This window comes from Nicotiana tabacum, chromosome 23 (assembly GCF_000715075.1).
Source record: "Nicotiana tabacum cultivar K326 chromosome 23, ASM71507v2, whole genome shotgun sequence".
Classification (NCBI taxonomy): domain Eukaryota; kingdom Viridiplantae; phylum Streptophyta; class Magnoliopsida; order Solanales; family Solanaceae; genus Nicotiana; species Nicotiana tabacum.
In genome coordinates this window covers 16,209,562-16,281,650 of record NC_134102.1, presented here as the reverse complement: position 1 = coordinate 16,281,650, position 72,089 = coordinate 16,209,562, and the positions used below count along the sequence as shown (strand labels likewise).

The 72,089-nt window shown below is 37.0% G+C and overlaps 3 protein-coding genes, 1 non-coding gene and 1 pseudogene across 10 annotated transcripts in view; 1 reads left to right on the top strand and 4 right to left on the bottom strand.

The window, feature by feature from the left end:
- LOC107794692 (uncharacterized) overlaps window positions 1–5,832 on the bottom strand; it is a 7,927-nt gene extending 2,095 nt beyond the window's left edge. Inside the window, exons 1-8 of one of the 7 annotated variants that reach the window (XM_016617212.2) lie at window positions 5,572–5,832; window positions 5,435–5,494; window positions 4,846–4,959; window positions 4,271–4,762; window positions 3,427–3,588; window positions 2,478–2,684; window positions 1,420–1,473; window positions 1–183 (exon numbers count right to left, since the gene is read on the bottom strand). The exon at window positions 1–183 is cut by the window's left edge and continues 260 nt beyond it. In XM_016617212.2, the coding sequence (XP_016472698.1) occupies window positions 1–183; window positions 1,420–1,473; window positions 2,478–2,684; window positions 3,427–3,588; window positions 4,271–4,762; window positions 4,846–4,912 (1,165 nt within the window). In that variant the 5' untranslated portion in view covers window positions 4,913–4,959; window positions 5,435–5,494; window positions 5,572–5,832. Of the gene's footprint in view, window positions 184–1,419; window positions 1,474–2,477; window positions 2,685–3,426; window positions 3,589–4,270; window positions 4,763–4,845; window positions 5,495–5,571 lie in introns of all 7 variants that reach the window. The other 6 variants (XM_016617219.2, XM_016617228.2, XM_075245253.1 and 3 more) reach the window with 6 other exon arrangements.
- A 15,298-nt stretch (window positions 5,833–21,130) lies between these two features.
- LOC107796282 (uncharacterized) lies at window positions 21,131–25,767 on the bottom strand. The gene is made up of 3 exons (XM_016619040.2): window positions 25,110–25,767; window positions 24,020–24,150; window positions 21,131–22,037 (listed from the first exon to the last, which is right to left on the bottom strand). The coding sequence occupies exons 1-3, from the start codon at window positions 25,248–25,250 to the stop codon at window positions 21,284–21,286; spliced, it is 1,026 nt and encodes a 341-aa protein (XP_016474526.1). The 5' UTR covers window positions 25,251–25,767; the 3' UTR covers window positions 21,131–21,283.
- A 2,643-nt stretch (window positions 25,768–28,410) lies between these two features.
- On the bottom strand, window positions 28,411–28,483 carry TRNAA-AGC (transfer RNA alanine (anticodon AGC)). The gene has a single exon. It is a non-coding gene; the product is annotated as a tRNA-Ala (tRNA).
- A 32,704-nt stretch (window positions 28,484–61,187) lies between these two features.
- Window positions 61,188–61,967, bottom strand: LOC142177052 (mogroside I-E synthase-like; annotated as a pseudogene).
- Window positions 61,968–63,351: 1,384 nt separating this feature from the next.
- On the top strand, window positions 63,352–70,943 carry LOC107796281 (mitochondrial import inner membrane translocase subunit TIM17-2). Its single transcript, XM_016619039.2, has 3 exons — window positions 63,352–63,489; window positions 65,731–66,593; window positions 70,625–70,943. Exon 2 carries the CDS (start codon window positions 65,861–65,863, stop codon window positions 66,566–66,568), a length of 708 nt encoding a protein of 235 aa, XP_016474525.2. The 5' UTR covers window positions 63,352–63,489; window positions 65,731–65,860; the 3' UTR covers window positions 66,569–66,593; window positions 70,625–70,943.
- The last annotated feature ends 1,146 nt before the right edge of the window (window positions 70,944–72,089 follow it).

Here is a 72,089-nt window from a genome sequence, read left to right as displayed (position 1 = left end):
TTTCTTCTATGATTTCAGAAATTCCTGAACCTGCTGCTGAAAGAAGTGCCTTTCTAAGTACTGGCTCAATATCCTCACCCGTAGAGGAATAATGTTTGGTAAGTTCCTCGCAAAGACGTTTCACAATATCAAGAGTCTCTTCATGCATTAATTTTGTATCCTTAATATGTCTGATTGTTCTTGCTGTAAACAAAAACACTTTCTTAGAACATGATAGGGCACTAACAAATAGTACATCATGTTATGATAAATTATCTTAGTATATAGATTTCCATAGGAACAACTCTATCACAAAAGTACCATAATAATTCCCAAACACAGGAAGTCATTGCCCGTCTACATACTACTATTTTGCTCTTATTGAAGTCACTATTATTAACATTATAACTTTTTCTATGTCCAACTCCCAATCATGCTACGGAGAAAGGAAAATAAAATCCCAGTCATGTGTCTAAGTGCATTCGTCATTCAGCTCTATTAAGTGCCAATGCTTTTTTAAGGCATGCAATTACAATTCATTACTTAACCTAATCAAGTACAGCAGGCAGATCTGCACTCAACAACCTTTATAGCATGTTTGGCAAACTTCTAGGAGATTAGAAGTGCTTATTTTTCAACAAAAAAAATGCTTATTTTTTAGGGTTAAGGTGTTTGGCCAAACTTCTGAGGGAAAACTGAAAAGGCATCTTTGAGTAGTAATAAAAGTTGCTATTTGCTGTTGGAAAGAAGTTCAAAAAAGCAGATTCTCTGTAGAAGCAGAAGCTGAAGTCGTGTTTAATGTTTTCAGGACGAAAAACTATACTTACAGGAAAATTTCTATTTACCAAATTATTTGAACAGTATAGTCAAAATCTAAACTCATGTGTTGTCAACAACAGATCTATGGCCAAAGTCTCATACTCCCTCTATATATATTTTGATCTTAAATTTTACATTTTAGCTAAATGGAATTGGAAAACTTTTCTAAGGTCTCTCATAATTAAAATTTCAGATCATGTATCTACTTAAAAATGATACTAATTATAAAGTGGATCTTTACACTCTTTTCCATAATTTGACGCTCAAAAGATCAACTTTTGAAAAGACTGACCAAATATAAACTGCCTCCATAATACTAATGAAGGTGCTCATCAAATGTTTTGGCAAAACACAAACTGCTATTAATCAAAAGTACTTTTTCTGGAACTCCATTTGGTAAAGTACTTCTCAAAATAAGCAACTTGAAAGTTTTGCCAAACATATTCTTAGTCTATATAGGTAAGAGGACTATATGACAAATGTAGGTGTAACAGGAATTAAAGATATTATCAACAATATAGTTTGTGCTAATACGTGTGAATTACTTTTCTAGACAAGATTTAGGCCTATATTAAATTTCGAAATGCTAATGTCACAATAAGCGAACAAATATTAACTTACTTGTTGTTTTCCAAATTTCGCGAGCTGCATGAATCATTGACTTTATCATGATCCCTGTAAAGTAGAATGATCCAACAATTACTCAAATAATCCCAGAAGTAGACGTGTGATTTGTTACCAGTAAATAAGACAATTTTGTTTTAATGCTAATGTGCAAAAACTTGAGAGTCCAATTCAAAACCTTAATTTAAAAGCTGCTACAATTCATATAAGACAGTAAGACAACTATAAGTCGTACCAGCCTGCATGTGAAACTCAATTTTGGGGTTCAGACATTATTTATTTTTTGCTTGTTAAAGGTAATATATTGTTTTCAGCAATTAGAAAGCGATGTGGAAGTATTTACAATAATAGACTACATTACGAGTTTTGTAATGAGCTCAAAAGGTCAATCATGACCTCAATGTCATTTGCAATAGCCACGTTGCACCAAAAAAATAAACAAGATATAATGGCCAAAATGAAGTGGTGAGAGTGGAGGAGGAGAGGAGTGCATGAACGAGGAGGTAATGGTAGTGGTAGCAATGGAGGTTCAAGTGAGTTTAGAGATAAGGAAGAAAGAGAAAGAGAAAAAACAAAGTAAAGGGAAAAGATTTAGAAAAAAAAAAAAAAAAAAAAATGAAATTTCTAAGTCAAGTATAATTAGTTGTATAACAACCAATTGGAAAATGATACATGGACAAATTTAGTCCACTTTTAGCATTCTTCGTGCCTTTCAAACGCTTCAAAGAAGGTATTTACACTTTGTCATGTCATCAGTCAAGGAGGAATAGTTCCACTTCGGACAAGAATATGGGGTAAGGGGTTGCTCGTAAAATTTTAGTGTGTAAATTACTTTTTGGGGCAAGTTTAGGGGGAAAATATGAATTTTCCAAGCCTTGGTGGATAGAGTTACCCGGTACCTGTTGCTGGTGAGAGTTATCCCGTGGAATTAGTTGAGGTGCGCGCAAGCTGGCCCGGACACCACGGTTATCCAAAAAAAAAATGAATTTTCCCTTAATTTTGTGTGACAGAGGCCAATCATGTCATGTTACATAGAGTATTAAAAAAGTACTTACCGACGTGATTCATGCAGCTATAGATCGGTGTAACAAGCCATTTTGGACAGACAAGGATGCAACAGTTTACTAAACGTGTACAGTACTCCCATGTTAACCCACTAGCAGGCTCTGGTGATTGCCTCGAGGGTGATGTAGCTGACGATTGGACTACAACAAGAGACTTTTCAATGTCTGCCAACCTGATCTCTAATTTTGCATGCATGACTTCACAAGAAAAAACAAGGTAATTAGGTACTCACATACAATCCTTTCAGAAGTACATGCTTTCACTTTATTTTCTATCATTTGTTTTCTTGAGTTATTCATTTAGATGTCCTATTAAAGATTCCTATTCATTCAAAACTATAGATTTGGCTATCATCATACTCTAAAAACTATTTAACCTTGTGGGTTCTGATGGTTTTAATGGTAATTTTACTGATGTTACTACAAGATATTAGGTCTATGTAGTGCTAGCTTGTTGTCCTCTCTATATGAATATTCCTAAGTTCTATATACTAGCTTGATTTTGATACCAAAGAAGGAGATCCTGCTGATTTCACCTATGTTATATCCATTACTCTCTTTCGTTAGTGACAAGAGAATCTCTAAACTTTTTCTTTTATGAGATTGGGGAAGGTGTTCCTTAACTGATATAAAAGTTTTGCAAAAGGAATGTCTAAATAAGAGAATAAATAACTTAAAGATGAGTTATATATCAACAAAGAAGACTAATAGCAATTACTGGGGCTCCATAAAAAGTTGTCTTGATTGGTTAACATTAGACCAGGCTACCAGCAGGAAGCTCTAAGGAACCCAAATCAATATAGATTGGTCTGGGGCAGGGGTGGAGACTAGTTTAGTCCCTTGGGACTTCTCACAAGTGTAGCATTACTATCTCCTGAAAGCACATAAAGAGAAGAAAATACTATCGCAGGTGATAACATGAATATAGTACGAATAGAACCTGAATAAAGTAACTGCTGCCAGTGCCAGAATCTTAGTTGAGTCCCACTCCGAAATGCAGAAGGTATTTCAGCCAGCAAGCTCAAAAGGGATTCGTTATTGTCACCATAAAACTCTGCTCGGGCCAAACCAGGATGACGTCTAAGCAGAGCTAGCAGCACATCTGTTTTACACAAGGAAGATTAAACAAGACATTATAAAATCTGGTAAAAAGTGAGCTACGAAGTACATAAATTGTATTAGAACATCATATTCTCATAAGCTTTAATCAGTTGCTAAATTCTTTAAATATAAGTTTATAAATAAAAAGACGCTTAAGGATTTAGCAAAGACTTTCCAACTTGTTAAAGCTTCTTTACTAAGGAGAAGAAAAGATATTTTAACATTCTCTTCATCTTGAAAATATTTTGCAAGCCCAAGATCAAAACAGTTCCACTTCATTTTTTTCTTCCTATTCATGTTGAACAAATCGGTCAAAGAGAAAGAAAATTGTTGAACTTTTCATTTTCTCCAACCATTCACTAGCTTTCATGTAACATGTGGCAATGTGATAATTATTGTGGGATTACACTTATCCTATTTGATTTGTTGTGTTATTTTTGTTTTATTAAATACTGAGGGCAAAAATCTAACTGATAAAAAATAGATGGCTCATTTCTGATATAATGGTGTTACTTCTCATGGATATGAAAGATCTTTAGTAAAACTAACTAGACCTCTGCTAGAATTCTGAAGTTTCATGATCTTGAAGAGATATTAGAATTTTGTTTCAAATTGTTTAAATTTTTACCATCTATAAATGAAGAAAACACTTGCATTAATCATAGGACAAGAAAATATCTTACCATAGAATCCAGCCACTACTAGAAGATGGAGAAAGTGGGAAGCAGTCGATTGTTTAGTTGGTGGGGAGCCTTCCATCTTCCTTTCCATATCCCCAATCAAAAGTAAAACCATTTCCTTATGGCCATACCTAACAGCCTCTATGATCGGGTATGGCCCAACAGCATCATCAAGAGATCCCAATCCCGGGTTGAGTTGCAGTAAATTCTTTGCTGCCTCCATGTTCCCAACCATTGCAGCCACACAAAGAGGTGTGTAACCATCATTGTTACGCGAAGTGTAAGCTGATGGACCCACAGTCGGATCATCAAACCACTTTCCCGCACCAACAATTACATGAAGGGTGGTGTCCCCAGCTCTTGTTATCTTACAATCCCAGGCTTTATATAGGGGCCCCATAGGTCGAGCAGCTAGCTCAAGATCACATTGGTCGCCTCTGAGTAATGCACGGTATAAGGGCAAGCATCTCCACAACTGATCCTTCTCGCTTCTGCCTGTTCAAGTATAGCCAATGCATTCTCAGCAGGGACAGAGGAAGTAATTGGCAGATAATGTAGGAATGAAGAAAAGCTTTTACCGGGACTGGGCGAATGGTGAACATTATTGTTGCTCGTGTTGGCTGCTAGATTTGGTAAGGACGACATGCTTGTCAGTATCAGAGTTGATTAAGCGAGTGTTCAGCCTTCGACTACTGGATAGTTGGATCCAAATACTTCTTTTATCAGGAATTTATGTTTTCAATTGGCATGCCAAGATTGTTGTTTGTTTTGTCTTTTTCTTTCTTTATTTATATTTCCCTTCATCTTAACAAATATTCCTCTCCACTTCAAACATTAGTATATTAATGTAACACCTGAGCTAGCTTTAGGTAGAATCACAGCAATGAGAACAGAAATACAGATTACAAGGAAGAGAGAAGAGAGCAAGTGTTGGGTAAGTTTTTATCCCAGATGAGTGGTCTGTATAATAGTATAATACTCCTCTCCCCTCCATACAAAGCTCACATCATTTGCTAAAACAATAATGATGCTAAAAACAATAAATTTGGGAAATCAAAAAAATACTACAGGGACCAAAGTTTCAAAATAAAAACTTCTAGTTTAAATATAACTGGGATTAAGTGCATTAATAATAACTTCAAGGGCGGTTTCCATTTCTGTAGTCACCTTCCAGTGCGACAATCATTCCCCATCTTGAAACCTTGTCCTCCAGGTTTGTATTTGGAGCTGAAATTAATTAGGGTTAGGGTTTCGAAAGGGGAAATTGGATTTGATGAAATAATCATTAGCCCACTGCACTATACCTGCTTTACTGTTGCATTGCCTCTTTTGACGATCCTTCGATCAAGAATTGCCTTACTGGCGAACAACTTGGAGGTTTAATACATTGTATTTTCCCAAATGCACTAATCAGTTGCTAAATACTTCAAATATAAAAATTTTATAAATAAAAAGAATTTCCAACTTGTTAAAAACTCATTCAAATTGGGCGACTGGTTGAAAGCTCGAGCCCCCCCTCCCCCCCCCCCCCCCCCTCGCGGACGTTGACGAGGCTTCCTCCCTACTTCCTTTAAGTCTTACCTTACCTGTATATTAGAGTAACGCTGTCAACTGGGCCGGTCTAGGCCCGTAACCGCGGGTCAAACGGACTAAACAGGTTAGGCCCGTTAGGATCGATTTTAATGGGTCCGGATCGGTTTTGTGGGTCAATTTTATGCTGGGTCCGTCAGGGTTCGGGATCGGACCGGTCCCTTAGCGGGCCAAACTGTATTGAGGCTGAACTTTTAAAATTTAAAAAATAATAATAATAATTTAAAATATAATCGTTAGGCTGTCAAAAATAGCCGTTAACTATTTATAAAATAGATATTTGACCTATATATATATATATATATATATATATATAAACTATATATATATATATATATCTTATATAAGATTTATGTATAGTATAGTATATATGTGCATAACATACAAGCTGTATTAAACAATTCAATCTAACATGAAAAAGCATTTCAACTTCGATCCAGATTCATTTTTCGGTTGCAATGCCAAAAGTAGATAGTTTGTTATTATTATCTTTTTTTCGTCAAAGATAGTAGTTATTAGAGTTAATTGAAAATATCTTATGTCCAAGAGTAGATTTGAAAGTCTTGGTAACAGCGTGTTATTAAGATATATGTGTGTGTGTATTGTTTTTTAAATTACTTGTAATAATATAATAAGATAACCATTTTATTCTCAATTATTTCTTGTCCCCTTTATTTAATAATATAATAAAATAACTCATTTATTTTATTTTATTTTTTGTCCCCTTTATATAATAATATAATAAGTTAACTATTTTATTCTCCATCACTTCTTGTCCCTTTTATATAATAATAAGATAATAAGATAACCCCTATTTATTTATTTATTTTAAAAATCTGTTAGGCCCACTTAGCCTATGGGCCGGGACCGTTTAGCCCGGGCCCGGGCCGGTCCATACAAAAAGACTGTTTGGCCTGTTTAATTTGGGAACGGGACCGGAACTGTTTGGACCGGCCCACTTGGGATTAATTATTCTAGTATTACTTCCTCCATTCATTTTCACTTGTCCAGTATTCTAAAAATAGATTTTTATTTTTACTTGTCACTTTAGCATATCAAGAGAAGACAATTTCGTTTATCATATTATATCCACGGTATTAATTACTCATTTCAAATTATTTTCTCAAATCCATTAAATATATGCATAAATTAATATGGTTATCATGGTAAATTATGCACTTCATTTATTATTTCTTAAGATGTGTGCAAAGTCCATAGTGGATAAGTAAAAGTGAACGGATGGAGTATTTTTTATTGACTGTGGGTAATGTATTATTAATTTGGAGTTGTTAATTTTACTGTTTTATTTTGGTATTACTAATCCAACCTTGGTAGGTATAAGTTTTTTCGATACTATTTTTATTTTTGGGATAACTTATTCAAAGATTAGTAACCAAATAAAGGATAAGTCGGTACTAAATTTTTATCCATAATTATTTTTGTTTATCTATCATACCAAACGATCCCATTTATTATAGTTTATATGACTATATTTTCTCTTGGCAAAATACATAGGCAGCCCCTTTAATTTGTTTTCACTTTCCACTTTAACACTTATTCTTAAGATCGTTCCATTTAAATACTCCAACCAGCCATTTAGTGTGTCATCTAGACACAAAAGGCCAACATGGCAAGGAGAATGTTTCATACATTTTTCAAGCGCGTGAAATGATAAAAAAAATAAACTCCTCATACTTATTGCCGGAAAATAAATAGTTTTTTTTCAGAAAAATTTCCACTAAACTTCTTTTTAAAATTTTCAATATAGGATTTAATACTATGTACACAAAGGAATAATTTTAAGTTATGCCAAGTTTCTGTTTCAAGATCGAAGCTTCTGCTTTAATACATAGAATTTAATGATTATCTCGTTTTTAAGATCCAAGCTTCCATTTCAAGACTTACTCAAAAACGACCATGGCTAAGAGTAGCGTTTTGGCCGAAAAAATTTAAAGTTCATATATGGACAAGAACTACTCAAATTGGTCCAACTGTTTTTTCTCAAAAACTATATGGGGAGGGGGGTGTATTTGATAAGAAGAAACATGTACAATATCCGAGCCATGTTGAAATGGTGTGTAATTAGTATTTTGTCGAACGTGTATGCTCAACTTGCCAAATTTTCCATTTTTCAAATCCGTCGCAGTTGAGTGGTTTAAAACCTCAAGAATAAGGGTTAGAAACACGCCCCGAGGTGCATAAACTGTTGGGCATTGATTTTGCTGCATTTCATTGGCTTGAATACCTTTTTCTGGCCAAATAGAGCTCGCTGGAGCTTGGAGCTTCATAGGAGTTGTCGTTTTTTAAGTTGGAATGCTCCAAATTTTAGTGGGGAGATAGATTGCACCTAGGAAGAACCTCTGGCGCTTTATATCCATCTAGGTAATGATCGTGCAATTCACTCACTTCTAAATTTATTTATGTCCAAATTAATAATTTTCTGTTTTGTTATATTTCAAATCTACTGAACAATTGAATGTATAACTTGGAGGTTTGTGGAGGAATTTGTTTGATTATTTAAAGGAAAGATGAAAGATTAGTGAAGAAGAGGCTCGCGTTTTTACTGTACTGACAAAAGAAGTTTGGGTTGGGGGTCGGGGATTGGGGTCGGGAAGATAACGAGGGGTTCTTTTCCTTTTAACTTTTTTCTTCTTTTAAAAGTTTCCTTTTGAAGTTAAATTTACGTGTCTCTTTCTTATTGGTTATTTTGGCGTGTGAATTGCACGCGCATCTATTGTATTTGGCTACCTAAAATTTTAGTGTCTGGATGACACATTAAAGGGTTGGTTGGAGTATTTAAATGGAACGACCTCAAGAATAAGTGTTAAAGTGGAAAGTGAAAACAAGTTAGGGGGCTCGTGATGTATCTTTTTAATCCGAGTCTATATGATTATATCTCTTTTATAGTCTATTTCTATTTAGATTTGAAAGAAAATAACTTAAATATTTCATTTTACACTTATGGTGTGTTTGGTACTAGGAAAAATAATTTTCATCATATTTTTCTAAAAATTAAATAACTTTTTACTTATTTTTTTGTGTGGGACAAGTAAACACAATATACTATCACAAAAATATTTATATATAATCTAAACAAATACTGTCTAGTTGTGATAGATGGTGAAATGGGAGGGTGGGCGGGTAGTGGGAGTGTGAGGTTGGTCAGGGCATGAGGTGGTTAGGAGTGGAAAGGAAACAAGGTTGATGGGGCTAAAAGTGGAAAGGAAACAATTAACATGGAATGCCATTTAAGAAACTCATTTTTCCTACTCCCAACGTCATTATCCTGATTCTTAAGAAAGATGTTTTTTCCAGATAAAAATATTTTTTTCTAAATATTTAACCAATCAAATATGGAAAATTTGAAAACCTTAAACACCCTTCATGAGAAATTTTTGCATCCAAACAAATATTATTACATATTTAAAATAACAAATTTTAAAAAATTTATAGTTTAAGACTACAAATTTTAAATATGTCCTTTTCTTTTTTAAACTCTAAATGGGTTCGAATAAATTGAAAATAGAGGAAGTACTACTTATACATGGAATTCTCGATGAAATAATCCAAACAAGGAAACAGTGAAAGAATCAAATTGACCAACTTGCTCTACATATTGAAGGAGAAATTTCATTGGAAAAATTACCAACAAAATTCTATAGCAAGTCAGAAGAGGTGCAAGTGCACAGATAGTCATCATCAGGATGCAATTTAGGAATTAGTCAGTGTTTATTTTGTCTGAAAAGTTAAAATTCAAGACGCATTATAATTCCTAAATAATAGCCCTTTCGAGTGACTACCTTTCTACCCAAAAGTTGGAGCACAACTACTAATATTGTCGTATGATAGTTCACCCACCTAGTGAACTATCACCACACTCTAACGAGGACAGTATTAGTAGTTGTGCTCCAACTTTTGAGTGGAAATGACGTCACTCTAAATGATTACTATTTAGGAATTAACCGGTATATCCTGAAATTCAGCTTTTCAGTTCAATTTTTCACTAGCTAATCTCTAAATTGCTTCGCTGAGAATGGCTATATGTGCACACTTGCCCCCTAACGAGGACAGTATCACATCTCATTTATACAAATCGCGTTGAAAATGATGTGGAAAAAAGGCATAGATATTCTCAATTTAAAACTCGAAATACAAGTATTCTGCCATAGACATACATTGTTCAATAAGCAAAAGAAACATTGTTGAGCTACACCACTTGATAAAAAAGTCCACCACGACACAAAAATAAACAATTTCATCTCCGTGAATGCGCCACTTAAAAGAGAGAAGTTCCCTTTCCCTTCTTATCTCCACCAATCTCAAAGTGCTTGCACCTCTGCAAAGTCGGTATCAACATAGAATCTCAGGTATTAGCTATTACAATGATGAAAAGGAAGATTGAGAACCATAACAAACCTTGATTGGGTGCTGGGACACATGTTTGCAACCCTGGCATTGCAACCTTAGCACAATCTTCTTGGTAGTTTTGGCCTAGTTTTAGAGGAATGTCGATTTATGAGATGAATACCAAGGAAAAAGATTATTATTGACCAGAATTAGTTTTAACAAATGTTTACATGAATACTATTCTACCTTCTTGTGGAAGACGGGTTTCGTCTGCCCACCATAACCAGACTGCTTGCGATCATACCGACGCTTGCCTTGAGCTGCTAGGCTATCTTTTCCTTTCTTGTACTGTGTAACTTTATGCAGAGTGTGCTTTTTGCACTCCTTCGACTTGCAGTATGTCTTCTTAGTTTTTGGAACGTTCACCTGCAAGTACAAGTTTAAAGACGGAACTGGTACCCATGTGGAAATGTTATAGCTACATTAATATGCAGATCACAGGCCAAATACAAACATACCACAACAGAAATGAATTTATTGGATCCAGGAACTGTGATCTAGAGTATGCAAATGCCACTAGACAGAATTTCTCAATATGAGAGAGCCATTCCAAATAGTGTCGACCATAATTACTACAATCCTTTCCAGAAAAAAGCTGGCTCAACTTGAGGGGAAAAAAAAAGATGGAACTCGAGACATTCTTTAAAGAAAAGTGCTTTAGCTTTTATTTAATACAACACAATACAAGGAAAAAGGTTTCTAGTGGTACCACAAATAATGGATTTACTAGTTCTTTTTCCACCAATGATGTAGGACGAGTCCTACTTAATTCATTGCATTTGGGAATAGAAGGGTCTTTAGTCTCTTAACAACAATTGAAGAGGCTAATCGAGGCTGAATTCTAAAGTTGACTGCATTCATTATTATTATTTACAGTATTAAATTAAGATACTCTTGATGGCATAAACTAATGGAGTCTGCCCTTGCACTTCTAAATTATATTGACTTTTATAGCAACTCTTTCTCAGATGAAGTAAACAGAATTTTATCAAGCTGTCAAATTTGGTCCAAGCCCAAATGACCCGCCCAATGTTGGGCTGGTTATTGACCCGCCAATTTATTGAACTCAACCCATCTTGACCCAACCCATCTCAACCCATTTAAAGTTGGGTTAATTTTTAGCCCAAATTGATCCATGAGTAACTTTGCCAAAATATCTTAGAAATAAATTTATTTTTTGTTTTGATATGTTGTATATGAATTATGACCATAACAAAAGAAAAAATATTTTATTTAGTAATTATACAATTCATAACATATATTTTAGAAATAAATTGATCCATGAGTAACTTTGCCAAAATATCTTAGAAATAAATTTATTTTTTGTTTTGATATGTTATACTATATGAATTATGACCATAACAAAAGAAAAAATATTTCATTTAGTAATTATACAATTCATAAGAAAACAACATATATTAACTAAAGATTGATAAGAGTTGGACGGGTTGGGCAATGACCCAAATTTTAGCATATCTTGACCCAACCCATCTTAGACCAAGTAACTTTTGAGCGGATCATTTGACCCGTCCAATTATTGACTCAACCCGTTTTGACCCGCCCAAAATAGGCCCAATCTGCCCATTTGACATCCCTATATAAAACACAAGGAGGCAATGAATTCCAAAATTGAATCACATCGTTCACAGCCCAATAATTAGAACAGCAAAAGAAATTTATAATACTTCTAGCACTTCTATAAAGTTTAGAACTGGGTTACTGAGCAAATATCAATGAACTGAGGAAGGCGCATGACAAATTAGTCCATGAAATGGCAGACTAAACAAGCATTGAATATCAGACATGTGAGAACTTTCATATACAAGCAAAATGCAGCGACTCAGTGCAACTCATTGAATCAACAGTGACTGCACACCATGCAGCACAGGTATAGGATAGTTGAGACTTTATTCTGTAAACAATTAAAACGCAGCAATAGTTTTGCCACATCTCACAGCTGCTTTACAGAATTAAAACGCAGCAATAGTTTTGCCACATCTCACAGCTGCAGCTTCCATTCTATATCTATGTATCTCCCAGAGATGCCGCATCAACTCAATGAAATAATGTAAGTAGAAATTGGTGTTCAAGTAAAAGAAGTTCATTACTGGAGTGACCATTTGAGTGCTCATCCACAAATCAGTGGATAGATATACTTTCATACTACAAGAAAAGCTTTTAAACCCATTGTAGAAAGAAGAAACATGCAAAACAGAAATATGTTTTCCATGAAATTAATAATCCTCTATATATGTGTCCTCACAGAAAGGCCTGGTACACTATCATAGTTCTTACTACCAAGTGCTTTACAAAAGCTATACTGTTGCAGACTTGCAGGTGCTAACAGAGCAGCTCTAACTCTTTTATTTTGGTATGTGGATGTTTGTCTGATAACTATGCAGTCCAACACATTTATTGGCTCTGGCTAGTGGATACTAAGACGGGAGCACCAAAGCATAGAAGGAAATAGTTAGGGTCAAAAGTTATTTCATGCAGTGGCTCTACTTTCTTTCTTGAGGATTTACACTATTCCTCTACTCTTCTCTTGCCTGGCAATAAGTCAAGCCGAGTCCAAACTTAGCCCATTATTTACTGCTAGGATTTTACTAGGCAGGGGCAGATTTATATGTAAATATATGGGGCACGTGAACCCATTGTCTCTCCACCAAACTAGGTGTTTTATGTACATATTTTTTAGAATTGGTCTAATATTATTTGCTGGCACCCATGCTCCAAAGAGGCTAAATGGTGCACTTGGTGGAATGTTGAGTTATCTACCTAGAGGAGCAGGGATCAAATCCCGTTTAGTACTTTCCTTTTTCTCCTATCTTTAGTGGTGCACCCATGTTATGAAAATTCTAGATCCGCCTTTGTTACTAGGTTCAACCCTTAATACTAAATATTAAATAATAGATGCAGTATTTGTTTTCCAGAATTCTTTTATGTGCTTTAAAAGTTTCACCACCTTCCGATATTTTAGATCTTTTTTTGGATAAGCTTCTGGTTTTTTAGATCTTTCAGTCAATTTTCATTGTTATAGTTTGTTATGCTTCATTGAAGAATTTTCATAGGAGTGTGTTATCACGCCTGGCCAGGTAACAGCACATTGCTTATTACTTAAATCACTTATGGTGCATCCAAAGGCCAGGTTACAGTATCATTTATTTAATAATGACGAGGTTACAATATCATATTTCTATACAAGCAACCTATTATTCAAACAAATATGAAACCAAAACGGATGATTGAGATAATGTGTTTCCCCGAGCGAAAATAAATCTGCAACATACGCTAAATCATGCAACTGGAATGAGGTGTGTCATCCACAATATGAACCCAATAAAATTAAGCTTATACAAGCCATATAATAAAACAGAAGCATAACATCCTTAAACAAAATGCAACAGAGATTACACCCTATACATAGGCAATGGTATTAAAATGTCATACTTTTGTTTGAAGTGCAGTGCAACCTATACTCTGAATATATCTGTATCGGAACGGGAAAGAATCTGGTCAAATAGAGGTCATTAACGAATTGATGTTGCATTCTGGAAACAACTAAAAAGCTCTGGTAAGTCAGAGGTATCGTTAATTAAACTTTCCTTGATCCTCCAGAATTAGCCTAAAATTAGAATGCCATTGATACTAAAATTAAGCAGAGATTTAGTATATAAATAAGCTTAACTTAAAAGCTTCAATACCCTTTGAATTCTTAGATTTTCTACACCAAAGAAGATGAAAAACCTTCCAAATAATGCATAAATAAGCACCTTTCAGCATATTGCAAGCTTAACGGCAAGTGAAGGGAATAAGCTAGCCTTAATCACAATCCAAAAGTTGCATTCTAGACGTGGAATCAATAGACATGTTGAACTTTTAATATATCAATAGCCATAATCGTCTATCTATCAATACTATACACCAGCCTAAGCCTCAACTCCAAATAATATTAGATTGATCAAAACATAGGTGGATCTAGCATGTAACATATGGGCCAGTGTTTTTGACCAGACTTTGTATATATATTAGAATATTCACTAAATACCTATAAATACATGAATGTGAACTCAGTTATAAGGTTATTGTAAGAGCCTATAAACATATGATTGTGCCCAGTTATTATTGCATATTAACTTGAAGTTACTCTATGAGCCCGCAATTCAAATCCTAGATCCGCCTCTAGCTCAAAATCATGTGATCTAATGCTGCTCTACCATGTGAAAACAAAGTGTGCCTAGGTGAGTGCATCGCAATTAATGCATTCAGAGGAATCGACACTAGTGATGCTAATTACACCTTTTTCGAAAGTATGAGCTTCTAGTAACACTCTGAAAAACAACTCTGCAAAATACATCAAATTTATATACTAACGAAGACCAACTCCAAGTTAGTCGAAATCGGCTATACAAGCCCCTGTATATGTTCTTCTCTATCACCGTGGAAGTGGCATGTACCTATATAGGCACGTCGGGACCAATAATAAATCTGATAAACAACTAATTATACTTGAACTGCCTTCCCTTTTTACAAGTGTGAATACAATTAACAGTTTGAATAAAAATTCAGAAAATAACAAAATGAGCATAGCTTTGAACTAACAAGCATTTATGAACTTTTTTCGTTTCTCTCTTCAAACTTAAAGTTTAACGACTCAAAGCAGCAGCAGCAACAGAGAGATAAAATGAGTTACCATGGTTGGAGGCTGACTTCAAGCAAGGAAGGAGCTGCAGTATAAACCACCTTTGTTTCTAATGGCGTCCAGAAGCCCTAGAAAATGAGGGAAGACGAAACCACTTTTATATGGTTAGGGTTTCTACTGGGATTTTTTCGATTATGGGTATATAAGCAGCCCATTGTAATTTCGGGCTTAATTATGGGCTTCTTAGTAGTGATTGTTACTTGGCCCGTCCTAAATGGGGTATTTGCACAAGTCAAAATGGCCTCGTGACCACTTAAACTTGCACCTGATTGTCAACTCGATAACCGAACTTAAAATTTTTTTATTTGAACACCTCAACTCATATATTTGTAAACTAATAAACCCTTTTGATCATTGACCATGCTTATGTGGCAGGAGCACAGATGACATGGACAAAGTGCGTGCAACTCACATAATTAAGGGAATCTTTTGCAAATACCCACTCATCACAAGCTATTTACCCACCCTTACCCATTAAGTTTTCTCCCTGCCCATTTTTTTAGCCAAGCCAAGACGAACCAAGCCAAGCCAAGCCAAGCCGAGCTGGACCGAACCAAGTCAAGTCGAACCGAGCCAAGCCGAACCAAGCCAAATCAAGCTAAGCTAGGTTAGGCAATTAGTTTTAACTGGATAGGTATATATCGTAAAAAGTTTTTAAATGGGTAGAGAAGGGTAATTATTTTAAGTTCAATAGGTATTTTGTATAAATCTTCCCATAATTAACGCACATGAGGACAATAATTTTGGATTAAAAAATTATAAAATCATGGAAAAAATAACAACAACAACAACAACAACAACAACAACAACAACAATAACAACCTAGTAAAATCTCACTAATGAGGTCTGGGGAGGGTAGTGTGTACGAAGACCTTACCCCTACCCCGAAGGAGTTGAGAGCCTGTTTTCGAAAGACTCTAGGCTCAAAAAAAATAAAAAGATAAAATGACAAAAAAAAAAATATTAGTGTCACAACAACAATCATAGGATAAATAGGAACACCATGAAATCTAGAAAAAAGATGTAAAGCAAAGGGAGACAATATTAGTAAATATTAGTATCACCACAACAATCATAAGAAAAATAGGAACACCATGAAATCTAGAAGAAAGATGCAAAGCAAAAGCGATAGCTAGTAAATAGGACATACACTGAAGAGCGAAATAGTAAGCCACAACATTGCCAATAGCTATCTTAGACAAATAACTTACATGGCTAGTCCCACAATGGTACGAAGTAAGGCACGACTCAACTACCTCCTAACCTACAACCCTAATACTCGACCTCCACATCTTCCTATCAAGTGTCATGTCCTCGAAAATCTGGAGCCTTGCCATATCCTGCCTGATCACCTCTCCCCAATACTTCTTAGGTCGCCCTCTACCTCTTCTCATGCCATCCACAACCAGTTGCTCACACCTCTGTACCGGAGCATCTGGGCTTCTCCTCTGAATATGTCCGAACCATCTAAGCCTCGCTTCCCGCATCTTGTCATCAATGGGAGCCACATGCACCTTCTCTCGGATATCATCATTCCTAATCTTATCTATCCTAGTGTGCCCGCACATCCACCGCAACATCCTCATTTCTGCTACTTTCATCTTCTGGATATGTGAGTTCTTAACAGGCCAACACTCGGCCTCATACATCATGGCCGGTCTAACCACCGCTTTATAAAACTTACCTTTGAGTATCGGTGGCACTCTCTTGTCACACAGGACTCCAGATGCTAACCTCCACTTCATCCATCCTACCCCAATACGGTGTGTGACATCCTCGTCGATCTCCCTCCCCCCTGGATAACCGAACCAAGGTACTTGAAGCTGCCTCTACTCAGGATGACCTGCGAATCAAGCCTCACATCCACGCCCTCTTCCCCTGGCTCAGCGCTGAACTTACACTCCAGGTATTCCGTCTTCGTCCTGCTCAGCTTGAAACCCTTAGACTCAACAGCCTGTCTCCAAACCTCTAGCCTCTCGTTAACACCGGCTCACGACTCATCAATCAGAACTATGTCATCGGCGAATAGCATGTACCATGGCACATCCCCTTGAATATGGTATGTTAACGCGTCCATCACCAGGGCGAATAAGAACGGACTGAGTGCAGAACCTTGGTGTAACCCCATTACAACCGGAAAATGCTCAGAGTCGCCTCCTACTGTCCTAACCCAAGTCTTAGCCCCATCATACATGTCCTTAATCGCCATAATGTAGGGAACCGACACACCTTTTGCCTCCAGGCATCTCCAGAGAATTTCTCTAGGAACCTTGTCATACGCTTTCTCTAGGTCAATAAACACCATGTGCAAATCCTTCTTCCTCTCTCTGTGTAGTTCCACCAACCTTCTAACAAGGTGTATAGCTTCTGTAGTCGAACGACTCGGCATGAACCCGAACTGGTTGTCGGATACAGACACTGTCATCCTCACCCTCGCTTCAACCACCCTCTCCCACACTTTTATGGTATGACTCAGTAATTTGATACCCCTATAATTGTTACAACTTTGGATATCACCTTTGTTCTTATACAATGGAATCACCGTACTCCACCTCCACTCATCCAGTATCCTCTTTCCCTTAAAAATAATATTAAACAACCTAGTCAACCACTCCAAACCTGCTCTCCCCACACACTTCCAAAATTCTACCGGAATCTCGTTTGGCCCGGTCGCTCTGCCCCTACTCATCTCACGCATAGCTCCCACGACCTCCTCAACCTCGATACGCCTGCAGTACCCAAAGTCACGGTGACTCTCGGAATGCTCCAATTCGCCTAGTACAATATTCTGATCCCCTTCTTCATTCAGAAGTTTATGAAAGTAAGTCTGTCATCTCCTCTTAATCTGGGCATCTTCCATCAATACTCTACCATCTTCGTCCTTGGTGCATCTCACTTGGTCCAAATTCCGAGCCTTCCTCTCTCTCAACTTGGCCAGCCGGAATAACTTCTTCTCCCCAGATTTTTTCCCCAATTCCTCGTACATACGACCATAAGCCGCAGTCTTAGCCTCTGTGACCGCCAACTTAGCCTCTTTCTTAGATGCCTTATACCTCTCCATGCACACTCGCCTCTCCTCCTCACCTATTCTCCCCACTAACTTCAGGTACGCCGCCTTCTTTGCTTCCACTTTACCTTGGACCACTTCATTCCACCACCAGTCTCCTTTGTGCCCACCAGATACGCCCGTCGAGACCCCTAACACCTCTTTCGCAGCCTCCCTAATATAGTCTGCTGTCGCTGACCACATAGTACTCTCGTCACCACTACTCCTCCAAGCTCCCATAGCCGACAACCTCCCCTCCAACGCTTGGGCTTTATCCTTAGTTAGGGCTCCCCACCTGATTTTCGGTCTTTCTCGATTAGACCCTTTCCTCCTCTTTAACATAATACCAACGTCCATCACCAAGAGCCTATGCTGCATCGCGAGTATCTTACCCGAAATCACCTTGCAATCCTTGCACAACCCTCTGTCACACCTCCTGACGAGGAGATAGTCAATTTGGGTCTTCGCCACCGCATTTTGAAAAGTAACCAAATGCCCCTCCCTCTTCCAAAATCTAGAGTTCGCAATCACCAACCCAAAAGCCTTAGCGAAGTCCAACAACGATGTACCTCCTCCGTTCCTCTCCCCAAAATATATAAAAAAAATTTATATAAAAAGAAACAGTACACTCTCTCCTCTTCTCCCTTCCTTTACCAGTACACTCATTCCCCTTCTCCCTGACCACCCTCTTTCTCCCCTTTCCTTCCACTCAAAATCATTTTTTCCTTTTACCTCCAAATCAAACCCATCAATTTTTTACTGTCAAAAGCACCCTTGAATCTTCTCCCAAGCTATTCTTCGACTAAAAGTCAAGGGTATAGTTAAGACTTAAGAGGAATGATTAAGAATTCAAAAGTTGTATGCCAGTTTTTGAATTTTACAGTAGTTTACATCACCATGGTCATAATTTGGCTAGAACACAAAAAAAATAATTTTAGAATTTCAGAAGAAATCAACGATGGCTTCAAAGTGGGGGAGCATTATGTTTCACCACTAAATTCATCTCCTCTTTCACTGCTAAACCAAGCACTATTTGATGAAGAACTTTTCAGAATGCCTTTGGTAACTTTCAAAGTATTCTTGTTTGATTTGAGTTCTTCAGATTTGATTGAAGAATAGGTTCTTGATGAATTTTTAAGAACATGATTATGGAGAAACAGGGGTTGCCGATCATTTTGAATTTGGGATTCGGTCCAGACTTTACCGGCAATAGGTTCTTTTACCGATTGTTTGGGAGGAGGGGGTATTTGAGTGGAAAAGAAAAGTAAAAGATATAATAAATTTTTGATGAATAAATTTTTAAAATGGACCCACAAATAACACATGTCAAACAATAAATAGTCTAACATATGACATGTTGTACATATCAGCGCAATTGACATACACACGCTTTGTGGGATATGTTTATTAACCCGTATTCTATTAAGTTGAAGTGTTCAAATGAGAAAGTTATATGTTCGTTTAACGAGTTGGCAATCAGATGCAAGTTTAAGTGATCACGAGACCATTTTGCCTTTGCGCAAATGACCTTTGTTGAGGCTACTATTTAAATTATGTCCGACGCTAGTTCAATGGAGTAAATTTGTCTACAAGAAAAATTTTCCAACTAATTTTAAATGCAAAGCTTGGGTGACTGAGCTAATGTGAACAAAATTTAAAGAGTCCCCTAAAAAAGGACTTTAGCATACAAATAATCCGAGGAATCATAAATAGCCAACTTTATAACTGGTAATTGAAAAATAACAATAATTTCAAAAGTAATTAAAATTTAGTTACTTTTTCATGTAAAGATAAAATCTGAACAAAAAAATCCTTCAAAATGCAGAAAAATTCCAATATAATATCCTGCAGTTTGAATTTTACATATGAGATTCCATCATAATGTGTTGGAGTTCCAACATAATATGCTCGAAATTTATACGCATGAGCTCCATCATTCAACATATTATGGTAGAACTTTTTGTGTGCTGGAGTTCCAACATAATATGATGGAAGTTTATACACATGAGCTCCATAATATATTATGCTGAAACTTTTCATGTTTCAGCAAAATAATGATTATTTTTCGATGACTTTACAAACGATGACTATTTTTTAATTACCCGTTCGAAAACTGACTAGCCCGAACTATTTTCACAATAATTCATCCAAAATTATTGTTCATTTTGCGTCTGCGGATCAAAAAATGGGAGAAATAGGGCACCATAAAGGGCGGTATTTAACTTTTGGTCTTTGGGATAGGTCACTTGTCCAATAGGCAATCCAAATATGTTTGCCCATGGGACAATACTTGTTAAGCTTGAAGTTTTGTCTATTTGTCAAGTGACCTACCTCAAAGATCGAAGTTCAAGAACAATTTCATTTAAGGTATTTTGTAAACTTAACCCAAAGTTAAGTATTAAACTTTGAGAACAATTATTGAACAATCGAAATTTAAAGATAATTTTGTCGTAAATCCCTAAACTGTACATTAGTACAAAAAATCAGTTCTATTGCAGTTCATAGTAGACCTCTCACAAATTCTCCTCCCATTTCTTGCATGGAAAATTTATTTTAGTAATGATGATGTCCGAGCCAACTTGTGATATCACCAGCTTGCTCACACCTCAACTCTACCTCCAGGTATTCACCAAGAATTAGTAGAATAACCTATTTTTTTTTTCTATTCGAATTGAAACCCTGATCTTCAATGATTTTCACTCACTTTGTATGCGCCTGCACCGTTGTAGGCACTCGTGGTTTGGATATCTTAACAAGTGTACGTGGCAAGCATGGCCTGCTTTGAGCTTTTTTTGGGTAAAAAGATGACCAAAGCAGTGTAAAATTGTTTTCAATCTCCAGTCTACAGGCATTGCGGCAGAACTACAATGATCTACGTTGAATAAATCAAAACAAAGTGAAATAAGAAATGCAGAAAGAATGTCTAATATAATAATAACCAATGTTCTTTCCTCCAATTACAGATAAATAGACTTGAATATGTAATCTACATAGGATGTGTAAGGTTCATGAAGCATTACCATGCAAAAAGAAATTCTACTACAAAGTAATCTTTGCTGCACTGCTACAAATTCTTAACTCTGAGGACAAACTTCACCTTTTACCAATGGTAGATATGATATTCTCCAGGCAAAACTTTGAAATAAGAAAAGGAAAGAGAAGAAAAGATAAGGTTCTAGGACTAAGTAAGCATTTACTGTTTTACTTCTTTAGTTCTACTTTCAGTTTCTATGTGTTGAAGAAGGGGTAGTAAGATATGCAGACATAATTGCTAATCAACAGCAGTCTTGCTTTTTCGAGCAGCAATTGGTTTGGGAAGGCTATCAAAGATTGGTTTGGTAATTGCTGCAGCAGAAATTGCCTGAAAATCTGGCTTCAAATTCCACTTTGCTGTTGGCCACAGGGAAGATAATGTGCCACTACTATCTGAATCCTGCAAACTCGACGTACTTGATGATTTCCTGACACTTGTACTTTCGTTCAATAAAGAATCATTCAACCCGATAGGGATAGGATTTATTGAACTTGCTTCAGTATCTGGTCCAGAGAGAATTCGACTAGCTGACTTAGGCCGCAAAGCCAATCCCTTGCCAGCAACAGCAGAAAACCCGCTACCACTGCTGTTATCTTCCTTCAACAGTACTTCTGGGGTGCAAGAACTGAAATCAGCCTCAGATTTTTGACGCCTTCTTGACAATTTCTCGAACCATCTACCCGAGCCATTGCCCAGAACTCCATTCTCTGACATATCATTAGCTACGCTTTTACATTTTCTATGAAGACCGAGTGGTGGATTAGAATGAGGAATTGACTTGACAAACGGTCCATCTTCTAAATAATGTGATACTCCTTTCCGATAGACAGCCATTTCAAAACCTTCAGATGCAAGTTTCTGAATTTCCGGTTTAGGACCACCATAATGTGAAACTCTTGGCTGGGAGGAAGACTTTAATTTTAGGGATTGAAATGAACCAAACAAACCAGGGTATCGATTGCTTGAAGGAGTCTTCTCAGAGCTGCTTGGTCTGTCAAGAAACCAATCACAGTTACCACGCAGCTCTGCAGATTGTTAGCCAAAAATATAAAACCGCCAAAGAACTACAGCTGACCACAAGAACTAAAGATGGTACTCAAGAAGCCAACAAGACAGATCTAGCTGCGTTACATAATTAGTCTCATAAATACTTAAAATGAACGTCATATCAACTTTAAAAAAGTAAGCAATCTTCACATAGCTTAGCAGTTCGTATGAGTACTGTTCTGCAGAAACTAGTGACTGGGAAGTAATATGAATCAGATGTGCAATTAGATTCCGACGTCTTAATTTTAATAAAAACAAACGAGGCCTTAGCCTTTCTAATCCATAATAGTGTAGAACCGTATGATATCTCATTTCTTGCAGGCTTTACCAACTTCATTCTAATTCTCAATAAAAAGCAATGCAGAATATGTACCTGAAACAATCTTCTGCATCTCCATGAGACCCTTATTCCATCCATAATATGTTCTCGAGAGACCATTTTAAATAATTTTTTGCTTAAACATTGAATACTTTGTGAAGTCAAGGCAAGAACCAACTAAACTTTAGCTTTGTATGCAAACAGTTTGCAGATCCAAGAAATTTTTGTGGACAATCTTTTCTTCTTCTTTTTTTTTTTTCAATAAAATTCTTGTCAACTAAGTAAAGCTTGTCAATCTTTTTATTTTTTTGACAAGGACCAAGCTTATCAATCTTAATACATTGAAAAAAGTGTCGTGCACTTGAAAGCGATGTTTTTCTCCTTCAGAAATTGAGGGCATATCGCTGGAATATGAGCCTTTTCAAGTCGAAAGATAGGAAATAGTTCTATAAGTTAGTCACAGATAAAGTGCACAAATGCAAACTGAATCCACCTCGGAACCCTAACAATCTTACAACTGGTAGTCCACTAAGTGCTAATGATATGCAAAGAAGTGAATGCGAGATCCTACTTATTAGTACTCCAGCTTGGTTACTTGCTGCTCCACCTGTACGTAAGGATTTCAACTACATAGTACGTACAGCCAAGATCTAACAGTGCTGGTGCACTAGTTATTAATTGTTCTTTACAAACAGATCACCTTATACACAAATTCTAATAGCCTGGGAGAAGAATGATGGTTGTCCTTGAAATGCAAATCTCTAATTCGAAAATGCAGCAGAGATCCACCTAAGACAAATGGGCTCATTTGATGTTTTTATCTGCCATGCCCATACAAAGCTCTTGGCTAAACAAGACAGACTTAAATATCTAAGTGAAAAAGGGCTCGTTCACTTCTATTGACGACACAATTAAATTACAATTACATAGAACCAGAAGCTGATATGACTTGTTCCATGTAGTGAAGGATGAAATAAAAAGATGAGAATATCCAACTAAAAAACAAGGAGTAGATTATGGTTTGCTAACCGAAACTCTAATTCATCGATGCAAATTTCACCATGAAAATCAGAGCTTAAAGCAGTTAAATTTGTAAAGAAAGAGAAGGAAATAAGCTGAAGAAAGAAAAAGCTCAAACACGTCTATGCCTTGATTCAACCTCAACATAACATCTACATTTATAAAGGCATCTCTAGGTAACTGTGGTCAGATCTCCATACCATCTTATATTAACGAGTTGTAATGCAACTGAAAGCAATGAATTTTGCAGTCTCTATGCACCCATACAATAATCACTGATTTTCTGATGGAGTTGAATGCCATTCTCGAACAGTTAGAGAACCTTTTGTGGTTTTCATGTCCATAATAATAACGGAGGAAACAAGCAACGCATATTTTATGATAGACTGATAGGTAATGAGTTGGTCACATGTAAACAAGCAATTAACATAAATCTAAAACAGAAAATGAAAAAAGACTAGATCAGCGACTTATCCTCAGATTAGCACAAGTAGTTCATTTACGATGAAGGTTTTATTATCAGTCACTACAGGAAAATTGGGAAAGAGACGCTGATATGAGATTCTAAAGTAAGAAAGTTAGAATACCCTTGGGTGCCTTCACCATTTGACACTATGGGTGATGGTGGATGCCTCCCGTGTAATGGTATTTGAAGAGTCTTTAGAGCAAACATCTGGAGATCCGAAACCAGCCCATTCAACCTCTTAATATCAGCTACCTGTCACATTGCATACGATTGTACAGCATGTTAAAGCCATTATCTATTTGGAGAGAACAATCCCAGGTGTAAAATGATAAAGAAATGCGAGTAGATATTGGTGCACTTTGCTTTGCAATCAAAATAAAACAAGCTCAAGTTCACAATTGCATCAACTGCTTGCTTTAGCATGTCACATAATGAAATAAGTTGAAAAATTCTAGAATCAGTACACTGTTTATCCTCGCATTTGATTTCAGAATGTCCATAAAACTCAGCTGGCACTTTTACATGCAAAAGAAGACGTACTGGTGATAGCCAAAGGCAAACTTGTCCGTGTACAAAGTAATTTGTTATAATAGTAGCCAAAAGAAAAGCTTTAGCCTTTAAGTGGCAGTTGCTGGCTAGTCACAGCTCTAAAATCAAACCACCTCTACACCTCTTCCTCTTCTTTTAGACTTAACCACAGGGAAATAACACACAATGTCTAACCTTTTGTGCCTCCCTGGTCAGTTTTCGCTATTGCATCGTTCAGAGAAAACCTTTTCCATTTCTATTTGTGAATATGGTAAACCCCATCCCCATCAAACCTCCTTTATCAGCATTAAACAGTGACTTTTCTCATTGACTGACTCGAATCCACAACCACATTTGTTTTTTTTTTAAAAACATCAACTTTGTTCATTCAAAAATCCCCCCATTCTTCCATTCTTTCTATGATCAAACAAAAGTAGAAACTCATACATGAATCAAAATAAATACAGAAAATTTAATACAACAACAACTAAGACGTCAGTTGCAAACAAGTTGGGATCAACTATATGAATCATCACTAACCAACGATACTCCCTTTAAACTATAATACAAATAACATACATAAAATTTAATATTAAAAAAATACCAATATTTTTATTAGTATAAGCAAATACAAATAAAAATACAGAAAATTAAATATTTAAAAAGAAAAAAAGAAAAATTACCTCAACTCCATATTTGATTGCTACACCAGGAAGTGTGTCAAATTTTGAAACTTGGTGTTCAATGTAATTCAATCCTCCTCCACCGACACTACAACCACCGCTGCCACCACCAGCATGCGGTGGAGATGATGACCTCATCATGGCGGAGCAATCTCCCCCGCCAAAAAAAAAATAGAGGGGAAAAAGAACCTAATCCAGTTTCAATCTACATATTTTGATTATTTAACCAGTTATAAAGATTAAAATTATGTGTATATCATGCTTCTCTAAATATCAAAAGAACCTAACCCAGTTTCAATCTACACATTTTGATCAATTAAACATGTACAAAAATTAGAATTATGTGTATATCATGCTGCTTTTATGTAATAAAGATTGTATCTTTATTACCAGCCTAAATAAAAAACCAAAAAAATATTAAAAGAATATATCCCTGCTTCAGTTACACAATTTGATCAATGCCCATCTAAAAAAGTAGAAGTAAAAATTAAATCTTGATTGGCAGATAAGGAAGAAATGAAAATGAATATAAGAGATGATGACTGTAAGATTTAAAATAAAAAGGCTTCTCAGATCTGCCGATTAATTGGATTTTTTTCTATAAAAAAATATATATATATTGTTAGTTCCTTTTTTCTGGGGAAGAAATATGTGAGATAGTGAATGAAAGATGAAGGTGACGGTGTTGATAGGGGAATGATGACAAATTCCACTTTTTGCAGAATCCTTTGTTTTCCTTTGACTTAACCGCCTTTTTATATCTTCTGAAAATGAAGTACGAAAATGAGGTAAAAAATTGTCTTGCTTCTCTTCGTGTTTACACAAAAATGTAATACAACTTTTCATAACGGGAAAATGTCCAAATTTACTACGTTTAATATAAGTTATAAATTTATCCCACCGTCAATAAACTTTTAAAAATTACCCCTCAATCCGTTAAATAACTCAAAATCTCTCAAATCTATTTTATTTAAATCACTTATTTTTTTTCTTGATCCACTATTTTAAGAAATTATTTTTAATGTGAATGCTAAAGGTATTAAACTATACAAAATATCCATGGATATTTTTTAATTAACATTGCATCCACTTCTCTCCTTTTGATAATGGTTTTGTAATTGGTTTAAAATTTTATAATTTTTTAACGATATACACGCCGTAGAATTTTGTGAGTCTATTTGTTATGTATTATATCCGGTTGTTCATCATGTATGTACATATGCATTCGAATATATTTTGTAATTGTCTAGTTAGTATAAAGTTCGGTCGACTAACTTAAGAGTGCACAATATGTAGACATTTGATTAAAGCAAAGTTGAATTTGACTATGCAAAATCTCCAAGAAACTTCAACTCCTATCACTAACAGTTGTAAAGTCTTCAGACCTTTGGTGGAATGAATTCATTAAAGATGTGAGTTGTTGTAAATACTTTTGAAATTTAGACAAGCTATCTAATTTAGATTCTTCAATTTACTATATTTTATTTACTACCGTTGCATTATTTTAATATTTCTTTCTCTTATTCTCCTTTTCCAATTAAGAAAGTAGGTAAATGTCAACTATTTTAAAAATGGTGGATCAAGAAGAAGAATAAGTGACTTAACTAAATTGATTTGGGAGAATCTAAGTCACTTGTAGACCTATGGGTAAATTTTAAAAATTTATTGATGGTAGGAGTAAATTTATCCAAATAGTATAACAGTATGGATAAATTTGGCCAAATAGTATAACGAAGGTTAGATGTAGACAATATTCAAAAGTAGAGGATAAATTTGGACCTTTTTTCTTTCATAACTAATAGCATGTCTAACCAAGTTTTTAAAATCAACTTATTTTTAAAAGTATTTTTCTCAAAAGTACTTATCAGAAAAATAATTTTTGTGAGAAACATTTTGTGTTTGGCTAATTAGTTTGAAAAATACTTTTGATTATCAATTAATTTTTGGTCAAGCTTTTAAAAAGTGTTTCTAAATGAATTTTTCTCTTTTCAAAAAAAAAAAAAAAACTTTTGGAAAGTAGCAAGTTTTTTGTTTCTCAAAAACTGCTCGTGCTTCTACTTAAAGCATTTCTTTTCCTTCCAAAAATTTAGCCAAACATTACTTTTGGCCAAAAAGAAGCACGTTAAATGCGCTATAAGTAATCTAACAAGGTGATAATATAATTAGTTAGTCAAAGTTAAACGAGAGAAAATATATTTATTGGTTATTTAGCGTGAATAATTTTCTATGAAAATTAATGCATTTGGTTAAATAATTAATATGAATTTGGAAAGTAAATTTCTTATTATTTTGAAGTAAAGTTTATGTTTTCAATACTTATAATTAAACTAGTATATATCAAAAATTGTTGTAGACGAAAAATGTTCCAAAATTTGTAAAAAGGAAGTTATAATGCAGCTGCTTAAGTTTTCATGTATTCTAGGAGCATGAAAATAACTCAAGTTGATTTGTGAGGCTTGACGAAACTCGATTATTTGGAGTTTCCAATTTTTTGGTAGACTGGGGTATTATTTTTTTTTTTATTATTATTAAAAAAAATTTGTGTGTGTGGCGGTAGTGTATTTAATGTGCGAAATGCGTTAGTTGTTATTTATGACTATTTCAAACACCGTAAAACTATCCAGATGCATCTCCCATTGTGATAAGATTTTTTCTTTTCTTTTGTTACAAAATAACTTACTCCTTAAGAAAGTCTAGACCAGTAAAAAAGAAGATACTTATTTAGTTACTTTAACCAAAAATATTACTCCTAGTAATTATACTTATTTTACGAGGAAAAGAAGAAGAAGTAATTATACTTGTGTAATTTTTCGTTCATGCCAAGTTCTATGATTTTCCATGGATGAATGTCAAAATAAAATCCAGAAATATGTAATTCCCAACATATCACATGATTCTTGTTTTTAAAAATCCACACTTTTTCAAACCCCAGAAAACTAGCTAAGTTGGTAGAGGTATGGCTCTCCTAATCTTATACTTCTATCTATTGAAGGACAAAGAAAAATGAAATCTATAAATTTGAGGCTGTAGTAAAATGGTCCTTAGATTTTATAATATGAAAGAGTTTTCTTTTGCGGTATGTGAAATTTAACCTCTTAATAATTTCATTTATCTGCTAATTAACTGCTTTCAAATGTGTAATTTAATAGAGGATTTTACATTATTGGATAACAAGGGATTCAAATGATTCTCACTTCTCAACGAGTTTACTTTTAATCAAATGCTATTAGAATTACTACATAAACCCAAAATGAATTTTCAAAAAAACAATGGTGTAAATGCAACAAAAAAAACAGAAAAGTGGAGATGCGGGGCATCGATCCCCGTACCTCTCGCATGCTAAGCGAGCGCTCTACCATCTGAGCTACATCCCCAGCTGTGATTAAATTTGTTACTATAATTTATCATGTTCAAAATAATTCCTTTCAAAACAATTTCCTTCCTTGGTTTATGCTTCATAATCTTGCAATCATTTAGGGCCCATTTGGCTATAAAAAAGTTTTTTTTTTTTCGTAATTAATGTTTGGCTATGAAAATTTCAAATTTCACTTGATGTTAAATTTCATAAATTTTTTGGAATATGAAAAACTCCAAAAAGTTATTTTACAAAATTTTCACTTGAATGCACTCAAACAAAATTCATTAACAACTTCAAATTATATTCATATCCACACACAACTCCAATTTTCAAATGTCATTTTCAACTTGAGAAAAAAAATTCACTTATTTTCGGAATTTCACAATTCTTATGTTTAAACAGCCACTGAAAGTTAATTCTAGTTCAATCTGTAGCCTCATATAGCTAGTGCAATTTTCAATTACTGTGCCACTTCAAATATATGTTAAAGGGATAAAAGAAAGCATTTCTATTTTCATAGAGAAGATTCCCTACCTTATGACTCGAATAATTAAATATTAATTTCAACAACATAAATATGCATAAGTCTCAAACAAATTAAATTTGGCTATGTGAATCCTCCTTCAATATATTACTCCACTTAAACTCTCATCTCATGCCAATGTAATTGAATATCCATTTCACTAGAACAAACCCCCCACACACAGTGGTCATCATGTGCTTAATTATTGGTTTTGTTTAGTGGACAATTTTTCGGAAGGGAGAGCCTTGGGGCAACGATAAAGTTGTCTCAGTGTGTTCTATAGGTCACGAGTTCGAGCCGTGAAAGTAACCACTACTGCTTGCATTAGTATAGGTTGTCTACGTCACATAGGGGTACGACCCTTCACCGGACCTTGTGTGAATGCAAGATACTTTGTGCACCAAACTGTCATTTTTTATTTGTTTGTTTAAAGGATTTTTCATTAGCATCATGACTCATAACCACCTTTCAACTATCACAAAAATAAAATGTTGCTTCTCCAACAGTTGGTGGTCTTTAATATCCAATTTCAAGTTTCATTTTCTATACTTCAGAATATCAAAACCTTCTCAATTCAAGAAAACTGCAACTTATTCTTCTTGAAAATGGCCACTACAAGCCCAAATGATGTAGTGGCACATGACTTGAGTCCATTTATTTTTGTGCATAACGATGGTAGAGTGGAAAGACTAATAGAAACTGGATAGTTTATCCAGGTTTTGATTCAAAAGCTGGTGTTGATCCAAATATATTATGATTGCACCAGGCATAGTTAATTACTTGAATTTAAAAGTGGGGTTAGAAATAACGAAGCTTTGATGAGATGATTCTGAATTGCATAAATTGTTAACTAGAGTAGTTCAAGAGAATGCTTCTAGTAAATTATCGTAATTGATCGAAAGGTAATTACGGTAGCCCGGAACTCATAATCCTCATAGAATATTACGGCGAGATTATAGCTAAAGAGTTGAGAATTAATCCGGCAATTGGGAAAATCAATAGCCCTAGATCCTTTTACCCTTGAATTCAATTTTAGTCTTGATTATTGCTAATTTTATTGTCATTTTTCCTTGGCTAAATAAATTTCACTGATTATTCATAAAACTATTGCATCTGGAAGTTGCCTAAGCTTATCATTAGCATTATTTAAGGGTGTAGTAAACAGGTTAGTTCCCTGTGGGATTCGACTCTGGACTTGAACCGGGTTATATTTGCAGCGACCGCTTAGTCTTTCTTACAAGACATAGTTGGGCGTGATCAAATTTTGGCGCTGTTGCGGGGAACTAACAGTGTTATTTATTACAACTTAGAAGAATTGTTAGGATTCTTAGTTTGGATCAATTTCTTACGGTGTTTAAATTTTTTTTTATTGAAATTCTCACGTTTGAATTCTCCTGTGACTCAGGTGTATGCCTAGAAGCTCTTCGAGGGCTGGTGAACTTTTTGAAGGACTTTCAGATCCCGAGAAAGCATTCAGGTCATTAAATCGAGCCAACAAGAAGAACAAACAGTTATAACAAAAACACACACTCGAAATTGAAATGGACAATGTGGACAATGTCAACGAAAACAATCGGAATAATCGGGTTGACCCAAACAATGGAGTGGTGGCACCTCTTGTGCCAGAAGCTACTATATATAATTGGGCACAACCAACTGCTGATAACTTAGCCACCGCCATTGTTGTACCTCAGATACAAGCGGAGACATTCCAGATCACCAACAACATGTTGCATTCATTGCAAAATAAGGGACTGTTCTCCAGGTCATACATTGAAGACCTACAACAACATCTGAAGAACTTCCTATCAATATGTGTGACCCAAAGATAGCCGAATATGACTCCTGAAGCCATCAAGCTATTACTGTTTCCATTCTCTGTAACTAGAGAGGCTTATACTTGGCTGAATTCACTCCCAATAAACTCCATTGCCATTTAGGAAGAATTAGTCAAACAGTTCTTAAACAAGTCTTATCCTCCCAACAAGACTGCAAGGCAGATTGATGAGATATTGCAGTTCAGGCAAAAACCAACTGAGTCCTTGCAAGAAACCTGGAAGAGGTTCAAGGGTATGCTAGTGAAGTGTCCACACCATGGCATTCCAGATCAGATACTGGGACACAGATTTTACATGGGTTTAGCAGATAGTTTGAAGGCCAATGTAGATGCTTCAGCTGGGGGTGCATTTTTGAGCAAGACATTCACAGAGTGCAAGATTCTTCTTGACAAAATGGCTCAAAATTCAGGCTGGATGGCTAGAGGTACGACACTTACACCAATAGTGCATTCTGTTGCTCTTGACCCAAACAATTCCCATGCAGAGAACATAGCCACGCTCATGACTCAGATGAGCATACTGACAAAGAAAATTGATGAGATGGGTTCAAAGCAAGTGCACATTGTTGATACAACGAATGGAGGATTGTGTACTCCTTGCATAAACCAGGCATATGTGTGCTAGTGGAGTGGAGAGAATGACAATCAGGGCTTCAGAGAAGACATGAATTATGTCAATAATTTTGGAGGTCAGAGGTAAGGTGAGCAACAATGGGGACCAGCACCAAACCAGCAGTACAGACCCAACCTGCCACAACACAACCCCAATTCTGGAGGCGCACGACCACAAGGTCAAGTTGTGCCTTATCAAAGGCATCAGGGCTATAATCGGCAGCACCAGTAACAGTTGGCCTACCAACCACCTTATCAACAACAAGACAACAATATGGTAGAAGTCAAGGGTATGCTGCAACAACTCATTGGAACAAGTGGTAAGATGCAAGAAAAGTTAGCAGCACATGATTCAGCAATCAAAGGCATTGAAACTCAACTAGGACAATTGTCTATGGCCTTGAACAATCACTTCCAAGGAACATTGCCTGCATATACAAATATTAACCCAAAGGAATAGAACCCAAATCAGCTAATGACAGTGAGTCTCAGGAATGGAAGAGATTTATATAGAGAGACTATGCCAACTACTCCAGTTACATTAGAGGCAGATGAGTCAGCAGAGCTCACTGAGGTTGTAATTGAACAAGCACAGTTTGACAAGGGTAAGGAGAAAGACGGTGAACAAGTCTCAGAACAGGTGACACCTCTTGTGCCAGAAGCTTCCAACAAAGAAAAGACATCAAGTAATGGACAGAGATTGATTCCTACACCATTCCCTCAGAGATTGGCAAAACAAAAGAAAGATGATCAATACAGAAAATTCATGGAAATGCTTCGACAGATTCAATTGAATATTCCACTGATGGATGCTTTGAAGGAAATGCCAGGGTATGCAAAAATGATGAAGGACTTGATGTCCCAGAAATTTGACTTCCAAGACCTGTCCACTGTAACTCTGACATAGACATGCAACGCGGTAGTGACAAGACCTATGGCCCAAAAGGCGTCTGATCCAGGTAGCTTCACTATCCCATGCACTATTGGGAGTTATGTTGTTGCTAAAGTATTGTGTGACTTGGGAGCCAGCATAAACCTGATGCCCTTAGTAATCTATACAAAACTGGGCATTGGCAGAGCTAGACCGACCTCAATGTTGCTGCAACTGGTTGATCGCACAGTTAAAAGACCGACAGGAATTCTTGATGATGTGCTTGTGCAAGTGGGAAAATTTGTATTTCCTGCAGACTTTGTTATTCTTGATTGTCAAGTGGATAAAGAGATACCCATCATTCTAGGAAGGCCATTCTTAGCCACTGGGAGAGATTAATTGATTGTGAGACTGGAGAGTTGAAAATGAAGTTGAACAATGAAGAAATAATATTCAACGTTCAACAATCCATGAGGAGACCCAGTGAATTTGCAAACTGCTCACTAGTGGAGGTCGTAGATATGATACTGCAAGAAGAGGATGAGACCCTTAATGTCAAGGATCCACTAGAAGCCTGCTTGATGAATTTGGAAGAGATGGACGGTGAAGGGTTGGCAGAGTGGGTCATGGCTCTCGAAGGTCAAGGATTCTGGAAAAGGGAACCTCAGTTCGAGCCCCTACGCTTAAAAGAGAGAGCAACACCACCTGCAAAACCATCAATAGAGGAGCCATCACAACTAGACCTGAAACCGCTTCCAGCCCACCTCAGGTACACTTTCTTGCGGCCTAATTCTACCTTGCCTGTTATTATATCATCTGGTTTGCTAGCTGTGCAGGTAGAGCAACTATTGAAGGTATTGCAAGAATGTAAGACTGCCATTGGTTGGACCATGGCAGACATAAAGTGTATCAGCCCAGCCTTTTGCATGCACAAGATTCTTCTGGAAGAGGGGCACAAACCTTCCAGGGAACATGAACGACGTCTGAACCCAAATATGAAGGAAGTAGTAAAGAAGGAAGTGATCAAGTGGCTGGATGCGGGTATCATCTTCCCCATCTCTGACAGCCACTAGGTCAGTCCTGTCCAATGTATGCCGAAAAAGGGAGGAATGACGGTCGTACAAAATGAGAATAACGAGTTGATCTCGACTCGTACAGTTACGGGGTGGTGGATTTACATGGACTATCAAAAATTAAACATAGCCACTTGAAAGGACCATCTCTCATTGCCTTTCATTGACCAAATGTTGGACATGTTAGCTGGGTGGTCCCACTTCTGTTTCTTGGATGGATTTTCGGGGTATAACCAGGTCTCAATAGACCCGGATAGAGAGAAAACATCTTTCACTTGTCCATATGGCATCTTTTCCTTTCGGAGAATGCTCTTTGGACTTTGCAATGCACCGACTACATTCCAGTAGTGCATGTTATCCATTTTCATTGACATGGTGGAGGATATTATGGAGATGTTTATGGATGATTTCTCCGTGGTGGGGGATTCATTCGAAGATTGTCTTCACAATTTAAGAAGAGTGCTCAAAAGATGTGTGGAGACAAATTTGGTGCTGAATTAGGAAAAGTGCCATTTTATGGTACAAGAAGGAATAGTTTTAGGGCATCGAGTGTCCAGTAAGGGAATTAAGGTCGACCATGCTAAAGTTGATGTGATTGAGAAATTGCCACCGCCCACTTCGGTCAAGGCAGTGAGAAGTTTCCTTGGGCATGCCGGGTTCTACAGGTCATAAAAGATTTTTCCAAAATTGCTAACTCTTTATATAAACTTCTTGAAAAGGATCATCCCTTTGTTTTTTCTAATGATTGCAGGTTGGCATTTGAGGAGCTGAAGAAGAGACTGATAATTGAACCCATCATTGTTGCACCCAACTGGGAGCAACCATTCAAGCTCATGTGTGACGCCAGTGATTATGCTATAGGAGCAGTATTGGGGCAGCGAAAAGACAAGATGATGCACCCGATTTACTATGCAAGCAGGACGCTCAGCGGTGCACAACTCAATTATACTGTAACGAAAAAGGAAATACTGGTTGTAGTATTTTCCTTCGACAAATCCAGGTCATACTTAATTGGTTCAAAAGTTATTGTTTATACTGACCATGCAGTAATTAAGTACTTGATAGCAAAGAAGGAGTCAAAGCCACACTTGATTCACTGGGTTCTTTTGCTACAAGAATTCGATCTGGAAATTCGTGACAAAAAGGGGACATACAATCAAATGGCAGACCACTCTCAAGATTGGAAGGAGCTGAAAAGAGAATGGAGGTTGAAGACATAACAGAGACATTCCCGGATGAACAGTTACTTGCTGTGACAATGGAGGAGACGCCCTGGTATGCTGATATTGCTAACTATTTAGCAAGCGGTATTGTACCTTATGAACTCTCCTCAATTCAAAAGAAAAAGTTCTTCCGTGACTGTCGAGCCTTTTATTAGGACGAACCTCTATTGTTTAAAATATGTGTAGATAACATGATCCGGAGGTGTATCCCCGAGAAAGATCAACCTTCTATTTTGCAGGCTTGCCATGCTTCACCATATGGTAGACACTTTGGAGGAATTTAGACAGTAGCAAAAGTGTTGGAATCAGGATTGTATTGGCCTACTCTGTTCAAGGATGCCCATGCTTGGGTCAAAAGTTGCGATGAATGTCAAAGGACAGGCAACATATCTCGCTGTCACGAGATGCCGATGACAACAATTCAAGAGGTGGAGGTTTTTGACATGTGGGGGATCGACTTTATGGGGCCGTTCGTCAGCTCGTATGGTAACAAATATATATTGGTAGCGGTTGACTATGTCTCCAAGTGGGTCGAAGTGGTGATTCTCCCAACCAATGATGCAAAAGGGGTAACAAGTTTCCTAAATAAAAATATCTTCACACGTTTTGGCACCTCGAGAGCTATAATCAGTGATGGTGGAACCCATTTTTGTAATAGAGTGTTCGCACGTCTGTTGGAAAAATATGGAGTTCGTCATAAAGTAGCCACACCGTACCACCCACAGACGAGCGGGCAAGTTGAAGTGTCCAATAGAGAAATTAAAAGTGTCCTGACAAAGACAGTGAATGCAACAAGTACCGATTGGGCGAAGAAGCTGGATGATGCATTATGGGCATACCGCACAGCATTCAAAACTCCAATTGGTATGTCACCGTACAAGTTGGTGTTTGGAAAGGCATGCCACCTTCCGGTAGAGCTCGAACATAAAGCACTTTGGGCACTGCGGCAGCTGAATCTGGATATAGATTCCACAGGCACCAGTAGAGTCACTGAGTTACATGAGCTCGAGGAAATTGGGTTCCATGCTTTTGAAAATGTCAGATTATACAAAGAAAAGATGAAAATGATCCATGATAAGCACATCTTAGATCAGAACTTCAAGCCCGAAGATCTAGTGTTGTTATACAACTCGAGATTGAGGTTGTTTCTGGGTAAGTTGAAGTCTAGATGGTTAGGACCCTTTAGAGTGGTGCAAGTGTTCTCAAGCGGAGCTGTGGAGATTGAATCCGAAGATGGGACAAACAAGTTCACGTAAATTGACAAAGGTTGAAACATTACCTTGGAATGGTCGAAGAAAAAGGGGATAGAGTGGTGATAACTTTGGAAGAGCCCTAGTATGCTAAGGAGGAGTGATAATAAACGCTTACGTCGTGCCGCGACATTAAATCTGGCGCTTCCTGGGAGACAACCCATTATTTTTCTTAATTTGTTTGTTGTAATTGCTTTTGAACGACTTTGACCGGCCTACTAGTGTGCAGGGAAAAGATCACGCTCATCGAAAAGATTCAGGGGTCGAAATTAATCCAAGACTAGGTAAAACAAATGCGGCAAATACAAAAATTGGCTGGAAACGGAGATCCGCGGCCGCGGATTGGACTGCGGATTTAGGCCTATGTTCTGCCCCCCATCCGCGACCACGGATTGGGCCGCGGATTTTGGGACCCCCTCTGCCCAGAATCCACGGCTGCGGGGTGGACCGTGGATTGGGGCGTGGAAGCCCGGGCTTGTCCAGGTAAGTTTTTTATTTTAATCCCCCACCCCCTTCTTTTCCTTAACCCAAACCCTTACTTTCCCCACTTCTCTTCCCCCCTTCCAAACTCTAAGAACCCAACCCCCCCTTCTCTTATTCCCTTCCTAACCTCAAGAACCCAAACCCTTCTTTTCCCCTATATTTTCATTTTAACACAAGACTCTTCTCTTTCCTTCTCTTCTCCACGCAACCGATCTCCAACCCCCGTTCTTCTCAAGATCTCCAAGTAAGTACATGATTTTATTCCTCTTTCTTAGTATTTTTTTAATTTTATTTTCCTTTTCTGTATATGGTAGTAAAATCATAGGTACTTTTGTTTGGGATTTGGATTGTGGTTTATATGTGGTATATGGAGGCTATTCGAATTGATTGATTTGGAGGAAGCCATTGTTGGGTTTGATTGGGTCTTTGGGTGACTTGGGGGGTACATATGCACACTACCTGTTTGTTGATTTGCCTTAATGAGTGTTGAAGATAAATTGTGACCAATTGTGAGAGTGAAGTCTGAGTAACCGCCATTGGGACATATATTCCTCTATCCACTGATAGTAGTATTTATTGTGTAGGTAAAATGAAACCCTCAAGGAAGAGACGCGCTACCGGGGCCTCATCAAGTGGTCATGGAGGCTCATCTCGGGGACGGGCACAGACCAGTGCAGCTCAGTTTGATCTTACCAGGTTTGTCTCTAGAGCTGCCCAAGACCGTTTCAGTTTGAAGGCCACTAAAAAACCTGTACCGGAAAGGGGTATTGACAGGGTGTTCCTCCAGGATGATTGCCCTAATATGTATCGAGAGTTGATCAGGCGCAGATTAGATATTTTTTTCGAAGAGCCGGAGGAGGGTAACTTGATGCTTATTCAGGAGTTCTATGCCAACTGCCCCGAGCATGAGGATAGAATATGCACTGTGCGACACACGAGGGTGGATGCCTCATTAGAAGCCATCAGGAGAGTATATCGATTGCCTGAATTCAATGGGGAGGAGGATTTCTATGATACTTACAGGAGAGAACCCATCACATGGAACAGGTTTTTCAGAACTATCTGTGCACCAGACAAAGAGGTAGTGTGGGATGCGCCGGGATCGAAGCTACACTCTTCCTCACTCACTTTTGAAAGAAAATGCTGATTGTACATCATCAACAGTTACTTACTGCCATCCCACAACACCACTAAGGTAAATAGTCTGAGAGCAGCCTTGATATGGTGCTTCGTGAATGGCCACGACTTCGATGTGGCCAAGGTTCTTTAGTTTGAGATGTTCTTCCGTTCAACATAGAAGAGGTATGGGTTCTTTTTCCCATCTCTGATCACTAGATTGTGCCGGGCAGCAAGGGTGCCTGAGAACCCAAATGTGGATGGCATGGTAAAGAAAGAAGCAAAGTTTCGGGCAGACAAAGTGACCATCGGGAAAGACCCGGTGGAACCAGGAGCAGCTCATAGTGACGATTCTCATGCGTCGGAAGAGGGCGACAAAGGGCAGGAGGAGGTTGAACCTGCCTCACCCCCATAGGAATAAGCTGCAGTGGCTGAAGGACCATCCCAGGTCAGACGGAGCACGCGAATGACATCCCTAGAACAAGACATGGCAGGACTATGCACTTCCGTCACGGAATTGGGGACCAGAGTTGATGCTTTGGCAACCCAAAATGCGAAGTCAGAAAAGAAAATCATGGGCTGGCTGCGTGCGCTGGGGAGAGCATGTCATCTCGACCCTGACACTGTCTCCGATCAAGACTGATCCACCAGGGAAGTTCCTTTACCTCATATTACTTTACTTTGTATGACATGGGGACATGCCATCTTTTTAAGTGTGGGGTGGGAGATACTTTGTTGTATGTAGATAGTTTTGTAGTTTAATTGTATAAATCATTTTCGACTTGGCCCAACGATGGATACCATTCGACGGGTTTCTTGAGGGACTAAAGTCGAAAGAAAAAAAATGATTTTCTTTTGTAGTAGTGTATCAATTCCCCCTTGGATTTTCTTCAAATCACGGCTCTTTTCCAAGGATTTTGTTTGAACCGGGTGTAGTTAGCTTTTTATTTTTTTAGTTAGGAACTTATGGGCTATGGACATAATTAAAATAGGAAGCCTTGTTTGATTTCGTAATGCCTTGAATATAGCGGTTACTTTAGTGTGACGCTTAGGCTCATTTGTTGACTCTTGTAAGAAGGCCTTAAAATGTATGTTCTTAATTTGGCTGAAATACCCTGATTTGAGTGTTTGATGATCTAATCTGGAATGAGTCATGTGCCATGTGTGTGGGAGGCTTGTTATATTCTGTGCACGACATTTAACACCTAGAACTTGCCCTGTGTGTCTGCAAAGTGAAATGGTAGTCTTGTTTAGTCTGGGAAGTGATATAGGCATTTCTTTATTGAACCATATCTATACATACTCCACCCACCTATTTGCTATGTACCATAGTTAACCCCGTTGAGCCTGTAATATGTTTTCTTGGCAACCACATTACAAGCCCTATCCCTTGTTTGAATTGACCATCTTTATGAATCCTTTACCTCTCGTAAGCACTAGAAATACTATGAATTTACAAAGGATAAAGTGTGGGATAGTTGATGGAGCTTTTGAGTGGAACTAGAAAATAAGGAGAAAGGTAAATATTGTTGGAAAAGGCCATTTGAATTTGAAAAAAAAAGAGAAAAAAAGAAGAGAAGAACATTGTTAATAGTGTATCATATTGATTGGTAATAAATCTTTGGTGGCTTTTAAGGTGATTGTGCTCAAAGAAGAAGCGTGGGGTGGTATATGTGGAGTTAAAAAAATGAAAATATTGGTTTAACTTAGGTGTGGACTTGATTGTAAAATAAATGTATTAAAGAGCTTAGGGAGGTATAGTCACTATTATATATCCAAATATATCCTACCCAACCTACAGCCTACATTATATCCAAATAAAGTCCTACTTGATCCTAGACTGAGTGAGCTCAATTAGTAGAGTCGTACACTACGGGCAAGCCTATAGTGCGTTTTCTCTGGCACAAGAATGTCATTTCTGAGGGTGAGTAAATTCTGTTCCTTTTAAAGTTCCTCAGTGTGTGTGAATTTTACTGATTGTGAAATGAGTCTCTTTGTTGTGAGCAGGCATATAAATCATGAAGGAGAGGTAAGTCTGGACCTTTGATATAGAGTAAGTAAGCTAGTTAGGAACATTGCATGGCTAGAGGGAGTCAACTCTTGAGGTGTAGATGTTGCACTAATATACTCAATTTAATTGAAATATTCTTGGTGTGATGAGTAAGGAAGTCGCTCAGTGAAATTAAGCCTCTTAGAGTGTGGTTTGATTGCTCGGGGACGAGCAATGGTTTAAGTGTGGGGTGTTGATAGTAGGCTATATTCATGCAATTTAGATACTACTTACACTCTAATTTAGCCACACTTTATTGATATTTGAATGCTAAAAGATAAAAAAAAAATGCTCTAATTAAGAATTTGATGCTTTGCATGAGCTACTTTGAGCTAGGAGGGAGCTAACGAGTGTTTTGGAGTCAACATGGAATGTGAAAGGCCAGTCGAAGGTTAGCTCGGTCGAAAAGGAGCGAGAAAAGCAAGCAAAACAACCCCTCCAGGTGCGCGGTCGCGGAGTGGGCCGCGAACTCAAGGCAGTGAGGTAGTCCAAATCTGCGGCCGGATCCGTGGTCGAATCCGTGGCCGCGGACGGGCGGACGAAAGCCAAACACGCAGGGTTAATTATGTAATTTCCTAGGCGACTAGCCTAAACCTATATGAAACCTAAACTCGCCCAGAAGTGGGAGATAGCTGTTTTTAGAAGATTTTAGAGGCAAGAACGAGGGAGAGAAGACGGATACAATTCCTAAGAGTTTTAACTTTCTTCTTGATACTTCTATTTGTTGATTATGAATTATTTTAGTGATTTGTTTTCCATTAGCATGAGTAGCTAAATCTGTTATCTAGGGTTGATGGAACCAATTATTGGATGAAGTCTTGACTCTATTTTATTATAATTGAGTCGTGTTTGTTCTATGATTGTTCAATTACGTATTGTATTGTGGTTAATTGAAAAGACCCTCGATTAATCGTGTCTATTCACCTTGTGTTGCTTGAAAAAGAACACTTGGTTAGATTATTGTTAAACAATACCACTTTTGGGGAAGTTAAAAGATTAATTACTTGAATTTAAAAGTGGGGTTAAAAATAACGAAGCTTTGGTGGGATGATTCTGAGTTGCATAAATTGTTAACTAGATTAGTTCGAGAGAATGCTTCTAGTAAATTATCGTAATTGATCGAAAGGTAATTACGGTAGCCCGGAACTCATAATTCTCATAGAGTATTACGACGAGATTATAGCTAAAGAGTTGAGAATTAATCCGGCAATTGGGAAAATCAATAGCCCTAGATCCTTTTACCCTTGAATTCAATTTTTAGTCTTGATTATTGCTAATTTTATTGTCATTTTTCCTTGGCTAAATAAATTCTACTGATTATTCATAAAACTATTGCATCTGAAAGTTGTCTGAGCTTATAATTAGCATTATTTAAGGGTGTAGTAAACAGGCTAGTTCCCTTGTGAGATTCGACTCCGGACTTGAACCGGGTTATATATGCAGCGACCGCTTAGTCCTTCTTACAAGGCATAGTTGGGCGTGATCACAAAACTAGGACGACATCTCTTAAAGCAAATTTAGTGCAAAGCAGCAACAACAACCGCAAAAGGTATGAGAATATAAGTCTCAAGGTTACAAGCCTAAAAATCCTAACCTTAAAAGGAAAAAAGGCTCTTATTTTGTTTGTGAAAAACCAAGCCATCATGCCTCACCGTGCAGGTATAGAGCAGGAAATGACAAAGTAAAAACTAATACTCCTAAGGCTAACTTAGCTGAAGGAGGTGATATTATTGCAGCTGTCATTTCTCAAGTAAGCATTGTAGCACATGCAAAAGAATGGGGGATAGACTCTAGGGCTACTCGGCATATTTGTGCAAATAGAGAAGCATTTCCCTCTTATACTCATGTAGAGGATGATATAGAAGAGGTCTACCTTAGAGACTCAAGTACTACCAAAGTTTTGGGTAAGCGTAAAGTTCTCCTGAAACTCACTTCGAAAATTGTTTTAGCCCTTGTTGATGTACTGCATGTTCCTACTATGAGGACAAACTTGATCTTTGTATCCTTGTTGGGAAGAGCCGGAGTGAAAGTGTCATTTGAATCTGATAATATCATAATGACCAAAAATAATTTGTTTGTGGGAAAGGGCTATTGTAACCAAAAACTCTTTGTACTTAATGTTTCTGATGTTATCAATGGAAATGCATCTCCTTCTGCTTATATGGTTGAGTCTATTTCTTTATGGCATGATAGACTAGGACATATTAATATCGCATGTATAAGAAAGATACAGTCACCGGGCTTAATATCTAGTTTATACTCAAGCAATATAGACAAGTGTGAAATATGTGCTAAAGCTAAAAGTACCAGAAAGACTTGTTTTTCTGTAAATAGAGAAATTGAATTATTATGTGGCTTTTATTGATGATTATCTAGATTTAATAAGTTGTATTTGCTTTGAAATAAAGATGATGCCTTTAATGCTTTTATTTTTTATAAGACTGAGGTTGAAAATTAACTTAGTAGAAAAATCAAGAGAATTAGATTTGATAGAGGCAGCGAATATTTATTTTTGAATGATTTTTGTGAAAAAGAAGGAATAATTCATGAAGTAACTCTGCCTTATTCACCTGAGTCTAATGGAGTTGCTGAAAGGAGAAATAGAACATTGAAAGAGATGATGAACTCATGTTAGTTCGCTCTAATGCACCTAATAATTTGTGGGGTGAAGCTATATTATCTGCATGTCACTTACAAAATAGAATACCATATAGAAGAATTAGCAAAACTCCGTATGAATTGTGTAAGGGTTATAAACCTAATTTAAAATATTTAAAAGTGTGGGGGTGCCTTGCTAAAGTTCTTTTTGCTTGAACCTAAAAAGAGAAAAATAGATTCTAAAATTGTTAATTACATGCTTATTGGATATGTTGAACATAGTACTGCATATAGATTTCTTATTTTTAAAAGTGATGTGCTTGATTGCAATACTATAATTGAGACAAAGAATGCTGAGTTCTTTGAATATATTTATCCACTGTCTGATGAAATTTCTCATACTCCTATTGAAACAAATAATAAAATTATCTCTAATGATGACTAAGAATGAGCAAATGGCCTAGGAAAGAATATTTTTCGTATGGAAATGATTTTCAGACTTTTCTTGTCGATAATGAACCATCAAATTATTTTGAAGCTATATCTTCTTCAGAAGCTAATTATTGGAAAGAGGCAATAAAAGTTGAAATCGATTCTATTTTGAAAAATAAAATATGGATTTTAACTGATTTACCTCCTAGTGCAAAACCTATTGGTTGTAATGGATTTTCAAAAAGAAATTTAATCATGATGGATCGTTGGATAAATATTAAACTTCTTTAGTAGCAAAAGGACTTTCTCCAAAACAAAATATAAATTATTTTGATATATTTGCACCAGTGACTAGAATTTCTTCTATTTGAGTTTTAATTTCCTTAGCTTCAATCCGTAAGCTTTTTATCCATCAAATGAGTATCAAAGCAATTTTTTAAAATGGTGATTTAGAAGAAGAGATTTATATGGTTCAACCTGAAGGCTGTGTCATTCCTGGACAAGAAAATAAAATTTGTAAATTAATTAAATCACTTTATGGTTTTAAACAAGCTCCTAAGCAGTGGTATGAGAAATTTAAACAAGTCTTACTGAGAGACAATTTTTCTTCAGTTAAGGTGGATAAATATGTTTATACTAAAATGGTAGACAATGATTATGTGATAATATGTCTATATGTTGATGATATGCTTATAATTGGTACAAGTTTTAATATAGTGCAAAGTACTAAATTATTTTTATCTGCTAATTTTGATATGAAAGACCTGGGTGAAGTAAATATGATATTGGGAGTTAAAATTATAAGGAGTGAAGGTAGTATAATGTTGTCACAAGAACATTATATTGAGAAACTTCCTAAGAAATTTGAATATTTTAATGTCATATCTTCGAGTACTTCTTTTGATACTAACTCTCAATTGAAAAGGAATAATGGTGACCCAGTTGCTCAGTCTAAATATGCTCAGATTATTGGGAGTCTGATGCATTTAATAAATTTTATAAGATATGATATATCATATAATATGTGTAGACTGAGTAGATATACTCATAATCCCAGCAACGAGCATTGGTCTGCATTAGCTAGACTAATGAAATATTTGAGAGGAACCATGAATTATGGTATCCTATATAGTGGATTTCTTTCTAGTTTAGAAGGGTACAATGATTCAAACTGGATCTCTGATTCAGATAAAATAAAATTCACTAGAGGTTATGTATTCACCCTTGTTGGTGGTGCAATATCGTAGAAATTAGCTAAACAGACGATCATTGCTAGATCGACTATGGAATCAGAGTTTGTAGCTTTGGAGTTAGCTGGTTCTGAGGCTGAATGGTTAAGAAACTTCTTAGAATATCCCTTTAATGAAGGACGTATTGCGTCATGTGTCTATTCATTGTGATTGTCAAGCGGCAATAGCTATTGCAAAGAATAAATCGTATAATTGTAAAAGTAGACACATGAAATTGAGACATAATGTCATAAAATAAATGTTGAGAGATGGAATAATTTCCATTGACTATGTGAAGTCAGAGATAAATTTGGACGATTCTCTGACTAAACCTGTGGGAAGAAAATTAATTCTTCAAACCTCAAAAGAGATGGGATTAAGGCCGACATTGTGATTGTCAAGCGGCAATAGCTATTGCAAAGAATAAATCGTATAATTGTAAAAGTAGACACATGAAATTGAGACATGATGTCATAAAACAAATGTTGAGAGATGGAATAATTTCCATTGACTATGTGAAGTCAGAGATAAATTTGGACGATCCTCTGACTAAACTTGTGGGAAGAAAATTAATTCTTCAAACCTCAAAAGAGATGGGATTAAGGCCGACATGTTGTCAATAGAGACGGTAACCCAACCTATGTGATTGGAGATACCATGAAATAGGTTCATATGGTAATAATAAGTCGATATTGACACTGAAGCACTAGAAGAGAGTGCTTAACTACTACTAATTGAGAGGATGAGTTATAACTCTTAATGAAATTCATAGTCCTTATGGATGGTGCATTTAAAAGCAGTATATACTTGATGAATTCACCTATATGAAAGTGGAGTGGGGCCGCTCCTATGAGATTTTAGCCTAGTCTCTAGAGCTCTCAAGAATAACCAGACACACGCATGGCCTAGTCGTGTAAAACAACGTTGAACATCAAAATTATGAGGGTCGAAATATGATTGATAAAATCTCTGACTTACAATAAGAATTATTGGTTCATAAAAATATTATATTTCACCAGTAATTTTGTGAGTTACGTTTTATTTGTCTAAGTTTGGTTTATAGTTCAGAATACACCAAACCTATTGCATTTGGACCATACAAATCCAGCAAATCTTACCCCTCTTTGTATGAATTTTTGAAAATATGTCGGGGAACTATTGTGATATTTTTCAAAATTGGACAAATGTCTTTCCAAGTTGCAATAGAGAAATGTGTGTGGCAATTTCATGAAAACTTCAAGACAAGTGTATAACACTTGTCATACTTCAAAACTCTCTTAAACTTTATAAATAGGCAATCAACTTTAGGCATCAATCATTGGCAAATTTCCTTTGCCTTTTCGTTCTTCAGCTTCCTTTTGTTGTCTTTTTCACAAAATTTAGTAGTATATTTTTCTTTTATTCCCCTTTTTAAATAGCTGAGTTTATAATTTAATATTTTGCTGATTTCTGTATCCTCTAAATAAATAGAGGTAGGCTTGTTTAATTCCGGAGAAACCTTTCACATCGTTAAAATAGTTTCTTAGGACAGTACCCAACACGACTCAAGTCAATTCGTGTATCTGCTCATAAATAATATTATTGCAGTAGTATCGTTATTTCCTCGTGTCATTTTCCTACAATTGTAAGCACCTTATCGTTGTCTCCCACTTATCAGCAGTTTTTGAGTCGATTTGTTGCTAACAACTTGTTTGTATGGTTATTATGTATCGTTTCATAATATATCATATAATATTATATTATATTGTATTGTATCCTTTTGATGTATAGTATGTTTGAATAGATTGTATTATTTGTTGTCATTTTCATGATGTCATGCACCAACAATATGAAGAATAAACTTTTACTATTATTAAAAAAAGTAAGGTACAAGGTAATATTATTATATAAAACGGTACGGTAAATGATAAAATACGATTATTAAATAATACGGAAGGACGCGACCACACCAAATTGGTCGTTCTATAAACTGACACTTTTTGTTGTTACGTAACGATGAATTTAACGATACGATATGATAAAATTTAAGTAACAATCAAAACAAATATTGTATTTAAAGTAACAATACGATACGATACAACATGTAACAACCATCCAAATAAGCTGTAAAGGAAATGTGGTTTTAGCTTTAGTTGATTATAGAAGAGCCATTGAATCCCCTCTACCTACTTCTTATGAAGATTATTGGGAGGCAATTAAATGGATAGCTTCTCATTTTCATGAAAATGGTCGAGAAGATTGGCTAAATAGCCACGTTGACTTTGGGCGCGTGTTTTCTTGTTTGGAGATAGCTCTAATATTGCTCATAACATAGCCATGAGGCAGCAGTTTGGAAAGATGATCTGAACTTTTGTGGACTAATTCCAGTGCATCCATTTTTCTAAGGAAATGGAACAAAAGATAGGAAAGAAATAAAAAAAATCGATAAAATGTGGCTTTTCGCGCATCCTTCAACTAGTGAATGCGATGATCCTTTAGTAAATCCGGATAAGGTTCAAAGTGTGGAATGCTTTGGTTGCAGAAGAGTTCTGGTTTTTGCTGCATAAATAGATTTTTTGAGGGATAATGCATATTATTATTGTGAACTTCTAAAGAAAAGCGGATGGGGAAGAGAGATAGAGACTCAAGGGGAAGAACATAATTGTTTACCCTTAAAATGGTACAATTAAATTTATACGTGGTTTCTAGACAAGTGAATTAATTTGATCCTGAAATAATGTAATAATTGAAGAAATATGCAATACCTAGCCTTGAAATGTAGATAAAACAGTAGAGATAACAGTTCCGGAAACAGAGTTTCCGGACACAACAATGATGAGATCAAAAGGCAAGAAAATAAGATTGTATTAAGTTTTATAAAGAATGTAGTATAAGTTTTGTCAGAAAATTCGTATCCATTATAATAATAACTGAGCTCACTATTTATAGTTATGTTTGGGAAGGAGGTCCTAGGATTGTGTTCTCCTTTAATGTCAATTATGAGGGTCATTGATGAAGACGTAACAATAAACATAAATGCCAAATTCTTTGTAATGGACTGTCGCTTTTAATGCTGCAGAACATTCCCTATCAAATGCTACCGGGCGCATAGCATTTAACACACCTTTATGAATGTTATCCTTTCCGGTGACAAGCAGAATGGTTGTGTTCGGTCTTCGGCCATCCTCGTCTTGGGTTCCACGTGTCCTCCCTTTAGACGACCACGTGTCATATCATATTTTACCCTATACAGATAGTCCTCCTGCTTCCCGGTGACATAATTTTATATTACCGGAATGTTGGTAGAAATACCTTTTTAGCGGGAATTACTATAACTCCCTCTGAAGGTTTCTGATAATTAATTAGACGCACGTCTCTCTGTATTTAATAGCCCGAACACGCGTCATCCCATGATTCAACATATTTTTTTTCGATTATCGAGGTAATCATGGCCATGAATTTAGCCACAAATTTTTTACTTATACGCAACATTCTTTTCCTTTGCGTTTTATAATTTCTCGAGTTTCTGATTTGCATCTTTGTTTTCCATACTTTCTCTAATTCTCTTCAAACACAAAATCTTTTCTTTCTTCTTTTTCAATGGCTTCTTCCTACAAGTGTGTTGGTTCTACAAAGAACAAGAACAAAACTGAGGACTCTGTTCCTCCAACGTTGAGTTCCATCATCCCAAGAAGACTTAGCACCACAAAGGACTTTGAAGAGAAATTTCCTACTGCTAACCCCCGTACATGGGCTGTTAGTAGGTACCCTTCTTCCAGTATTCCTGCTGTGAAGGGGGACTGTCGCTGCCATGAGTTGGATATCATTGCTCCTGATCTATCAGAGCGAGTGACCCTTCCCAAGGAAGGTTTTACATACTTTTTCACGTATCCCTTTACTTTGGGTATGTTTTCGTTGAGCGGAAGGCTTGATTCTATGATTGTAGAGTTTTGCCTTCGCTACCAGGTGTATTTGGCATAGGTAAGTCCTTCAGTGTGGAGGCCGATTGCCTGCCTTTGATGTTTGTACCAGGAAACTGGAGAGGAGCTAACCTTAGCTCATGTGATGAATCTCTATTCTCCCAAAATCATCCGCGGGGGAGTGATAAACCTCTGAAAGCGTAGCTACCATACTTTGCTGTCTAGCATGGATGATGACAACGACCGTGGGTGGATGGAACGATTCATTGCAGTCGCCACCAATGACATCATTCCGGCAACGACTTCATCCTTTCCGGTCGCTTGGAACCACACTCGTAAGCTCTTTGTTTAGTATTTCTTTTTACTAGATATTATTTTATAGTCGTATCAACTCTTCACCCTTCGCATGTTTCAGCAACTCAATGGATCCCACCAGTGGTGGAACGTTTGGACCGGTGTGTTTAGAAGATCTTGAACGTCACGAAGCCTGAAACTCTTTTGTGGAAAGAATTGCTCTTAAATACGGGTGAAAGGCCAAAAATCATGGTAATTTTAGTTTTCATTGCTTCCATTTGTTTTTTGTATATGGAGAACTTGGTTTAACCTTTCTGACTTGTTCATAAAATTAGGTCTACATGCGGGCTCTATTGTTGTCCCCGAGGAGGACATTTTGCCTGATCCTACTGATGCAGCGAGGCTGTTTCAGGAAGCACTTACTCGAGCAAGTATCTCCAGGTTGTTTCGGGTGCAAACACTTCTTTACGGAGTCCCCGACCGAAGGATAAGCAACCAAAGAGAAGAGGTTTCTCCGCGGCCGGGGAAAAGAATAAGAGGGAAAAGACTGATGCCCCCGAGTCATCTCCGGTGGCGATGACGACTGGTCCTCCTTCCGGGCCAGTCATAGACACTGTGATGATTGATGGTAATGAAGAAGTTAGTGATGAGAGAGCTTTTCTACATATAAGGCGACGATCCTCATCATCTCAACAGGATGCTCGACCTGTTGAGATAGTTACACCAACTGAAGACGATGTCTCGGAACTTTGGGGAGAATCTGATTTGGTAGAAAATGCCAACTCCCATTTTTGGGCCCCAATTGCTATAACCAGTGTTGTGGGGCTAAGTACTAGGTCCTTGCCGTCTTTTGTTGGCGAGCATCCAACAACCAGCACTGGATTTGATGCAGCTGCTTCTCACTCTTTAACTCCATCAGTTTCATCTCCACCTTCACCAACACTAGCAACTACTACATCACTTCTATCTTCATCCACTCTTCCACCAACAATTGCTACATCACCTCCATCGGCCATATCTGACCATGAAGAAGGTGTTCATCTTCCATAGTCCCCAGTTCATGGGAATTTGCTGCAAAATTATGCTGCCCCTACTGAAGATTCATAAAGGAGGAGGAACGTTACTCTTTTGGTCTCTACGGGATGCAACTTGTTATCCCGGCCGGTGGAACTTGCTAATTATCTGAAGCCTTTGGCTTCAGAAAAAGACTGGGAAAAGATTCAGGCACTCTCGGGAGAGTGCTTGTTGAACAATTCCATGCATAACGCCGCAACGGTACGTTCTTTTCTTCCTTCATTACTTCTTCTACTTTTGTATGAATGTATTCTAAGTCATACTTCTTCTTATTTTGTAGGCCAACTTTCTTGGAACGAGACCAAACTATTTTTCGCCTCTCGGAACTAGAAACCAAACTACTGAGGTCGTTATTTTGGAGGCTCGTTTGCAGCAAAGCGAGCAAGAAGTGGTAACCATTAACCAAGAAATTGGCCCGCTGAGGGTTAAATTTGATAAAGCTAAAGCCAAATGGGCTTAAGTCTAGGACGTCGTTCTTGCTACAATCGAGCGCGAGGCTGTTACTGCCGAAAAAGTAACTAACTTAGAAGTAGCCTTGAACTCCAAAATCTAAAAGCTTGCTGTTGTGGGGGTGAAACACGCCCAGCTAGAAGTGAAGTACAAGAAAACTATCTAGCATAATAGGCTCTTTAGTTCAATTGTCCGCGACCTTAACGTCAGCCTCAAATCTGCTAGGTCCGATCGGGAAAGCCTTTCTGCCGAGGCTACCCAACTCAAAGAAGAACTTAAGCGCTGAACGGCTTCCCTCGTTGCTAAAAAACTTATGTCATGTACAACATGAGGAGAAAAAACTTGGAGGAGGCCAAAGTTAGTTGTAACGACTCGGCCAATCGTTTTGAGAGTTGTAACCCCGTTCCCCTATTTACTGCTAAATTTGTGCTTTACAGTTATTATGTGACTTGCCGGAGTAATTGGTTCGAGTCTTGTAAGGTTTTGAAATGAATTGAGACACTTAGTCTCCAAAATAAAAACGTAAGTTGAAAAGGTTGACCGGATGTCTACTTATACGTAAACAACCCCCAAATAGAGTTTTAATGATTCCAATAGCTTTGTATGGTAATTTTGGACTTAGGAGCATGTCCGAAAAATTATTTGAAAGTTCGTAGTTCAATTATGCTTGAAATGGCTAAAATAGAAACTTAAGTTTGAAAGTTTGATCGGGGAGTTAACTTTTTGTTATCGGGGTCAGAATCTGATTCTGAAAATTTGAATAGGCCCGTTATGTCATTTATGACTTGTGTGCAAAATTTGAGGTCAATCGGACTTGATTTGATAAGTTTCGGTGTCAAATGTAGAAGTTGAAAGACCTTAAGTTTCATTAAGCTTGAATTGGGTATGATTCGTGGTTTTAGCATTGTTTGATATAATTTGAGGTTTTGACTAAGTTTGTATGGTGTTTTAGGACTTGATGGTGTATTTGGTTGAGGTCCCGGAGGCCTCGGGTGAATTTCGGATGGTTAACAGATCAAATTTGGACTTAGAATAGTTGAAACTTGCTGCTGCAAATGATGCAATCGCACTTGCAGAAATTGGCTCGCATGTGTGAGCCCCCAGAAGCGAGCTTGGCAAGTGCAGAAGCGAGCAGGGTCCGGGCAACACAGGTGCGACATTTTGGGGCGCACCTGCGAGACTATAGATGCGGCTATTCAGTCGCAGGGCGAAAAGCCCCGACAGAACATATAATTTGGGGGTTGGCCATTTTTACCCATTTTTTTGATTTTAAGAGCTCGGGTGAGGCGATTTTTAGACGAAATTTCAAGAAAGTATCGGAGTAGGTATTCTTAACTCAATTTTGGTTAAAGTACGTGAATCTATGATTGTTTTTAACATTTAATTGGTGATTTAAGTTGGAAAATTTAGAGAACCCTCTTAGTTTAAATTGAAGATTTGAAGGTCGAGTTGATGTCAGAATTTGGTAAAATTTGTATGGTTGGACTCGTGATTGAATGAGCGTTCATATTTTGTAACTTTTATCGGGGTTCGATATGTGAGCCCCATAGGCGAGTTTTGGGTTAAATTTCGAATTTTATTGGAAAATTTATATTTTCATATGGAATTTATTCCTATAATTTGTATTGACTGAATCGAATTAATTATGACTAGATTTGAGCCGATCAGAGTCAAAAAATTGAGGGAAAGGCATTCTTACTAACTGATTGAGCGTGGTTTGAGGTAAATAACTTGTCTAACCTTGTGTGGGGGAAATTTCCCTTAGGATTTTTATTGGTATGATAATTGTGACGTGCTGAAAGTCGTGTACGCGAGGTGACAAGTGTGTACATGGGCTAAATATGAAAAACTCTGATTTTAAATTGTATAGATCTCTCTTACATATTAATTAAATTATTTTACCCGATTATGTTCATCATCATTGGTCTATTTCTATATTTTAAATTTGCCTTATCTTTTTCTGCTAATTGCTTTAACTGTTTAGTTTAAGCTTTGTTTCTTTTATTTTGTGCTCATTATTTGGATGTTGAATTTCTTAATTCAATTATTATTAATATGAAATATTTGACATTAAAAATTTGGTATTGAGGCAAAGTGTTAAAAATTTTAAAATATTATTTTTGTTGAGTTATTCACTCCCTAGTATTTTATGATATTTTGTATTCATTGTGATTGAGTTGTGGGCTCCTTATTCTGGAAAATAATATTGTTGTTGATTTATTTTGGCAAGTTGAAATATTTGGGCATTTGAGGTGTAAAGTATGATATTGATACGCATGCGGTATAAGGTCTGGATGTTGAAACGCATGCGATGAGATACGGGTGGCTTGATACGCGTGGCTAGTAGGGGAACTATTAGAAGTCATGCGGTATAATAAAGGTGGCTAAAATGCGGGATGCTATTTTGGAAAAAATATTTTCTTTAAAATTAAATGTGAAGGCTCCCGCGATGATATAAGGAAATGAGATATTGTGAATTTATTTATGATTTAGGACTACGAGGCGGTATCTCGGGAGTGCCCTTGTTGATATTTCTTTATGGTTGCATTTCCTTTGGTTATTTTTGGTGTTTCCCTTAAAGTTGTAAATTTCTGTTTTTCTTCCGCAAGGTGTTATTTGCCCTTATTCTGTGTAGTTAAATTGTGACATACTACTTACTTGATTCATCCCCATTATCATTATTATTATTATATTGTTAATTTTTTCACCCTGAATTTTATTATTCCAGTAGATCCTGACCTAACCTCGTCACTACTCTACCGAGGTTAGGTTTGGCACTTAATGGGTACCGATGTGGTGTACTCATACTACACTTCTGCATATTATTTTGTGCAGATTCAGGTACTTCCTATCAGACTAGGCATCAGTGCACTGGCCGTACGCGGACACTTCAAGGTATATCTGCCAGCGTCTGCAGACCTCGGAGTCCTCTTCGATCCTTATTATATTAATCTTCTTATTCTCTTTAGACTCTGATGTATAGAGACACTTAGAATAAATTCTTAGAAGCTTGTGACTTATTTCTTCCGGGTTTTGGGAGTTGTAACTATTTGAATCCCGGTTTGATTTATTTTATATGTTGAGAATTGAGTTTTAGTTTTGTATTCCGCATAATTGATAGGCTTACCTAGTCTTAGAGACTAGGTGCTATCACGACATCCTACGGAAGGAAATTGGGGTCGTGACACTAGTATCATCGACTTTGATGCCTAAATTGCTAAGGCCCGAGAGCTTGAGTAAGATGCTAAAAATGGACTCCCGACGCAGTCTGATGCTTCTGGTTCTTCTGGTTCCGGTTCCGAGTTTTTGGGAACTGAAGAGGGATCAGAAGGTGATGATGCTGAAGACCAAACTGGTGAAAACGTCGAGCCACATGTGGACCCACCTACTTCTCCCAAGAATGCGGACACTTCTCTTCCTCCTGGTTTCGGAGGCCCTGCAGTTTAGTTTTTCTTTTCTTTTTCCCATTTTGAACTTTTATCGTTTTGGCACATTCTTATAAATAAAGACATATTTTTGCTCAAGTATCATTTGAGTCTTACTTTCGTTTGAGTATCCATGCAAGTCTTTAATCTTTGCATTTGCTCAAGAATTCTGCGCACACTATACTATGTGTAGTCTCGAATGTGTTTTCCTCGAAGCACTTTGGTTCTGAGCATTATATCTTGTACGTGAGGGTTTCTATAAGTATTTGCGCAAGTTTACTTTTTGCGTCCTTTTCATATGTGGCTTCGAGTGTATTTTTTCCCGAAGGCATTTTTTATTCCGGGCATAGATTCTTCTAGAACCAACACTTTAACATGAGAGATTTTATAAGAGAAGGCCCTCTTATGTTTACGATACTCTTGAAGAGGACGTCTTCTGTTCATTATGACACTAACATTTGAAGTACTTGTTTAACTTTCAAATGACAAAGTTTATTCATTGTTCAGACAAGAAACAAGATAAAAACAAAAGGATTTCATTTTATTCCTTCTATCTTCAAAAAATTACATAAGCATTTGCTATGCTGAAAAGAAATTGCCATTACTTGTGGCTATCTTGTACAACTTGTTTCTACGGGGCTAGCTGCGCAGTCCCTGGTCCCGATGATGCATTTTGTTTTCGGATTTTCGTTCCCCAGTTGACGTGGCGGTCATTGTTGCCGTATCCTCATATCATTCGCCTAGTGTTCGAATGCGAAGAGTGCAAATTGGAACACTGGAAGTCTCGTATCCTTAGGAATCTATGGTATCGAGCGAAGGAATATCTAACAAACCTCTAGTGGTTTGTGCTTGTGAACGGTTGGGTAACCTTTGTTCGATAGCAAACTTAACTTCCTAGTTGGAATTTGCTATCGAACCAAAGATTATTTAACCGTCCCCGAGTGTAAGCTTGCTTGTTTGCCTTAATATCAAAGGGGTTATTACTGCTGTCTTCGTAGTATTCTTTTTGTCGCTGCCTCATTAAAAACCTTGCCAGAAAAACCCAATTGGGACAAAACTGAACGAAGGGAAAAAAAGTGCAGCACATACTTTCCGTTTGAATAATAATCATCAACAATAATATCTTTTGAGGTGTGCCACGTTCCAGTTGCTAGGCAACTTGTCTCTATTTTGGTTCTCTAACTCGTATGATCCTTTCCCATTGATAGCTGAAATTCGATAGGGACCTTCCCACGCTGGACCTAGCTTCTCCGCGTTGAGCTCCTAGGTATTTTGGGTTACTTTCCTCAGAACCAAGTCTCCTACTTTGAAATAACGGAAGTTGGATTTTCGATTATAATATCGCTCCATTCTTTGCTTTTGAGATACCATTCTTATATGCGCCAATTCCCGGCATTCTTCGAGCAGTTCCAAGTTGATTAACATCACTTCGTTGTTTGAATCTTTATCTGGCTGAAAATATCTCAAAGTGGGTTCACTCATTTCCACCAGGATTAGGGCTTCAACACCGTACACACGGGGAAATGGAAGTTCTCCTGTACTTGATTTGGCCGTTGTTTGGTAGGCCCATAGAACTTTGGGAAATTCTTCGGGCCATCTGCCTTTTGCTGCTTCCAACCTTTTCTTGAGGTTTTGAATAATTACTTTGTTTGTTGACTCCGCTTAACAGTTTGCACTTGGATGATAAGGAGAAGATGTGATCCTCTTTATCTTCAAATCTTCGAGGAATTTTGTAACTTTTGCATCGATAAATTGTGGTTCATTGTCGCATGCTATCTCTTTTGGTATTCCGAACCTGCAAACTATATTTGCCCACGGGAAATCAACCAATACGTGTTCTCCGATCTTCTGGTAAGGACCTGCCTCCACCCATTTAGAAAAATAGTCAGTCAAAATTAAAAAAAACCTTACCTTTCCGGGAGCTGGTGGTAGCGGTCCGACGATATCCATCCCTCATTTCATGAATGGCCATGGGGACAAAAGCGAATGTAAGGGTTCTGCCGGTTGGTGTACTAGTGGTGCATAGCGTTGGCACTTATCACATTTTCGTGCGAAGTCTTTGGCTTCTTGTTCCATGCGAGGCCAGTAATATCCTGCCCATACCAACTCCAACACCAAAGAATCTGCGCACGAGTGATTGCCGCATATCCCTTTGTGGACGTCTCTCATGACGTAGTTAGCTTTTGACGTTCCTAAGCACCAAGCTAGTGGGCCTTGGAAGGATTTCTATACAATTGGCCTCTCTTGAAGATATAACGTGCAGCTTTGGCGCGTAACGATCGTGATGCTTTGGGGTCTTCGGGTAACTTCCCGTGCTCGAGATAGTTAATTATTTCATTTCTCCAGTCCCATACCAGACTAGTTGAATTTACCTCATAATAACCATCCATATCCAGGATTGAGTTCATCAGTTGCACTGCCATCCCAGATTTAGATCCCTTTATTTCCGTCGATGATCCTAAGTTTGCTAATGCATCCGCTTCTGTGTTATCCTCCCTCGGGATATGAGTAATTGACCACTCCCCGGAATATTTCCAAAAGAGCCTGGACCTTTACCATGTATTGTTGCATACGTTCTTCTTTGGTATCAAAGACCCCGTAGACCTGATTTACCACCAGTTGCGAGTCATATTTGATTTCAATACCCTCGGAATCAAGTCCCGGGTCAATTCGAGCCCTGCAATCAAAGCTTTATACTCTGCTTCATTGTTAGTTAAAGTGATCGTTCTGATGGCTTGTTTTAAGGTTTCCCCCGAAGGAGTGATTAAGATTATTCAAAGTACAAACCCTTTTACGTTGGAAGCTCCATCCGTAAATAAGGTCCAAACCCCCGATGTCGATTCTCACACCATTACTGCCTCCTTGGTTGCCAGAGGCAGTAGTCCCAGATTGAAATAGGCTACGAAGTCAGCCAAAACTTGCGAGTTCATTGCAATCCTTTGTTTATATTATATGTCGAACTCACTCATTTCGACGTCCCATTTGGTCAATTTGCCCGAGAGCTCAGGTTTATGGAGGATGTTCCGCATAGGAAAAGTAGTCACCACAACTATCGGGTGGCATTGGAAGCAGGGCCTCAGCTTTCGAGCGGCGACTACGAGAGCTAAGGTCAGTTTTTTCAAATGTGGGTAGCGAGTTTCTGCTCCCGTTAAAATTTTGCTAACGTAATAAATGATAAATTGCGTACCTTCGTCCTCCCGGACTAAAATCGCACTTACCGCAAGTTATGAAACCGCGAGGTAGACTAGCAATGTTTCACCTTCTTTTGGTTTTGAGAGCAATGAAGGGCTCGATAAGTACTTCTTCAGATCTCTCAGAGCCTGCTGGCACTCCGGTGTCCATTCGATTTTTTTTTGAGCAGTGTGAAGAAGCGATGACATTTTTCTGTCGACCGGGAAATGAACTTGCTTAAAGCTGCTAATCTTCCTACGAGCCTTTGGACTTCCTTTACGTTCGACAATTGATCTGGGATATCCTCTATGGCCTTGATTTTGTCGGGTTTTACCTCAATTCCTCTTTGTGGGACCAGAAATCCCAGAAACTTACCAGAACTGACCCCTAACGCGCACTTCTCGGGATTACGTTTCATGTTATGCTTCCTCAGGATGTCGAATATTTCTTGCAAATGCTTAAGATGGTCACCTGCATTCAAAGACTTAACGAGCATATCATCTATATAAACTTCCATAGTCTTTCCTATTTATTCTTCAAACATCTTATTTACGAGCCGTTGGTAAGTGGCTCCGGCATTTTTTAACCCCAAGGACATTACATTGTAACAATATGTACTGAAATTCATTATAAACGAAGTTTTTTTCCAGATCTTCCAGGTTCATCTTGATTTGGTTGTACCCCAAGATAAGCATCTAGGAAACTCATCAACTCGTGCCCGGCCGTGACGTCAATCATTTTATCGATATTTGGCAGTGGGAACGAGTCTTTCGGGCATGCCTTATTAAGGTATTTATAATCTACACACATGCAAAAATTTATTGTTCTTCTTAGGAACTACTACTACATTGGCTAGCTAGTACGGATATCTTACCTCTCGGACTGAACCGATTTTAAGCAAGCAGGTTACCTCTTCTTTTATGAATTTATTCCTTGCCTCGGTAATATCGCATTTCTTCTGCCTTACCGGAGATACGCTGGGATCCAAACTCAGCTTGTGCACGACTATTTCTGTCGGGATATCTGTCATATCCTCGTGCGACCATGCAAAACAATCAGCATTAAATTTAAGAAATTTAATAAAACCAGACTCGAGCTCCGGGTGCAGTCCTGTCCCCAAATGGAATTTTCATTCTAGGAATTCCTCGAACAATGCAACTTGCTACAGTTCCTACGCCGTGGACTTCGTTGCGTCCGTCACTTATGGAACTTGGAAATATATTGGCACCTGATATTGTTTTGATGACTTTGCTTCGGGGTTAACTCCTTCTAGCTCGGGAGTAGGTGCGGGTTCCTGTAATTGCTATGACGTGTATTCCTTCCCTTTGCTACTGAAAACTGAGATTGCATTCATCTTCCTTACTGTCGGTTGATCACCTCTTATCTGCTTGATTCCTTCGGGCGTTGGAAACTTTAGCAATTGTTGATATGTTGAGGGTACATCTTTCATCTCGTGTAACCATGGCCTTCCCAGGATGATGTTGTATCCCATGTCACCATCTACTACTTCGGAGAGAGTTATTTTCATTACTCCTTCAGTATTCGTGAGCAGCAAAATCTCTCTCCGGGTCGTCACGCTCACAAGGTTGAATCTAGCGAGGAGCTTTGTTGCCGGAATAATGCTTCCGGTGAGTTTAGCTTGCTCCAATACTCTCCATTGTACGATATTAACATAACTTCATGGATCTACTAGAACATGTTTAATCTTAAAAACTCACACATTTAAATAAATTACTACTGCGTCGTTGTGTGGTGACAACAATCCGTATGCGTCCTCTTCCGTGAAAGTGATATCGTCTTTCCAGAGTCTTTTACTATGCGTTATTATTACTTTCGTCTTTTTCGCTGACGAAAAGGTGACCCCGTTAATCTCATTCCCCCCGAAGATCATATTAATCATTTGGCGCCGGGTTCTTCTCCTACTTTCGAAGGTTCCACGTTATCTCTGTTACGACCATAATTGTTCTTAGCTCGGTCACTTAAGAATTCTCTGAGGTGGCCATTCTTCAATAGTGTAGCCACTTCTTCCCGGAGGTGCCGACAGTTCCCTGTCTGGTGATCGTTCGTCCCATGGTACTCGCACTATAAGTTGGGATTTCTCTCGGCTGGAATCAGATCTCATAGGTCTCAGGAATCATGTCTCTTTAACGTTTCTCATGGCTGACACCAACTCTATTGTACTAACGTTAAAATTATATTCCGATAACTTGGGGTAAGAAGGATCCCGATACCCCTACGTCTCTTTATCCTGGAGTGATCTATTGTTTCGATCACGATTGGTCCCTCTGTCAACGATGAACTTGTTTGCTGCCCGGAAGCTTCTGCCATTACCTTCGGTTCGCTCGTATGGCAAATATCAGCCCCTCAAAGTCCGCCTGCCCGCGTTGTAGTCATCCTTTGATTTTTCTCTGCTCTTCCCCGTCCTTTGGCTGATGATGTGGAACCGACATGGTCATCTTCGATCCTTATCTTTGACTCGTACCGGTTGTGGACATCTGCCCAAGTTGTTGCTTGAAACTCAAGAAAACTCTCCTTTAGCTTCTGGTAAACGTCTGAGATTCTCAGATTCAATCATTTGGTGAATGCCTCAACTGCCAATTCTTTTGGGACAGCCGGGAGCAATATCCTTTCTTTCTGGAATCGGGTAACGAACTCTCGTAGTAATTCAGATTCTCCCTGAGCGATCGTAAATATGTCGGCCTTTCGGGATTGTACTTTTCTGGTACCGGCATGAGCCTTGATGAAAGAATCTACGAGCATCTCAAAGAAATCTATGGAATGCTCGGGTAATAACGAACACCACGTTAGGGCTCCCCTCGTAAGAGTTTCTCCAAATTTCTTTAGCAGCACATATTCAATTTTGTAAGGATCTAGATTATTTCCTTTTACCGCCATTGTGTAGGTGGTAATATGCTCCTGCGGGTCTGAAGTCCCGTCATACTTTGGCATTTTAGGCATTTTGAACCGCTTTGAGATTAGTTATGGTGTCGCGCTCGGCTTGTACGACAATTGAGTATACTTCTTCGAGTCCGATCCTTTCAATATTGGTGGCGCACCCGAGATTTGATCTATGCATGCATTTACTACCCTCATAAACCGTAAAAGTTCATTCTTGAATGGGTCATTCTCGTTGTTGAGACAGGATCCGCTCCCCCTGGCCCCATCGGAGCCAACTTCGCCCCTGAGAGTATTGTTGTCGACTATCTGCATCGTTTGGTTTGCGGGAACACCTGGAGGAATTGGATCTCATCTATTTGCATTATTTGAAGCCCCCCATAATGCCTGCTTCAGTTCCGTCATAACCTGATCCTGCCGCGTGAGATGACCTAGAATGATTGCATGTTGCTCTTGCAGGCCCCTCACCGCATCTACGACATGCTCCGCCTCATCATCACCGAGAGTTGTATTTCAAACCTGTCGAGGGTATTGCCTGTCATACACCGACGTGGCATCATTCTCCTCATTGCAGGTGTCACTGATTGAATACTCGAAATGAGGATGATCCCCTCGAATTTCAGGGTTGTGCGTGTTGTTAACAATGTTATCTTCCATTTTTCATGATTTTTTCTAAGACAAAATAATTAAATCGCGTTAGTAAAAAAGGCAAGAATCAATTTAATTGCACGACTGTCTAGGCCCCACGGTGGGCACCAAATTATTTACCCGTAGAATGGTACAGTTGAATTTATACTTGGTTTCTAGACAAGTGAACTAATTTGATCCTGAAATAATGCAATAATTGAAGAAAATATACAATACTTAGCCTTGAAATGTAGATGAAACAACAGAGATGACAGTTCCGGGAACAGGGTTTTCGGGCACAACAATGATGAGATCAAAAAACAAGAAGATAAGATTGTATTAAGCTTTGTATTGAATGTAGTATAAGTTTTGCCTGAAAATTCATATCCCTTACAATGATAACTAAGCTAACTATTTATAGTTACGTCTAGGGAAGGAGGTACTAGGATTGTGTCCTCCTTTAATGTCAATTATGAGAGTCATTAATGAAGACGTAACGGTGAACATAAATACCAAATTCTCTGTAACGGACCATCGCTCTTAATGCTGTAGAATATTCCCTATTAAATACTACCAGGTGCAGAGCATTTAACACACCTTTATGAACATTATCCTTTCCAGTGACAAGCGAAATGGTTGCGTTCGGTCTTCGGTCATCCCCGTCTTGGGTTCCAAGTGTCCCCCTTTTAAACGATCACGTGTCATATCATATTTCACCCTATACAATAATTTTCAGTTTGATAAGTCTCTTTCTGAAAATACCTTGGATATGATACAACAACAACAACAACAACAAAAAATCCATTGTAATCCCATAAGAGGGATCCGGAGAGGGTAGTGTGTACGCAATCTTACCCCTACCTTGTGAAGGTGGAGTGACTGTTTCCAATAGACCTCGGAGGAGAATACCTTGGATATGATTCGAAGATGAAAACCTTGAGTTCCATCTTGGTAAACCTTGTTCCAAAAAGGCCCTAAATATGATCAAGAGATAGCTTACTTCATAAATTGGAAAAGATCAATGAAGAATGAAAAGTAACAAAGAGTTAGACTAATGTTTAGTACCATTACATTGCATTTACTTTGCAGAACAAAAAGTAATTACAAAGTTACAACATTGTTTCACTAAGAACACTGAGAGCTTTATATTGGATATATAAGAAACTCTTTTCTTTTGGCATTTATTCAAGCTTTCCATTGTTTCCTAAAAGGACTATTGCATAGAATGGGAAGGAATATATTAGAAAACAATACATATTAATAGGATACAGTCAAACTTCTCTATAATATCTCGTTTGTTCCGTTATTTTTTGGCTGCTATAGTGAAGTGTTGTTATAGAGGACATATATTATAACATAAAAATCAGTTTCGGGAAAAATTTAGCTTTTATAGTACATTATTGTTATATAGAAATGTTGTTATAGAGAGATCTAACTGTATTTAAACTTAAAAATGTGTCATTTTTCTATTATTTTCCTTTCCTTCTATTTATTTCAAACCAATTAACCCCTTAAAAGGGAAATAGAGGAGAGGAGGTGGAGAGTGAGTGAAGAAGAAGGTTGAATCAATGTCTGTAATTGATGAATCTTATGAACTTGTTTTTTGATCTAAAGAAGCAACAAAGTCATCGATATTTCTATCTGAACTTCCTCCTTTAGCTATGGCCTCTTTTGCCAATTCTTTCCATTTAAGTGTGTTTCTCTTAATCTCTTCCCTTCTTTCACCTTGCATAACATCCTTTATACAACTTTCAATCATTTCTCGTCGAACAATTCTTTTCTCATCAGCCAAAACCTTGACTCCAATTCCCCAAAAATCCATAACATACTTAGCATTTGCTTAGTCTGTTCTGATTCCCTAACCATCCATAAGAATTTATCGTTATATCGTTTCAATCCCCAGTACAGTTCTTCTATTTGGTCAACTTCTAGCTTTGCCATACTACCAAATGAGACATAAATGTGGTTGTTCATTCAGCCATTTCTTACAAGTATCTGTCTCTGGCTTGTACATTGTCATAACATACTCTTTGTCGTCTCAGATTTGCCTATCCAGGTACATCGATGGTGTAGCCCGACCAATGGTCTTCAATGGCAAGAATTTTGACATAAAATTTCTTACCTACAATAACATTTGAAATAGCTATCAATGGCTTGCTGAATATGTACCAAAACAATGTCATCTTGGCTTTTTTCTTGTATATATTCCATAAAATTTGTTACCTACAATAAATTTGTCAAATTTTATGTAGGTACGTTAAGCTCCCGCTATGCGCGGGATCCGTGGAAGTATCGGACCACAAAGGTTTATTGTATGCAGTCTTACCCTGCATTTCTGCAAGAGGCCGTTTCTACGGTTCGAACCCATGACGTCCTGGTCACATGACAACAACTTTACCAATTACGCCAAGTCTCACATTCAAGTGCACAAGGCAAGAATGCATCATAAACTAAGCAATCAACTTTATAACCCAATCTCTCAAGTTTTTCAATAAGTTTTGCTAGTGTTTCTGATCCAACTTGTTTGAACTTCTTTAAGTAAACTTCAGTGCTCTCTGCTTTAGCAACACCTCCGTCATCATAAGTCATAACCATCTGAAATAGTGTCAATCTTAATGGAATCATATGATTTTTCCATGGTTTTGAGTATATAAGGAGTGGTGACTAATGTAACTTTGATTCCTTTTGTTTCTAAATTTGGAAAATTGAAGCATAGGATTGATATGGCAAAACCAAACAATGAGCTTTGTAAGAAACTCTCATGTTATCCTCCATTGTTTGCTAGCTTTTTTTAGACTTGGGGTCTGATTTTTCTACTTTATAAGCTCAGAAATATAATAATTCAGGTAAACTGCATCCTTGTGGTTTACAAAGTAATTGTATAGACCATGATTTGGAACTTACTCTTAGTGCAGTTCTGTGTTGGGGAAAATGCTTGCCTCTTAAAAAGTTGGTACTTTACTACTTTGGTAGTTTGGTTAAAGAAAATGACAGCAAACAGGCTGTTGCATTAAATAGTTTTTAATTATAAAAATAGTGCTACATGAACAACAAAGACTCTTTAGTTGAGTAGGTTCACTTTACATTTTGTTTGGATTGTTGTTATATTTTGTTTCGTAATTATATCGTTTTAACGAACACGTAGTATAATATTTAGATAAATTGTGTCGTTTTGCGTTGTTTCATAATGTCACACATTCTAGCATTCTGAAAAATAAGCTTCCGATATTATTTTAAAAAAAGATAAAGTATGTGGTAGAGTAATTATTAAAAAGATAGGATAAAGAGTAAAATAAATTATAATAAGGGCAGGATGAGAAGATATTAAATAACGACGCGACCAAACCAAATCGGTTGTTACATAAAAAATTTAATAATACACTACAATAAAATTTAAATAACAATCAAAACGAATATTATATTTAAAGTAATAATACAATACAACTATAAACAACCATCTAAACAACCTGTTACAAAACAAAGGTCGTGAATAAGTTAATGAACAGGATAGTGGTACATTTCTATATCGCCATGACATTTTGTTTGGAAAAAACTCATTGTGTCCTATGTTTCATATTCATTCACTACATAGAAATTAGTAGATAAAAAATATATTACCAGTATAAAAAATTCCTCCTACTTTAATACTTTATTGTTTGGCATCAAAAGGAAAAAATAATTAACACGTTACTGATCAAAAAACCAAAAAGAAGAAAAAAAAGGAAAGAAAATAATAACCCGTTAACCCATATGGTTATCAGGTACTGCCCATGAAATATCAGGCAAATCCCTATTTTTGTAATTCTTCTAGGTTTTCCAACTTCTCCATTTTTTCTGCGTCTCGCTCACCTGCGTTGGTGCCACTGACCTCCCTTCTACGTCTCTCTCAGGTAAATTAAAATATCTTTCTTTTAGCTCACCTTTCTGTTCGCTAAAACTATTGCTTACAGTGTTTAACTCTCAGGTGTTTTGTTGATAAAAAAATAATAATTTAAACTTCAAAATGTCAACTTTTTTCACTGTTTTTGTGAGTTTCGCAAATTAAGTCAGTTCTAGACCCAGATAACGAAGAAGTGATACGGAGTATTTTTATAGATGACCAATTAATTTGGGATTGAGGTCTAGACGTCTAGTTGATTGATTGGTTAATTAAAGATCTCAGCTTTTGTAGCGCAAGTTGTTGTTTTTTGGTAATTTGCGTTTATGTGTTTCCTAGTTTTGTTGAAGGAGGGTTTTTTCTTTATTTATTTATCGGAAAAGGGCCAAAACTACCCCTGGAGTATCGAATTTGGTACAAAAATGATCTTCGTCCACCTATTTGAATAAAAATGCCCCTACCGGTATTTTTTTTGGCTCAACATTACCCTTATTACTAACAGAAAATTCTGGGGGAAAAAAAAATTTAATTAATATACACGTGTCACCGTTCCATTGGCCTAACTTAAACTTCAACTAAAATATAACTAAACTCACCCTTAACCCGTTCGAATATTGACCCGCTTCGATTTTAAAACACATCTCTCTCCGTGCCTTGTTGCTACTTGGGCGGAATTCACTGGCGGATCCGCCGGAAATAGCAACGTACACAATAGCTTATCTCATTTGCAAATTATGAGTAGAAAATCCTTTTTTACTAGACTTAACACAGTAATCTAATCGAGAATATTGAATCCATGATAACAATCAAAATAAGAAAACAAATACTAGTGAAGAAATTATCTAAAAAAATTGTTAACTATTATTAGTACATCATATGAACCAGTGTGTATGAAATGTGACAATTGCACAATACCCGTTACACGGAGTAGAAAAGCTTACATATTAATTGAATAAATAGTGAAATAAATAAATAAATAAATAATAGAAATACACATCACATAAACAATAAAAAAATTGAAAAAACATCCTCAAAATTTCACGGAGGAATGACAAAAAATAGTGAAGAACCCCCCCCTCCCCCCCAACAAATTTCAAATAAAGAAGAATTATATAATAAAGAACACCCATTGCATAAACAAAAAGAATCTAAACTTTTTGCATTAAGAAGAATATGACAATTCCTTACATTTTCCATAAAAAAAATTCTAATAGAGAACTCAATTTTAAGTTTGCCTCATGAATAATAGTAGGCATACACTCGTGAAATAGCGAAGAGAGAGAGAGTTATGTTTTAAAATTGGGGCGGGTCAATATCTGGGCGGGTTACGGGTTGGGGTTTATGTTAGACCAATGGGACGGTGGCACGTGGATATTAATTAATTTTTGTTTTTTTATGAATTTTCTGTTAGTAATAAGGATAATGTTTAGCCAAAAAATAAAGGTAGGGGCATTTTTATTCAAATAGGTGGACGGAGGGCAATTTTGTACCAATTCCAATACTTCAGGGGCAGTTCTGGCCCTTTTCCGCTTATTTATTGAAAAGAATGCTAGTATTTGTTATTTATATGTTCGGTCCTCAAAATTACATTTGTTCCAACTTTCAAGAAACCTATAAATTGTTTTTCAGTGTTAGTCTATGGAAGTTTATAGCTTGTGTGCTCAAACCCTACAACAACAACAAACCCAGTGTAATCCCACAAGTGGGGTCTGGGGAGTATAGTGTGTACGCAGACCTTACCCCTACTTTGTGAGGGTAGAGAGGCTGTTTCGGGTAGACCCTCGGCTCAAGGATGTGTGTTCAAACCCTACCGCTGACAAAAGCCTGTGCACCATTGACCCTCGGGGATTTCTCGTTTATAAAAAAAAGTTTATAGCTTGGATTTTTAGCTCGCTGGAATATTCTGTTGTTAAGATATCCTTTCCAAGAGTGATCTGAAGTTGTTAAATAGCTGAGAAAGAAGTTATTGCCCTTTTTATATAAAACTGTTGTTAATCTTTATGAAGAATAATGTTTTGGCTTATAAAGAAAGGGCGAATGGATAAGTACCTGAGAAAGAAGTTATTACCCTTTTGTATATATAAAACTGGGCTTACGTTGTTACTTAAGCTGAGTTATGACTTTGAGAGCTATAAGACAAAAAACTGTTCTTGTTATAGTGTTCGATGCAATGTTTGTGTTCATGTTAGTGGAATACTGTTGTTTTCAGTGCTCAAATTGATGGCACGGCTTGATGAGAACTGTTTTGGTGCAGGTGAAATCTTTGCATTCTATTGTTGTTTTATCAAACCAAGCACTTGTTTGGAAAGTGAAAACAAGTTTGCTTGGTCAGTGTCATCCTCTTTAACCTTTTTCCTCTCGGTTAGTGATCGTCCCCTTTAACAATGGGAACACCAGAGACCTCTCGTGAACCTTGCCCTGACCGTATACTTGATGATGTTGGCGGTGCATTTGGTATGGGTGCTGTTGGAGGTGCAGCCTTCCACTTCATAAAAGGCACATACAATTCACCAAAAGGTGAGCGCATGGTTGGTGGTACACAGGCGGTGCGCATGAATGCTCCTCGTATTGGTGGTAGTTTTGCTGTGTGGGGTGGACTGTTCTCCACGTTTGATTGTACAATGGTTTATCTCCGTCAGAAAGAAGATCCGTGGAACTCAATCATTGCTGGTGCAGCAACTGGTGGCTTTCTCCAGATGCGGCAGGGATTAGGTGCTGCTTCTAAATCAGCAATGTTTGGTGGAGTTTTACTTGCGTTGATAGAGGGAGCTGGAATTATGTTGAATAAAGTCATGAGTGCTCCCCAGAATTTCCCGCCCATGGATGAGCAACTACCAAATGCCCCTGTTGTGCCTGGATATCCAACCGGGCAGCTGCCTCAACCAATGGGGCAGCTTCCTGGTCAAGCTCCAGTAAGTATTGATGGCATGATGGCTGAATCTTCAGCACCGTCCTCTTCTTCCTCAAGTTCCTGGTTTGGAGGGCTTTTTGGGGGTGGAAAGAAGGAGGAGACAGCGACAAACAGTGGTAGCAAGACACAGGTTTTAGAGAGCTTTGATGCTCCTAGCCCACCTGCCTTTGAATATAAATGAGTTGAAGAGCTGAAATTTTTTGCAGGTTGGTTAATGTTATTGTCTTTATTATTTGGAATCCTTATGTAGTATGGACCAGTATATATTGATTTATCAGTGTGGCCAAGGTTTTGCTATGTTTCATGGAAAAGATAGATTCCTGAATAAATGTCTTCCTTCAATAGCAATTATGTGCTCTAGTCTCTATAAAAACTGCGCCGGATAAAGGAAATGAAATCTTGCTTTATATGCATTGACGTGCTCTTCAGAATGAAGATCACCATATAATTGAAACTTGTTATTGACTGCTTTCTAAGCTCAACTGTTGTGTCCTGTTACTTAGATGTGTTCTGATCTTGTGTGTATTTGAGAGCCTGTTTGGCCAAGCTTCTGGGAGGTCAAAAGTACTTTTTAAAAAATTTAAGCTGTTTGGCCAAGACGGAGAAGTATTTTTGGCTAGCAGTAGAAGCAGCTTTTCTGCGAAAATTCTAGCTTCTTCCAAGAAGCAGAAGCAGAAAATTAATTTATTCAAGACAAAATTATCCTCACCATAAATTTATGTTATCCAAATTATCCCTAACTGATTTAAGTTTTTTCTTTTCATTTTTGTTTTTAGTTTTCACCATTCTTTTAAAATTAAAGATATCATATACATGAATCATATTGTAATTTTTCAAATTCTTTATTGACTTTTCTTGTTTTTGATTTTTTGTTTGTGTAATGTCTTGTAACTTTCCAAATTATCTTTCTTTTTTCATACTAAAGCAAATTATCTATATCCTTCTTTGGATTATCAATTCTCTTCTTACAAATAATCATTTATAATTTCTTCTGTTATTTATTAGTTCAAGAATCTTTAAAACAGTTATCAAATCTAATTTGTGAGAATTACCTACAAATAGCTAATAAATTTACAATTGCATCGCATAATCTACCTATATATTATTAAAAGAAGAAGAAAAAGCATTCACATTAAGCCAAGTGGCAGCTTCACATAATTAGTTTCTTTTTGAATTTAAATTTTTAAAAAAATCAAATTCTACATTATGTGTTGTTAATAAGTAGTTACTTTTTTTGAATTTGAATTTAAACATAAACTATTTTTTTTTACGAAAATATTTTTTTTTATATATATTTAAAATAATATTTCTATTTTACGTTTAATGCCATCTTTCAAGTTTAACACTCAGAATCATCTAGTTACAACTACCATGGCTATACATAATTTCACCCGACGATATTCTTCTACCAATAAAGAATTCAACTATTATGCTAATGAAGACATTATTGCAGAGATTGAAGAGTTGAACCTTATGGTATTCCTTTAGAAATGCAAGGCAATGTACTAATATGGAGACGTTGTGTGATAGAAGTAGAGATAAAATTGTTGAGAAATGTTATCATGTTTGAGTGACTTTACTTATTATTTCATGGTTGATTATCAATATATAGTAATTTGTGGAATAGACTTCTAATTCATAATGGATGATGTATTTTGATTATTCAAATCATTATGTAACAATAAGTAATTATACTAGATAATATTATATACTTTGGTATAACTATATATGTAAAATTGATTTAAATCTTTAATATGTATGTTTACTTTATGTTTCATATTTTAATTAAATAAAATAAAAATAATAAAAGTATCTCACGATAAATATTTAAGTTTATTTTTCTCTTTAAAATAATTATAAGACCTTGATACTATCCTTTTTGGTAATTTGACACAAAATCACTTTTTAGAAAGATTGGCCAAACACAATTTGTTTATCAAATGTTGCAAAAAGTACTTAAATGAATTGGCCAAATAATAACTGTTTTTTTTTTTCAAAAGTACTTTTGAAAAAAGACTTTTGAAAAAAGTACTTTTCAAAATAAGCAGATTTTGGTAGCTTGGCCAAACAAGCTCTGAATCCTTGAATTTTGCAATTCTTGAATTTATTATTGAACATGTATTATATCCTTGAAATAAACTTTGATTTACCTGTAGAAAACTGTACTAATCTCTCTGAGATGCCTTATCGTTGGTGCCTGCACTATAACTCTGTGCCACATTGGTATATTATGCTGGTGTACTATAGGAAATACTTGTGGCCCTTAGGGCTTTGGTCTAGTGGTAAAAGCGCAATGTGGATTGGGCACACGTCATAGGTTCGAACTCTACTGGGGACAAAAGCCTGGTATTCAAGTGGAGTAGGGAAGATGGGAGGGCACATTATCCACCGAGTTCTAAACCGTGCGCCACCGGTTCCCAAGGATTTCCTGGTTATAAAAAATTATAGGAAATACTTATATCTGACACGAGTTTGTTCTTTCTTAAAAAGGGAGAATAACATACATAACTAATTATACACTTGCTCATTTTTGGAATATCTTGAAGTAGAAACGGGGGTTATGATTAGTTCCTTTTCTTTTTGTGAGGTAAATAATTCAATTGATGCGGGAGAACTCATGTGCAAGCAATATACCAAAGTAGAGGGCCTACACCAAAATGTTGTTCTCTACAAAAAAAAAACTGTCAATCTTCTATACACGGACCAATCTACAAATCGCATAGTCTGCCTATACATCAACGGACCATAATCTTTACATTAACAAAACTAACAGGGACCTCATGGGTGCACTCAAAGTTAACTAAGCCAAATTATTCCTCAATGTATAGAGTCATGCTATAAACCTACAAAAGCTCTCCAATTTCCGTCCTTTTTAGGACACATAGGAGGGCTAGAGGGAAAACATCTCATGCCGTATATCTTTTTTCACTTCTAAAGGCTCAACTGTGTAGCACATCTTTTAGTGTGTTCGTTCTATGGACTAGTTTAGTACCACCCAACATAGTCGGGTTGCCACATGACAAATGCAATAGAAGATAGTTCATATTTTCGCCTGAGCATCTCACATAAAGCACCAACCAACATATGCGAGCCTCATCTTTCTCGTGAAAAGCTATGAGCTATGGTCGGTTCTTTTATCCTCCATCCTCCTGGGAGTTCTTATTGTCATTTTCTGTTTCAAGATATAAGAGGGATGCTGTGTTCAACTTTATGGACTAGGAAATATCAAGGAGGCAACTCCTTAATATTGCTTGAACTAGACTGACAATAGTCAAATGCTGTTAAATGCACTGCCCAAAAAATTCAAAGTGATGCCTTGTAGAATCTCAAAGTCAAATTTGACAGCAGCTTTGAATTTGAGAAAGCTTTCTCATGTGTTCACCCACACCCTCTACAGAGACTTTCCCGCTGGTCACTTCAGGGTTCCCTTGGGTTTGTTCTGACCTTTTCACCGCACTTATTGGGATGGACATCAAATACATGTAATAGGTTGTTGGTATGCTAGACGTAGTACTCTTTATCAAAGTTTCGTTCCCTCCTTTTGAAAGCTCTCTCTTTTGGGACTCAGCTCTTTTCTTAATCCTCTGTCTCTGGATTATACACAACACAATCCTTAAGAGATGCTCCGAGTGGTAAATCTAAACAGGTCGTCAGGAGAGATCCTACCTTGCATCTAAAAACTTGTGCTAGTTGCTCAATGTTTTGCACTTCCAATTTATCTTTGTGTTTGTCACTTTGAGAGATAAAATGCTGGAGTTCTTATCTACTGAGGTATTTATCTGCTATCTGTTGTATGAGACGCTAACCTTAAGTTCTCGCTTTCTTCTTCCTCTCTGTCTCATTTTTCCAGCACTGAAACAATGAATTTCTTTCTTTCCTTTTCTAGTGAAATACCGAGTTCACAACCACCTACTCCAGCAGTGCATGTCTCCCTCTCTCTAACAATGTACTTTACGTTCTGCTTCGCTCGGAGGATGAGAGAATATTTTAGTTTTTTTTGTTTCCACCTTGCTTTTGGTAGAGGCTGTAGATCTAGTAGCAGAGGGCTCGATCCTTAGCCATTTCTTTGTTCTTTTCTTGTTTACATAGGTGAAGTTGACAACCTGATAGATCCTGGATAAGCAGGGTATTTTGATCTTCCGTCTTCGTTGTTGCTTGACATTTTTTCTTGTTTCTCATTTCTTATCCTTTTATGTGCAATTTATGATCAAAACATTTGCATGAATCTGTTTTGTAGGGGGAGCATCTTTGGTGGTCAGTACACTTGTCACACTTCTTGATCCGTGCCAATTTTTGGGATTAGTAAATGGCGTATTATGGATCTTAATTATGACATAGTGGGCTTGTTGGTGCAGGCAACTTAATCTACAGTACTTGACATTAAGATGTATTGCACCATAGATTTAATGGTATTAACTTCTGATTGTTGTAACGTTTCAAACCTGAATGATCAAACAAATGGAAAAATAAAGTTCTTTTGTATATGGAAACACCTTCTTGGGCAGCATATAATATAGTTCTATTGTAGAGCCACTTCTGGTTGACTTGTTTTTTAAGTTGCTCGACTCGACTACAGTATATATTATATATGTTGGTACTTTTTGTAGTGAATGCCCTTTTCTGGAAAAAGGAAAGCATATGCTTAGATAGTAAAACCTTTTCTCATAGAGAGGCCCTCAGGGGCTTTGGTTCAATAGTAAGGAGGCAACATGTGATGTGTGAACTAGGCGTGATGTTGCCAATTTCACCGGGTTGTGACTCTAAAAGAAGTTTTTTCCTATACTTAGTGGGCGTTTGGATATAAGAATTGTAAAATTCCAAAATAGGGGGAAAAAAATTTTCAAGTGAAAATTGTATTTGAAATTTAGAGTTGTGTTTAAATATGAATATAATTTTGGGTTGTTTTTGAAGTTTTGTGAGTGAAAAAAATTTGAAAAACAGTTTTTTGAAGTTTTTCAAATTTTTAAAAATTTTCAAAATGCATTCAAGTGAAAATTAGAAATTTTATGAACACACGTTGATTTCGAATTTTTTTTGGAAAAAAAGGAAAAAATTTCTTATGTCTAAACGGGATCTTAAGTTCATCAAAAAGAACCAAAAAATAAAAAAAGGAAGAAGAGTTAAAAGAAAGAAACCTTCCAATAAGTATATGCTATTTCGTTAATAGTTGATTAAGGTTCATTTTTAGCCATGAATGGAGTTACATTATAACATATGAAGCCGATAAGAACTTCGGTTTGTGATATAACCAAAATAGGAAACTACCGGCTATGTCCATTTATAAGTAGCTCATTATCAAAATTGATCAATTCATAAAATATTACTAATATTAGCCAATTATTTATTTGTAGCAAAAAAAAGGTCAAATTTTTTGTCACGACCCGAAATTCCCACCTTCGGGACCATGATAGCGCCTAACATTTCACTTGTTAGGCAAGCCAACGTTAGAATAATATTTGTCATTTTTAAATAATTTTAAATTAATTAATAACAAAGAAACCAATGCGGAAGTAAAGTTTGAAATGTAGTGATTAATCCATAAAAATAACGAAGTCTAAATACTATCCCAGAATTGGTGTCACAAGTGCACGAACTTCTAGAATAATACAAATACAAGCCTGAATAAAATAAAGCTGTCTGAAAGCAAACACACAGCTAAAATAAGGTAGACGGGGAATTCAGAACTCCGTACGCTGTGCAGT

Excerpts from the sequence above, each read along its gene's own strand:
- LOC107796282 (XM_016619040.2), bottom strand. The coding sequence starts at position 25,250 with ATGATGAGGTCATCATCTCCACCGCATGCTGGTGGTGGCAGCGGTGGT. Across the intron at positions 24,151-25,109 it reads CAATCAAATATGGAGTTGAG|GTAGCTGATATTAAGAGGTT; the intron begins GTAATTTTTCTT and ends GCAATGTGACAG. Across the intron at positions 22,038-24,019 it reads AATGGTGAAGGCACCCAAGG|ACCAAGCAGCTCTGAGAAGA; the intron begins GTATTCTAACTT and ends GTTTCTTGACAG.
- LOC107796281 (XM_016619039.2), top strand. The coding sequence starts at position 65,861 with ATGGGAACACCAGAGACCTCTCGTGAACCTTGCCCTGACCGTATACTT.